Consider the following 61776-nt stretch of genomic DNA (forward strand, 5'->3'; position numbering starts at 1 on the left):
ATTAGGGTCTAATTTCATGCAATGTTCAAAGAATAGAGAAGGTGTAAGTTCTAAATTAAGGAAAGCACAATTAAAGAATGGAAGATGATCTTAAGCATGGTGTGAAAAAGCAAAATATTATTTTATGTATATGCAGTTTAAGAAATAGATATCAATGTACATACTTTTGAAAGTGATGCCAAAGAAGTGTCTTCAGCAGAGCTTTAAGTCAGCAGAGTGCAAGTGGCTATTCTGTGAGCAGGCTGTTTCTGCTCTTAGGGAAATCAACAGTAGTTGTACCAGAAGGGAATCATATACTCAAAGAAATACTTAACATCTGTAAAAATAACACCAAAAGGCAAATATTCTTTGTTTTCTCAAATGTGCTCATTAAGCAGGATTTCTTCTATTAATATGGAATTTCCTTATTAAAAATATGGTAATTTACTTGCAAAGCTAAGAAGAATATCAAAGGAATATATAAGTATTTCAGGACTCAGGATCAGAGCAGGAATTCTGGAGCAAACTGGGTAAAAACAAAATGCCAAATCTCTCTGTGTGATAGATTTTTATTAAGGTTTATTGGCTTTTTACTACAATTTCCAATTTGACAGGCCCTACTAAAGCTAAAATTGAATTTCACATACAAAGCTTATGTGGTTATGTTTGTTATTAGCATTGTCTTCCCCAGAGATATTTGGATTTTGTTTAACTTAAAAATAAACAAGTTAAATTCTGAATTGCCTGGCTAAGACAGTTATATGATGTGGTCTTTTCCTTTCATTACAAAGATCTTGGAGTTTGGAAGTTTGTAGTTACTTTACTTAAAATCTAATACTGTGGACTTATAATGTTTTTGTTCAATGTTCTGCTCTTTTCATATAAAGTTTTGTATCCTGGCCAATTTATGGCCAGACTTATCCAATAAACAAGTTTGTAGGAATGCATTTATAGATTGTTAGAAATATGTGTGGTGCCTGCACTTTTCTCAGCAATAAAGTAATGATTTATTCTTACTGTTAATTTCTTAGTTATATTAAAAAAGGGGAAAATAACTTGAATACATCAGAAGTGACTTTCCTAAAATTAGAAAAAATAAGAAGATGCATAGGTCAAGATTTTAAAAATACCCAGCAAGTATGGATGGATTCCTCCGCTCTTGACATGTTAAAAACACTTAATTTTCAAAATGTAATACTTTCTGAAAATCAGATCCCTTGCAGTACCAGGAAAACCCTTCTGAAATTTTCTTATTGAAAATCAAAGGCTAAGCAAACAAACCAAAGAGGAGAGCTTATGATTTGTCAATACGTATATCAGATAGGTATTATTTAGTATGTTACCGAAAAGGAAACAAATAGTTGCACGGACAAAACTTCCAGGAATCCCAGCAGCCAAACTGCTAGCCATTGGCGGTTCAAGCATACAACAGAGTCAGCGCTAAATTGCTTACACCTCTATTATAGGGAAAGAAACAAAAGGCAGATGAGCCATTGACAAGACAATACTGTTTTATTAGTAATGTGACATGCATTCACTAGTCTTCTCAGTGTGCCTCAGCATCAGAACTGTGAAAATGAAGAAGCTGGGATGTTCTGAAGAACAAACTCCTAAGCCAGGCAGCTAACAAAATGGGAGTAAATTTTCATTGTTCATTGGGTTAAAATATTTGGGATTGCCATCTGTGACTTAAAGAGAAGATAATTAAATTAATATGTAAAATGATTATGCTTTATAAAGAATCTAAGTCACTAACAAGGATATTAGAGTAATAAAAGAACTGATCTAGTATTGATTACTTAATAAACTAACCCAAACCTAACAAAAATGAATGAGTATTTTCCTCTAAAGCAAAACTCCTAGACATCTCTACATGGTGTTTCTATTTCCTTGTAACCTCTTTTAATCTCAACAGGACTCAATTTGATGTGTTGTCTGTGCTGGAAAATGAGCCTTTTCTAATGTATTTTATTCTGACTTATTTTGCCTGAAGAACTGAAGTTGTATTTCATATTTTTCTCTTCCCCCACATCTCAACTGCACTTTATCTTTGACTCATTACATCTTTATCATTGGCCTTTTCACTGGTTGATTATGAGTCCATTGATTAATTATGGGTCAGTTTATGACAGGAACATGGAGAGTACCCCAAAAATGTGCAATAAAAACCCAGATCATTTTTCCAAAATGCCAGTTCCCAAATGTGCTTTTAAAATTCAAGACATATTAATTTTATGCAAGCATTTCTATGTAGCCAAAGCAGGCTTAGAATGACTTTGAATCTTGACATTATAAGTTATTGGAATGTTTACAGCAAAAATTCTGCTTTTTGTCCATTTTCTGTATAGAAATAACTTTATTTTAAGAAGGGGGATATTTTTTATATAATTTTAATATAATTAATTCAAGCTCTGTGTCAGACATTTATTAGTATGACACATTAGGAGAAAATCATGTTGCCTGGGAGTTTTGTGTTTGAAGAGACTGTAAATTCAGATCTTAATTTATCTAAACTTTAATCAGTAATAATAGTAATAAAAGATTTTCAATAGCTGAAATTCTGAATGCTTTCAAATTTCATATTATTTGCAGAGGAATTTAACATCACGTGCAAAAAGTCTAACAGAGGTTATACCATGAAACATGAACACAAAGCAGCTGTTCATTGTCCTTCAGCCTGCAAGACATATATTTGCTTTTAAGAGGAATTCTAATATTTGTCATTTTTACCTGAATGGAATCACAGATACTTTTACATGTGGACTTTATTATATGAATTGGTTTATGACCTTGCTATTTAACATGATTATATGAATTACGAACTGTGATTTTTATTTCTTTTATAATCTCTATATAGCTTGCCGTTATTTTTACATGTCTATGTCTGGCATCATGCACCTTTGAAATTGTGCCAGAAATATTTATTGTCTTATTTCTGGCATTCTGGGACTCTGTGGTTCTGTTTGGTTTCCACCCAGAACAAAGCTAATTAGTAGATCCAGTTCTTGGTACTCTGCCGAAAACAATTTTAATGTAAATTTAATACTTCATTAAAGTAAGGTCTTGTAACAATCAAGAGTATGTATGTAATTCATTTAATAGAGGTAATGTTATGTCTACCATTTTGAGCAGTTATCAAAAGCAAAATATATGTACTAATTAGAACTTTCCTTCTCATTGCCTGTCTCTTCCAGCTTGACTAATATGAAAGCACTAAAACTCAGTCAGGTTGAATAGAAACAGGACATTGTTTCTGCACACACACTCAGCACCCTGGAAGGGAGGCTTGCTGCAGGAAGAACAGCACATTCTCATTTGCCTCCTGAATCTCTTTTATTTGGTTCCAGATTCCATTATTCTTAATCAAGCAAAAATCCTCTTAAGGTCAACAGGAGTTTCATTCAAATTAGTTCATAATTTGGCCCTCAATTTGCTGGGTTAGTTCCCACTTTGCCCAGTAGGCACAACCATATTAAAAAGGCTATTGAAAAGCATTCTTATTTTATTTAGCTTCAAGGAAATAAAATTTAAGGATGTACTTATGTGATTATTAAAGAGGAGGAATCCTGTTGAATCAGAACCCCAATTTGTTTAAAGAGCAAACTGCTTCAGGAAGCAAAAATAATATAGCTGACTTAGGTATTAGTAGAGTTCAAATACTTTCAGTGAGAATAATCATGCTTTCATCTGGAGGTTAGGGAAAATTGATTTAGTATGTATTTTTTACAGAACATTAAGTTATTGTTTATACAGTAATTTTTCTAACTGTAAACATATTGTTCATTAGAAACATTAAAGAATCAGAAGCTTGAAGCCATGGCCATCAAGAAAGGGATTGTATTTACATGTGTGTAATAACTGCTTCTAAACTATATATGTGATTTGTAGAGGAGCTTATTTCAGGTAGAGGCAAAACCCCCTTTCTGCTTCTCATGTGACAGTTTCACACCAGGCATCTTCTGTTTCTCCATGAAATCTTAATGATAAAATGAACATATGCATTTCAGTGGTTTATGATAAATCCTTTTCCTGATTCTTTGTGCCACAAAAATAATCCAAAGTTTAATCATGTTCCTAAATATACTGTCAAGAATTTATGGTATTCAAATGAAGATGAGGCTGCCATTCCTGCTTTAAATTTTATGGTCTTTCAAGTATATGTATATACCAGCACTCCAGCATATCAGGCAAAAGGTTTAAGACACTAATGTGTGGGGGGTTTTTAAGCTTTTAAATGTTTACACTTTTTCCACAGAGTAATAATCACCAAATAATAGTAGTAGTAACAATAGTAACTATTGTAATAATAAGTGTCAGCAATAGTAATATCACAGTAGTAACAGCAACAGCAGTGCTAGCCATGGCCAAGAGCAATAGTAAGTAATAATTAAGTAAAAGCAAAGGTCTTAGTCACAACAAATACTTTATGGAGGAGAAAAGTTGATCTTGGTTGCTTCTGATGATTGCATGCAACTGTTAAAAGATTTTTATAAGAGCTGTTGACTTGAAGAGATACTTTTGACCTGACAGATTATATATTTATTTCTGAGAAAATAATTTATTAGGAAAAGTCAGGTGCAAAGTACTTCTTGAAAGTGCTGGAACATTCATAAAATACTGAAAAGCTCAGGGAATTATAGGCAAGCATAGGAATACAGACATCTGACACTCCAACCATTACAGTTGCATCAGAACATCAAAAAAAGCATACACTACTACATACAGAAAATTAAACCAAAGCAATGGTGTCTTTTGCAATACTGCTGCTTCAGAATGAATTTCTAAAGCACATCTTACTAAAGTGTATCACTGAAGTCACCCCACCTCAGGAATGATGTGTTTTTTGTGTGCTCTGAAATGATTCAGATGTCATGAATTATTTGGTTAATCTAACCTTTCTTAAAGCTTCCAATTTCTATGTGCCTTGTGGCTTCTGGCCTCAATTCTTTCTAGCTTTCCTGTTCCTTCTATGACAGCTCTACTCATCCTTTGTAATCTGAATTTTTTTTCTATCTCTTTTCCCAGTCCCAGTCCTAACTGAAACTTGCAACAAAAAACAAGACAAGACAATAATCTGGAGTCATTGCAGTCATGTCAGTGAAGAGTAAAGTGCAAGTTTGATGCAGCTTTTACTAGAGAGATCCCATACAAGGCAGTTCTTATTTACATCAGTATTTTCTTGCTTTAGTAAAAAAAAAAAGTTTCTATATTTCTATATTACTTTATCAAAGATATTAGAAACCTCACTTCTTGATCAAAGATGAATCATGCAAGACATTCACATGTGTGCTAATCACTATGCATTTGTCATTTATGAAATGACAGCATTCTGTTCCAGATGTGGAGGAAACAGAGTCCAGGCCTCATGAGATACAGACTATTGTTAACTTGATTCAGTTTTGGCTTATGCTAACACCGCTGGCTGTGGTGTGTTCAGCTGAGGATGGGATATAAAGACACTGCAGCAACCCAAATGCTGACACCAACTCTATTCAACAGTGGTGGTAGTTTTTGCAGCGGGAGAGCAAAGCTGTCATGAGGTGTGTCTGGACTGCATCCCTAACACCTCAGGCTTGTTTTAATTGCTGAGGTGCCCATGGGATACAAGAAAGTAGTCTGAAACAAAGCTGTGCTCTTGAGGAATACCCTGTGGTGTACAACAATAAGCACAGAATGATTAACCACAACAGGATACAGTACCCCAGTTTTGGTCTGAGCAATGCAGCATACAGCAGCATCTAGCTTCCAAATTTCGTTCACTGACATGGTGAAAAAAAAAGGTGAGACAGCAGCACATGCAGATCATAGTCAATAGTGGTATGGGTAGTGTAGTTTCTGATCTTAAAGTTATCTACTTATCTCCATTTGTCACAATCACATTTATATTTGCAAGTAAACAATGGTTCTGTTTTGGCATTTAAAAATTTTCCAGCATCTAATGAGTTAAACTATGTGGCCTCATTAGCCAGAGACATCCAGGAGAGTCTCCTTTAAGAGAATGCTGAACATGCTTTGGAAGCCTAAATAAAAAAACTCAAGTAAACACAAATTAGCAACACTAAGCTTCCCTTAACCAGACAGCATTATCCCAGGGCTGTATGGACTCGTATATTTAGAAAAATAAATTTGGACTACTTGGCTGCTCATGGCTTGGATGGGTGGACACTTTGCTGGGTGAAAAACTGGCTGGATGGCCAGGCTTGAAGAGTGGTGGTAAATGGAATAAAATTTAGCTGATGCCCAGTCACAAGCGATGTTCCCCAGGGCTCAATATTTGGGCCAGTTCTGTTTAATATGTTTGCCAGTGATCTGGATGAAGGAATTATGTGCATCATTACGTTTGCAGACAACACCAAGCTAGGTGTGACTGTTGTTCTGCTTGAGGGTAGAAAGACTCTACAGAGGAATCTGGACAGGATGGACTGATGGGCCAAAGTCACTGGTATGAGGTTCAACATGGCCAGGTGCTGGGTCCTGCATTTGTACCGCAACAATCCAATGCAACACTTAGAGATGTTGGGGAGAGTCACTGGAAAGCTGCCCAGCAGAGAAGGACTTTGGAGTATTTCTTGACAGACAACTGAATGTGAGCCAGCAGTGTGCTCAGGTGGCCAAGAAGGTCAATGGCATCCCAGCTTGTATCAGAAATAACGTGGCCAGCGGCACTAGCACAGTGATTATCCCCCTGTATTCAACTCTACTGCACCTCAAGCAGTGTTTAGTTTTGGGCCCCTCACTACCAGAAGGACATTGAAATTCTGGAGCATGTCCAGTGAAAGGAAACTAGCTGGTGAGAAACCTAGAGCACATCAGGAACAGTGTGGCCAGCAGGAGCAGGGAGGTCATTGTGCCCCTGTACACTGCACTGGTTAGGCTGCACCTCGAGTACTGTGTCCAGTTCTGGGCCCCTCAGTTTAGGAAGGATGTTGACTTGCTGGAACGAGTCCAGAGAAGAGCAATGAAGTTGGTGAGGGGTTTGGAACACAAGCCCTATGAGGAGAGGCTGAGGGAGCTGGGGTTGCTTAGCCTGGAGAAGAGGAGACTCAGGGGGGACCTTATTACTCTCTACAACTACCTGAAGGGAGGTTGTAGACAGATGGATGTTGGTCTCTTCTCTCAGGCAGCCAGTACCAGAACAAGAGGACACAGTCTCAGGCTGCGCCAGGGGAGGTTTAGGTTGGCTGTTAGGAAGAAGTTCTATACAGAGAGAGTGATTGCCCATTGGAATGGGCTGCCGGGGGAGGTGGAGTTGCTGTCATTGGAGGTTTTCAGGAGGAGACTTGATGGGGTGCTTGGTGCCATGGGTTAGTTGTTTAGGTGGGTTGGATTGGTTGATGGGTTGGACGCGATGATCTTGAAGGTCTCTTCCAACCTGCTTTATTCTATGTATTCTATGTATTAGGAGTGGCTGAGGGAACTGGGGTTGTTTAGTCAGGGTAAAGGAGGCTGAAGGGAGACCTTCTTGCTCTCTACAACTACTTGAAAGGAGGTTGTAGTGAGGTGGAATTTGGGTGTTCTCTCAAGTAACAAGTGAAAGAATGGGAGAAAACGGCCTCAGGTTGTGCCAGGGGAGGTTTAGATTGGATACTAGGAAAAAATTCTCCACTGGAAGGGTTGTCAAACATTGGAACAGGCTGTCCAGGGAAGTGATTGAGTCATCAACCCTGGAGGTAAAAGACTCCTGGATGTGGCATTTAGTGACATGGTTTAGTGATGGACTTGACTGACCCAGGTTAATGGTTGCACTCAATAATTTTAAAGGTCTTTTCTAATCTAAATGATTAAATGATGGTATATACTGCTAACATATATGAATTTTACCATGGAAAAACTCTTCTTGAAGGCAAAACGGTCTTCTGTTTTGAGATCAAAACATCCTTATAGCCCCTTGTTGGACACTCTCTAGTATATTCTTGTCCCTCTTGAACTGGAGAGCCCAGAACTAAACACAAATACTTCAAATACTCTGATACTTCCCCTGTGTTAACCCTGCAACATCAGCAGTGATGTGCTCACAGTCAGGGAATTTTGCTATTGGTTTCAAGCGTGTTTCATGATTTTGTTCTTATTATATTGTTATTGTTACTGTTTCATTAAAATTGTTTTAGTTCTTCCCCCCCAATTCCTTAAGTCTTTCTCTCTTACTTCCTTTTCCTTCATGTTCTGAGAAGGGAGAGGAGTTAGCCAGCCCATCTCAACCCCTAACAGGACAAATGTCTGGCAGGTGATCAGATTTAGCAGCTCTACTAATTAAACCTGAAAGGTTAAGGCTGGAAGCTGACTCTGTTGCTTGGAAAGGTGGTGGGATGTTTTGGTTTTCCTCTGTGACCTAAAAGCCTTGCCTATTTAATTTGGATTTGAATTGGTTTTAAAATGGATGTAATGGGTCTGGATGGAAGTTGATAAGATAAATGGAAGTTGATATTATTCATAAAAGCTCTTATGCTGCTGTGTTTTGGATTCTGTGATTAAACCAGCACTGGTAACAGTAATGTTTTAGCCATTTCTCAATGGTACTTGTACAGTGTCAAGGCTTTGTCTTTTTCCTGCTCCTTGAGGGAGTATGCAAGAAGCTGGGGGAGGGAAACAAGCAGGATAGCAGTCCCAAAGTAGCCAAAGAGATATTTCATATGATGTAACATCAGTAAAACAGGTAGCAAAAAAAATTATTTTATTTATTTATGTTTTAAATCTTCCAGAATAGACAGTTGCTTGAAGACTGGCTGGGCATCAGTCTGCTTGCAGGAGGTGGTGAGTTATTTTCCTTGCATCACTTTATTTTTTCTTCACTTACTAAATTGTTTTTTAACACAACCCACGAGCTTTCTCACTTTTACACACCCTAATCTCTTCCCCATCCTGCTGAGGGGGAGTGAGCAGCAAGTTCAGTATTCACCTGCTGGCAAAGGTCAATCCACCACGACTGGAAAAACCTGAACATTTATAGGCTGTCATAATGTGCTGTTACACACAACTAGTTCAGCAGTGCAGGGGACGCTGAAGGTATGCAGCTCCTGCATCGGTATCTTTACTTCAGGCACTCTGAAGGACTTCTACATCTCAGCAGATGCTCCACTTGTGTGTCTGTAGGGGTAAACTTCTGAGCAAGCCACTAAGACCTTGTGAGAAGGTGCAAACAAATCAACCACTCAGTTTCTCAATCCTCTCATCATGGGACAAAAGATGATGGGTGTCAGCCAAGAAAGCTCACCACATGAACAACAACAAAAAAAAGGTAAAGCATCAACGGAAAGCTGATTAAACAAATACAGAGTGCTGCTTCTCTCAAAAAGAAGTTCAGAGATTGCCTACTGGAATGAAGGGTGAAGTGAGAGCCGTTTACGTTTTCAATAAATAAGCATCAAGAGAGACAGGAAGCCGGACTCCGCCTCCCCAGTTGCATCGGCGGCAGCGACACAGCCGCAAGCGGCTCGTCTTGGCTGGGCACTGCCACCCCTCCCCCGGTACCGTACCACCACCTGGAAGCGCTGGGCTACGAGGCGCGGCGAACCGCCACTGCTACTGGCACCCGCTCGCCCGACAGCCCTCAGCCCCACCCCGCCACCCTCACACAAGAGCCTGGCCCAACCCCGTCCCTGTTTCAGCGCGACCCGCAGCAGCGACGCGCTGATTGGCTGCCGGGCCTGCGCGATGCCTGATGGGAACACCGCCCCGGTAACCGTCCCCTCTTTCGGCGGGTGGCGGCAGGATGCGCGGCCCGTCCCGCAGCAGGTATGTGCTAGTGGGGGAGGAGCGGCCGGGCTCGGTCTAGTCTGGCCTGGCCTGGTCTCGCCTGGAGTGACTCCGCATTACCGACTAGTTCCACCATGGGCGGGGCGGCGGGAGTGGGGCACCCGGCGCTTCCCCGTGACCTGGGTTCGGCCCTGCGTCCCTGGGGGCCAGAGCAGAGCTTGGCAGGGTGGGAGCGGCTCCCGCCCTCTCCTGCCTCGTCGCGGACAGCCGGGGGGCTGCTGGGAGTAGGGCGGTGGCGGGCTGGGGCTCAGCCTTGGAGGGGGAAGCTGTAGGATGCGGGGAGGGGGTTGTGGGTGCCTTCTTCGCCCGCCTGTGAGCAGGGGGTCGGTAGAGCCGGGGGGTTTCCTGACTGACAGGGCGGCTGGCCGGAAAGGCAGGCGCCAGGAGCCGAACCTGACCTCTACTGCCATCCTCCCTGCCCGCGGGCCCTTAGGCTCGCTCCCTAGGTCACTGGCGGCCGCTTTCGCGGGCTTCAAAACAAGACTGGGCTTTAAAAAAAGCGCCTGACCCTCCCACTTCTTGCTCCATCGTCTTGGAGTCTCTGTGTGGGAACTGATTTGCCTTTTTAATAAAGGCTTTACAAAGCATAGGACCTCCATAGGGTGCTTCCAAACCCAGCTGAGAAGGATGTTTAAATTAGGGAAAATTCAGTGTTTTGCCTTAATTGAAAGGTGCTAGGATAGGCTAGCAGTAACTGGTGGATGATACTCCTGGGTTTTATTTTACTTGTTTTCTTGTCCATGGTGTTTATAGCTGGAAAAACCTTCAGTGGTCATGTGGAAGCTTCTGAGATAAGTAAATCTGGGTAAATATGAATTGTGAACACAACTGGAGATTCCATTTGAAAGATAGAACTGTTCTTCTTTGCAATGGTGAATGTTTAAGAATGTTTACATAAAATGAAGTCATAAGTTTACAATAAATTAAAGAGTGTTCCCCTGTTGCTCAGGGGAAAGGTCTGTACGTCTGTATGCAAAGCCTTGATTCCAATTTTCTAACTTCTTTCTTCTAATGTGACTTGATGTTATTCTGTCTTGAATTTCAGCGTGTCTCCATCTAGATGAATAGGTTGGTGGATGACTTCTATAATGGGGCTTGATTCATGCCTCTTTTGAAAGAGAAACTGCCTACTCTGGTACTCTGTTGTACTTCTGCTTTGCTTTTTGCTAATTCAGTTGCATATTTTTGGGGTAGAGGCAATGCCATCAGGAAACTTTTTTTTTGAGAGCCAAGTAATACCATTGGTAATAGTGTGTTCTTAAGCTTCTACATTTAAGTGTTTTTTCTGTTGTCTCTTTTAAGTGTAGGGCTAGGACATGTTGCAGCTAAATCAGTGATAATGTTTGCGGAAGTGATTGCAGCAGTGCTCAATGAGTGGAAAGGACAGCTCTGTGGTAAAGAAATGCAGCCTTTGGAAGGAAAAAGAACTGTGCAATAAGGTGATCATTAGAGCCTTGGAAGGAAGGAAGGAGACTTGTGGAAGGAGAGGACTCTTACCATGAACAGTAGGATTTTAGTGCATGGAACAGCAGGTGAGAGAAGAGGAGAGTTTGAAGCAGTCAAAGAAAATTTATGTTAAAGAGAAGGAAGAGAGGGAAGGAGGACACCTGAAGTGCTCCACAGAAACGGTAGAAACTTATGACTAAGGATTCGGTGACTAAATGTGAATTTAGTGGCTCTAATTGCTTAATACCTCTTTGGGGAAGGGTTTTGGTAGTATTACTCACCTGCAGATTAGCATGTGTAAAGCCTGTCAGCATCACAGTTCAGGTAAAATTAGGTGCATAGTGACATTTGTCAAATCTGTTTCTTTCCCAGGTATTTGCCAGGTAGTTCAAAAAACATATGTAGAGATAGCACTGTGAGTGTGTTACTGACAAATGTCAGTGTCAACAATGGCTCATGGATAACCATATGATTCTCCATCACTTCTACTGCAGATGTTCTCAAACTATGGTCTGAAGGAAAATCACACAGAAGGTGGCTGTGTGAGCATGTTCTTTATGTCCACAGCTCTGAGCTACTGTTGCTCCTAACAGCAGTGGTAATGGTAGAGAAGCAGCCTAGATCTAGGAACCTTGTGCTAAATTTGCAAACTTCTTGACTGGCTGTTTAACAAAGCTTTTGTATTGTGTTGCAGTAAAGATGCTCTCTGGCTTTGTAGATTTCTAAAGAAACTGTGTGCTCTGGTTCACTGTAGTCTCTACCATGCAAAACCTCCCCTTTAACTGTGAACTGGCACTTGTGTAAAATTCTCAGTGTTAGATTGTGTGCTTGAAAAATATTGCTGCTGTTTAACTGATCTGAGTTGCTGTAGTGGTGATTATTTTGAGAATTTACTTGAGTCAAAAGGGTAATTGTGCTTTTTCTGTAGCTCACCCCTTTGTGCTAGCAATTTGGCAGCAGCAGAGCTAATCTGTCCATCTGTTCTACCTTCATTTTGGCGGCATTTCAAATATGGATTTCCTTATCTTTGAGGACTGGTTTTTGCAATTGAGGCCTATAGTTTTGGATTCTTAAGTCCATAGCTTTCTCAAAAAGTGAAGAGGTTACTATACTGTAGCAGCATTTGTACTAGTGAGCAATGTGTATCCTGTATTATATTAATTTGTTTTGACAGCCTTTGACAATTTGGAAACAAATTCAGCTTGAGATTAGGTTTCTTTAACTTTTGGTCAAAAATTGAAGGATAATAAATCAGGTAGCAATCACTTGTATTTGTGCCTAACTGGATCAACGCCTTGTTTAAATAAGTCTTACTGTTGCATTTCAGAATTAAAAAGGTTTGACCCTACTTGGGACTGAATGGTAGTTTACTGTTGGGATTGCCATGAACCTGACACTCTTTCATTTATGGGGTTAAAACTTGTAAATTAAATGTCTTGCGAAAAGTTCTATCCTGAGGTTCAAGATCAGTTGATTCAAACTGTACTGGGAAGTTGTCATGCTTTTGTTTTGGGAGCCTAAATCCAGATTGTCAAATTAGTGCTTTTCACGGGTTCCAGATTTCTGTAGGATAAGATGAGCTACTTTTGCATGTTTGGAATTGCTTTTGGGCCATTTGATGGGCTGGTGACTGGACGGTGTGTTGTATGCAGGGAAGACCTGCCAGTGTAGTGCTTTTCTAGAGCAAGTGAAATCTCTTTGACACTGAGTATTTGAACTTAAAACTGATGGTACAAAGGAAGAACAATAGTTCTATCCAGTATAATCTTGATGAAATCATGAAAAGGAAGTAGATTTTTTTGGAGATGATCTCATGAATAGTAGGATTCTAATGCTGGATTCCTGGAGTGACAGCTGAAAAGGAACTTTAGGAGTTATGCTTATGAGTAGCAGAGAAAATAAATGGAAATCAATTTCTTAAATAATCTTCCTTAATAGTAAGTTTTATTTATTTTCTTCTTCTGATGAAAGATTTTGGTGTCTTTTTTTAGTAGTTATTTTTTAGCAGTTATTTTGAGCCCCTGTTTTTGAGGACTCCCTCTGGTTAAATATTTCCAAAGTAGAAAAAAGTTTGGCCACTTCAAGGTTGATCAGCTGACTTACAAAATGACATATGAAACAGAAGACTAGATTTTAAAATAACACGTATGTATATCCCTAGGCAATGGCTTTATGCAATATTTTGATTCCTTAAGATAATGGAATAAATTCACTAATCTGTACTATTGGTTTGCTCCTAAATGCTTCACTTCTAGCTGTGAATTCTTGTAGAAGATTGACAGCACTGCCAAGATTTATCCTCGACAGAAGATGGGTGGATTAATTTCAAGATGGAGGGTAAGTAATATTGTGTAACAATACAATAATCTTTAGAAGATGGGAGTACGTGTTTCTTAATGCCTATTGATTGGCTGTTAATGCTTGTTGAATGTTAGCGCTAAACGTACCACACTAATTTGTCACATAGAAGTCCAGTATAGGGACATAAATGACCAAAAATATTCTCTGCCAAATTCCTAACTGTAAAACTTTTTGTCCTCCATTTCCTTTGCAGTACCAGGCCTGGCACTGGTTTCTTTAATGTATACAAATAGTTTTAACTCTTTCTATAAAAGTACATAGTATTGTAGTGCTTTATTGGGATAGGTTACAGCAGGGTTTGTGACTTCCAAGCTTGGTGAGTATTTTAGGTCAAAATGGATGCATTCAGAATATAATTTTGTCTGTTTTCACTAATGTCTTGATAGCTACTTACATCTGTGCAAGTCTTTCTTCCTAACTTTTTATTGGCTTGAATGGTGTACTGAGTCTGAGGAAGAGTCATGGGGTTTTTGACTAGTCTCCTGGTAGCTGTGATTTGTTTGAGTCTAGGTTTGCCTTTGCCGCATTATCAGTTGATTTCAGAACCTCCCATCCAATACTCCTTTAAAGGTGAAAGTTTCGGCGAGATGTCAGTTTCGTGTAATAAAGTCACTTTCGTAGGGATGTAGTATGGGCTATGTTTTTTGAAATTGGTACCTGAAGGGTTGTAGAAGTTTGTGGCTTTATACTTGTCAGAAACCAGGAAAGTTTCCTAGAAGACAGATTCAAAGTTGCTCCTAAGGGAAACAGAGATAATACTTATTTGCAGTTGTTTATAGTTTATCTAGAGTATGTGTCTTTGTGTGGAATGAATAGCAATAAAAAGCTTAGTTTCTTAGGTAAAGGCTTCCTGTAAATATTCTTAGTTTTGTTTATTCCCTCCACATGTCAGTTCTCCTTGTTTTGCTTCCCACCCACACATCCATTATTGCTGTATGTACTTTATAGGTTTTCATCTTTTTGTAGAGTAGGAAGGGAGCCTTCAGTTAATAGTAACACCAGCTGTAAAATAGTGATTCATTATAGCCCCTTCTTTGTCCCTATTAAAGTAGGAAAAGTCTTACTTTGCATAAAAGTTAGATACTGTTAATTATGATTCTTTGATAGAAAACTAATGTACAGTAATTCTCAAAATAGACTTCATTAGTGGGATTAACATCTTTATTCTTTCCCTTGTAAGCAGGCAAAGCCTTCTACTGTAGAAGTATTAGAAAAAATTGATAAGGTATGTATTTGCATTTTGGTGGTGGTGTATTTTTTTTGTTGTTGTTAAGAAATAAGCATCCTTCTTTGCTGGCCATGGTTTTTTTTATATTAGGAAAAAATATTGTCATGGAATTATAAATATTTTATAATGATTCCAGTTGTATGTATAGGAGATTAAGTTTCAGATGGGTTGCTACCTTCCCTGCCCCCACTCCCCCCAGTACTATAGTCATTAAAAAAACCCCATAGCTATAATAGGTAGTGAGAAACTACAGTTTAAGTATTTTATTTAGAGAGCCTGAAATGAGAAAATGGGAATAAATGTGTAGTTGACTTGATTACACAATTTAATTATAACTAAGGGTTAAACTCTCATGTCATGGAAAATGTCACCAATGCAAAGTTCCATTCCTCAGGCTCATTACAAAAGCTTCAGTATAAGGTTTTAAGTGTAAGAGATGTAGCTGTAGTGGTAGTAAGTCAGGTTGTGGCAGAAGTGGTGAATAGATGGTTCAGTAATCACTAGTGACTTTTTTAGCCAGCATTTGTGACAGATACTTGTACTCTATGGGGAAGTTAACTGTTTTGAAATACACTGTTGATATTTTTTCTATTTTCCTTTTAATGAAAGTGGGTACTTGTCGCTTAATGTGATCAAAATGGTAACATAGCAGAGTGTCATTGAGATGTTCAGGATTTCACTCTTAATGTGAGGAAAACATGGAAATGAATACCTGTGAAGTGACAGATTTCAGTAATTTCCCATGTTAGTAGATAAGTATTAGAAATGCTTTAAATTCCACACGTTTGATGACTGGTTTAGATTGTGAAGTATGGTTGCTAGTGATGAATGTGATTGTAAATGTTGGCATTGTTAAGATTTTCCACCTGTCCCAAATACAATGATGCCTTATAAATAGGAAAGCATGCTGATTTGTAATAATTCTTGCCAATAGTGATGTGCTAGTGATAACACGGTGCAAGTGGCTTGTATTTATTCTAGGAAAGTTATATTTGAGCAGGTAAAATAGTTTATTAAAAAGCTGCTTGATTTTTCTAAATAAGTATCAAACTGATATGACTACTTTTAGCAAACACTTAATGGCAGCTTAGTAAAACCACCTATTGATTTCACTGATAAATTGCTTTATTTATAGGAAATACAGACATTGGAAGAATTTAGAGAGAAAAATCAGAGGCTACAGAAACTATGGGTTGGGAGGCTGCTTCTCTACTCTTCACTTCTTTACCTTACCACCTGCTTAATTGTATATTTGTGGTGTCTTCCTGATGAATGGACATCAAGGTTGCGTATGACACTTCCAATTATTGCATTTCCATTGATGTAAGTAATTAAGCCTCTTTCTAAATTTTCTGACTGCTGTCTGTTTGATAAAAGGAGATGGAAAATGCATCTCAGCAGGGGTTTGGTTTTGCTTTTGACAGTCCTTGAGTTGTTATAACTTGCTGGTTTTGTGTATTTTTTTTTTTTTTCCTTTTAAAATAAAGCTTAGTAGTTAGGCAGACCCATTCTGTTAGGGAAATGTCTCTCATGGGTCTGGGTTTGGTGTAGAAATAGGTTTTATCAGAAGATCACAGAATGCCAGGTTGGAAGGGACCCAAGGGATGATCTGGTCCAACCTCTCTAGGTGATAGTATAGTTTAAATGAGATGGCCTAGCATGCTGTCAATCTGAGTCTTAAAACTGAACAATGCATGGGAGTCCATTACTTTTCTAGGGAAATTATTCCAATGCCTAACTGTTCTCATTGTGGACAATTTTCTTCTGTATTCCAAGTGGAATCTCCCCAGGAGTAACTTGTACCTATTATCCCTTGTCTTTTCCACATGACTCCTGGTGAAAACTCAGTCCCCCATCATCCTGGTAGCCACCCTTTATATGCTGGTATGTGGTAATAAGGTCTCCCCTAAGTCTTCTCTTATCAAGACTAAACAAACCTAGTTCTTTCAGCCTTTTCTCATATGACAGGTTCTGAAGTTACTTGGCTTATCAAAATTTTACTATGGCTAGAGAGGTACCTATATTTGAACAATGGCAATCTCAATATCCTCTAATATAAACAGAAGAATATTGTCTTGTTTTTTATTTCTACTGCTGTTCCAAAGAATATCACTGCTATATGAAAGTGACCTAAGGTATGTCACCCTTATGAAAAATGGAAGGTCATCAGCCTAGACAGGTTGAAGATTAGTTTTACATAATCTGTTTTTTAAAAATCATTGATTGTTTTCCTTCAGGCAGAAAATATCCTAACATGATTTTATGTGAATAGAGGAAAGTATTGTCTGCTTTTTCCTTCCTCTGAGGTGTTTGGTTGCTTATCCTCATGGGTGACTTCTGTTTTCTAAGAAAACTGCTTTTCCCATCAAGGGGTAGGAGAAGCAGCCCTATGGGATGTCTTTCATACTTATGAGGAGCATTGTGTGTTTACTAATTGCTGAAGCTAGTGTTGTAAATACTGTCCATATTTATATAGCATCTATGTATGAAAACATAACTTGTCAGTGCCCTAGCGTTAAACTTGAAAAGCAAAGTAAAATGTAAATATTAAAGACACTGCTAGTTTGACTAGTGTGAGTTGGCATGCAGAAACAACATGCAAAAAAATAAGTTGAGGATGCATTTTGTCTGTCGTACTGTTATGCATAATGTACTAATACTGCTGCTGTGGCATCCTGTGGAGAAGATACATGGACAGCAATATCTTGACTGGAAAGGATTAATATAGAAATTAAAGCTCAAATTAATCTTTGGCAGCAATTTGAATTAATTTTTGTTTTTAAGAGCACAAAGATTTGGAAGTGTTAGCATGTGAGGATTGCTCATGCTAATGGGGGAGCCTCCTTTCACTTAAATGCTGAAGGATTATTGTACAAATTAAAATTTATTAAGGTATGTGATGGCTTCTAGTGCTGTGATGTCAATTTTTGCACTGGGATTTTATTCTCTGATTTGACCTCTAGTTCTTGTTTGTTTGTTTAGGTTTTTTAATTTTCTTTTTTTAAGGTGGATTTCCATAAAATTTTGAATTGGGTATCAGTTTACTAACATTTAGAATTAGACTGTTCTCATATGTCTTGCAACTGTTTATCTGATTTTTCTCTTAGGCTTCCCCCCCACCCTTCAGCTTTTTTTGGCAGATCTGAATGGCAAGCAGCTGCCAGTTGTCTTTGTTCTCGGTCAAGAGGTGACTGCATGTTGAATGCCTGGTGCCACCCAGTAATAGCTCTAGAGATTTTTTTCAGCCCTAATCAAACTGGAATATGTCTACCTTTTCCAGCTTGCAGTCAGTCACCAATTTATTTCTGCCTTAGGTCATTCCCTCAGGGTCTTAGGAAGTTACTGATGCTGGTAGAGCAAGTTAAGTTCTTGAAATATGTAACTTAATTTTTAATGTATGTTGAAATACATGAAGAGTTGAAGAAATATATTAGCGCATTAGAAGGATGCTGCTCTTGAAATGATTTTTATTTGAACTAGATTCTCTTTTATTTTTCATGTTGTGGTTTTTCAGAGGAATATTTGTTTTGTAAAATTGGTCTGATATTAAAACTTTCACCTGAGAATTATTAAAAAGGAAATGTTTTTTGATTCCTGAAGTCCTATCATATATCTGTTAGTTTAGATGACAGCTTTAGGTAGAAGACTATTAAATATGCAGTAAAAGAGAAGTAATGCTTTTGCCTGTGTAATTTAAGGCAATTCTTACCCTACAAAACAGTTTCTTTGGTACTTTCTGAAGAGGCACATCTTGCACTGTGGAAGTAGGCAATTCTGTGTTCTTAGTTATTACAGCACACCTTTGTATATAGAATAGAGTTAAACCTCTTTCTGTGATGTTGGACAGGTTGCTCTTGCATTCCAGTTGTCTAACTTACCTAACTTTGGTTGTGTTCCTAATGCTTGAAAGAGTTTTGAACTGGGTAGCCATTGTATAAATGCAAAAAATGTTCGTATGAATTAGGTTGAAATTCTTTCTGAAATCTTGTAGTGTGCTTTCTTAGGCTGGCTGTTATTCAGAGAGCCTTTCTAGCCTTCAAGAATGTGGTGTGTGTTTTTGTTTTTTTTCTTAAATGAATTGCTACTTTAGGCTTGATTATAGTGCTTGGTACTAGGAGGGTTTTGGATAAGATGCTTGGAAGGGCTTGAAATAAGAGATTTGCAACTTGGCTTAGGCTGAATACCTTGCTGGGAAAATTGTCAGCTTTGTAATTATAATCAATTCTGAGCTTTAAAACAAATGAAGTACTGATGATTGCAGAGAATTTCCAACTGTAAAATGGTCATAGATCAGTTTAACTTTATCTTGAGCAGGGATAAACTGCTTCATTGTTTCAGCTAAGTCAGCTGAAACCCTATAGAAACTGAGTACATTCAGAGTTCTTTAAAATTGCCAGGAGTAAGGTCAGTTAACTCTTACTTGGGATAATATTTGTACAATAGCTGTATCTCATGGTTTTCTTTGGTATTGAATTCTTCCCTCCAATCTTCAAAGTCTTAATAGTGGGCCTTAGCTGGTAAGCTTCATTTTCTGGATAACGTGTGTCTTAAAATCTTTCAAATAAGGAATGATGACTTAAGCAATTTTCAGGTAGTGGCACATACCTTGATTTTAAAAAGATTGAGGTTTGCACTGAACATTTTAGCAAGTGATGATGTTCCTTGCTGCTGCTTCCTTACTATTTCTTCCAGTAGTAATTTGGTTAAATTTTAATAGACTGGAGGATTTAATTTAGATCAGTGTTAAAGTATTGTTAACAAGAGACAAATTTTAGTTTTATTTTTTGGTGTAAATATTTAACTTTGCAAATATAAACAACACAAATATTTAAATTCATCTGGTAAGTCTTTTGTTTGCTGAATAACTTAAGAAATGGTTACTGTAATATATTTTAATTAATATAATTCTTCTTTCTGTTTTAAAGAATCTGGTTTATAAGAACACTGCTCATTTTTTTCTTTTCCAAAAGGACAGAAAGGAATAGTAAGTATTTTTCTATCCTGTTTGGTTTTTTTTAGAATATAGAGCTAGTTGGGAATGATGCTTGCTATGAAAATGCAAATATTTTGGATAATTTAACATCTAGGAAAAGAAGAGTGGCTTTTTGGTTGATGCTGACAGTAGCATTAGCTAAACTGTTGTTTCTACCACACAGTACTTGAACAGGAAGGAAACTCCTTAATCTTTCATTTCAGTTAAAAAAAAAAAAAAGTGGTGACTTCCTTCTGTCATTGCATGCTTCAAAATGTGATGGAATAAAATGTAGTGTAGAAGTATAGTATAGAAAGTAAGTATAAACAAAAGTAACATTTCCCTCAGTGCTTGCAGGTATTCCAGCAGTCTTAATCTGTTCTCATACGTAGAAAGAAGAGATTCATAGCAGCTGTGTTTTAATTTGTCAAGTCAGTTTCTTGCTCTCCAAAGCATGCTTGTATTTTCCAAAATGGAAAAAAATTCATAACTGGGCTTTTGGGTGTGGTTCTGAAAGCTAAGGAAAGTTTAGAGTCATGTAATAAACCCAAAAAGTAATGCAGGTGTTCAATTGCATATAAAAAGTTGTTAGAGAACATGCAGGCTCATTCTAATGCAAAACCTAAAAACTGCATCTGTGACACTTGTCTGCAGTAGTTAGAATTTGAGGGTTTCTTTGAAGACAGTCCAGACTGTAACAATATGTCATGGTGATGTGAGCAATAATACAGAGAACCTCCACGTTCCACTATGTTTTATGACTTGCAGAACAACATGATGTATTTAATATGTGACAGCTTATGAGTTAAACATCACTTTTGGAATTTTTCTTTAAACTTAATGTTTGTTTGATATGCAAGCAAAGGGCATATATTTTTATGTAGAAGTAAAATTGTCCATATATTCTGTGGTGCTGTGATGCATTTCTAAGGTGAATATCTATTTGTATTTCATAGCTGGATAAGAAAAAATGTATGTATGTTTTCCTAGTTTGCTTAAGTGCCTTTATTGCTATGTTTAGCACACAAGCAAGTCTAGTGCTTTTGTTGAACCTGTGTGTATATGGTTTAGTAGCTGTTAGAACATTCAAAAATGACTTCTGCATTGTTCCAGAGATGAGGTAAAAAATAAAATGTTTTACCTCAAATGTGTTTGCAGAAGAGAAATGCAAATGCAAAGGTTGAAGCAGTATAGAAGAGAGAGCAAACTAGCAACTGAGTGGCTCAAAGCTAGTTTTTTATTCTGGGGTAACTTAGTATAGCACACTGAGTCACTGGAGATGATTATTTAATGCTTTAACCATGGATAACCAGCATGCACTGGTTTTGGGAACCATATTCTGAACAAGGAAAACTAGTGGGATGCTGGGAAGGGTGATGCAGAGAGATTATGGAATTTCACTTTTAAAGACTGTTGGGAAAATAAATGAGGTATCTTGTTGGTATTGACATCTTTTGAGAGTGCTTTGCAGTAGTTGCCATTTGGCTACATTGAAGGGACAGGTGTTTCATAGGGTTCATATTAGTTACAGGGAGTAAGGTGACTGGCAACAAACACCCACACATTAACAGTGCAACATTAAACTTGTTGCACTGCTTTGTGTGAGGCTATACTTTAAGATGTTCTAGGCATTTCTGTACCAAAAGAAAAGCAGGTTCTGTAGCTTAGGTAACTCTTAATGGCTGACCAGCCTGTGTTGTTTGACTGCATGATACTGCATTGCATTGCAGTGCATTTCAAAGTGTGAATTTGTGTGGGGCTACATGAGAGGCTGTGTTCTAATATCACCATGCATTTGAAGATGGAACTGTCTATCTTCTGTGGTCCAGCCTGGTGCTAAATATGTTCCATGTTGTATTTGTCTTAACTGATAAGGAATAATTTCAAATACATCCACGCCCATGTGTAATATTTTGTACAATTAATAAAGTGGTGTATTCTATGAAATTGGATTTTTACATGCTGAAAAAAGTTCAAGTAATTATTCAAGTAAGCATTCCCTTAATTTCAAGTAACACTAGTGTTACTGAAGTAACTTAAAAGTGTATATAGAATACTTATATATGGGGATTTGAACTAGTTAGGTTACTTCTAGACACAGACCAAGTACTTATTTGGTTTAATGGGTTCTGGTTTTGTTTCTTGTGTTTCTATGAAGCTTTTTCTTTTATTGAATACTGAATAATGGGTAAAAATAGCTATATCTTACAAGAATTGAACTGCTGTTATCTAGTAGAGCTGAGAAAATGAAAAAGTTGTGAAGTTATTTTTGTTTAAACTCTGCCTGTTGTGGAATAGGTAGGAGAAAATGGATTTATCCATCGAATTCCTACTATTTTAGGCAAAGGTTAATTTCAGTGAGTGTTCCATGAGTGCCAAGCTGCAAGCATTGACTTAAAAGAAAATCCCATGTGCATCTGACCTTTCTTCTTTCCTCCCTTTTTAGAGATGTTAGGTGTTGTGCCTACTAGTTGTTAGAGAGTCTCTTAAGGTTTAATAGTAAAATGATGCTTCTGGTAGCTTTTCATACAAAACTGAGGGTTTCTGCTGTAGTCTGAAAGTAATGAAAGTGTGAATAGATTGAGATTTGAAGCTCAGAACTGACCTGGCATTTGAAACTAGCATGTGTTAAGAGGCTTATGTGAAATATGGAGACCAGTAAATCTGGTACTTGGATATATTAATACTTGGACCTCAAGCTTTTTCTTCTGTAGTTTGACTCATGAAATGAGGTGTATTTGGTCCATTGTTGTACCAATTTTACTGTAGGTCAAAGCAGGGCACTGGCTGAAATTGCTTTGCTTAATGAGGAAGTGGTACATAAAACTTTTTAATAGTTACAACTGTAAAGTGATAACAGTGGGCTACAATTTATAAGCAGTTTCAACCTTTAAAATGATTTATTTTCACATAAAAACTTTAGTAATTTTTGCATAAAATAACTAATGTTGTAGAGTTGGTAGTGGGCAGTGCATAATTTTTCCTGATTGCACAAGGTGAAGTCAATGTTTAGAGTATGCTGAAATTATCTATTTATATTTGAAAACTGATGTATGTTGTCCTTCTTTTAGATGATGCGCTGGAAGATTTAAAATCTCAAAAGAAAAAAATAGTAAGTAAACCATCAAGAAAAGCTAGTTGTTATGGTCCCCTAACATGGTTTTGCACCTCTGCTAGTTGAGTTTCATTGTAATATACAGATGAATAGCAGAGGGAGGAAGGTAAAACTATTACCATTCCACTGTTTTCATACATTTTCTAGTACTGTACTTGGTTTTCCTTACACCAAAATTGCAAAGGTTTGCTTGCGTATCATTATAAATTGTCTCCTTTCACTTTTAGTGTTGCTAGACCTATGTAAAGTGATTTCTGTTTTGTCAGAAAATGAGGATGTATACTTTGGCCTACACATTGGTGACTACTTCTACTTCGGGATTGTAAAAAGCATTAGATGTTGCACTGATGTAAACACAGCACATTTAGACCTTTAATAGTTACTTTGTCAATTAATGTCTTGTTTCTATGTAGCAGAAAGGACTTCCTTCTTACTGGATTCTTTTTCATCAAGTAACAGATTATTGTTTATATCTTAAAAGGATCACCACTTCCCATACTCCTTCATTTTATTTTTGTACTTCGTATTTCTTCAGTTCCTTTCATCTACAAAATTTCTTTTTACAATCCTATCAGTTGTCATGAGGTCATATTTTGAGTGTTGTGTGAATAAGTTAACAGTATAATAAATTGGTGTATGCTGCATATTTGCTTCAACTGGATCAGCTTTTAATCTCAGTGAAACAAAATAAGGATGAAGATTGCAAGTCTTGGATATCTTGTGCTCTTCAAGAAGTTCGCAACACTGAAAGCTGTTTCCTTTCTATTTAATCACTTCATAAGGAATCTCCTTGTTTACTTAAGTTTTTGGCTTTGTCTCCTACATTACAGTGTAAAACTTAAAAAAACCACCACCACCAAAACAGGGAAGAACCCCAACCAACCAAATCACCCTGCCCTGGGTAACCAAACAGCCCCTTCTCCCCCCAAATCCTCCAAAAGTTGTATTACAAGACTTTATTGTTAATGAGCTTCCCAAAGTGTTCACCTCGGGATCTCTGGATTTTGCCACAATAACTAAATTAATAGAAAACCCACAACAAAACTACTAGAAAAGAGTCAGGTAAGACTGGTATTATATGGTGATTCCAGAGGAAAGAGATTTCAGTGATCTTTCACTCTTTTTTTAAAATGGAGTTGTAAAAATGATAACCTGTAACCTGGTTAACGTCATTGTCCTTTGATAAAAGAGGGTTACTAATATTTATATCTGCTAGTCTTTTTATTAAGGAATCTCTTACATTGAAGTGTCCTTTGGTTTGAGAGGTGATTAAAAAGGAGAGGAATAAATTTTCTGAGAATAATTAGTTTTAGTTAATAAAACTAAAAATATCCAATCTCATTTGTTTAGTTGTTGGGTAGCTTTGGAGGCAGAGTTCTTGGAACAGAAAAAGCACAATGGAGAACAAAGCAGATTTTGGAGTCTTACATTTAAAGCCTGCATTTTAGTTTATTTTTCTGTAGTCATGAGAATCTTGATGTTCTAGAAGAACCAGAATGCTGACCTTTTGTGAGAAGCAATATTTTCTGTAAAAGACATGGAATAAAAGATTAGCCAGAGAAACTGGCTTATGAAAGGGAGGCTTTTACTTTGGGAATTGATGCTTCTGAAACAAGATGTAAATGTGTATTTTGCATACGAAACCCCCCAATTCCCCCCTCCATATTGTAGAAGAGCAGGTAGTAGTTAACTGCATGAATACTTTGTGAATAATATAGAAATCATAACACAACTATGGAGAGTTTAAACCTGGAAATATAAATGACCATTAGTATATATGCATGTCAAGCTCTAATCATTAAAGACAAACTTCTAAATAGGATTAGTAAAACGGAGTTCTGGGAAGTCCAATAATCTATAACTGAGTTATTTTTCAATCTGAGGGGAATAAAAAGTCCATGATTACCTCCTGATCTTGTGGGTGCCTGGTTCCTAGCAAGGAACCAGAAACAGAAGACTTATTGCATCCTCTTGAATCAGCGCGATGTTGGTATTTTTTACTCGGAAGACTGACTCGGGAGTTCCATCATAATTTAAAGGTATTCAATCAACCATTAAAATTAGATCATCATACATGAAACCTAGCATGTTTAAATGAGCTGTAAGTAGATGCAGGTAATGAGACAGAATATAATTTGTATTTTAGAGTAAAAAAAAAAAAATCAAAGTTGTATTCTGTAATAATTTGGTTTTGATAATGTTTGGATTTGGTTTTCTGGATTATCTTCCTTAGGTCTGTTTTTAGCTATGAGTAACTGTAGTAACATCTACTTTTTAATAAAACAAAAACCTTTACCGAGTAGACTAATGGGTGGGAAGAGGATTTTTTTTCTCCTGTTGGATTTGAATGTGCTACGGAGTTTGAAAATAGGATTAGTTAAGGTATTTGTGATGTGATCCTCAAAGTACATGGAATAAGTAAATTATGTATTTCCTTTTTATTTGTAATGCAAAGTGTTGTCTAGGCACTTTCAGCCTGCTATAACAGCTGTGGTTTTTTACTCTATTATAGCTACTCAATTCCTGGAAAAGTTTTATGTTGAAGCCCATTGTCCTTTGAAAAATGCTACAGTACTTGTGTTTTACAGGCATGTGGTTCACTTTTCCTAGTGACATTACTGAGATGCTGATGAGTACTTACAATAGAGTAAGTTCCTCATCTACTGTACAAAATGGCCTGGTGGCTCTGCAGTGAACTGTTCAATGGAACTTCAGTTCTATTCAAAAGGCTTAGTCATCGGTGGCATAATCCTGTGGATATTCATGTGGGTTTAAAAACCTGTCAAACACAAATACAGATAATTCATCTGGAATTGCCTGTTAATACTGTATTTCCACTCACAGTTTGTGTAATACTTATTTTCCATGGAAGTAACTCTACAACTTTTTTCCTATTGAATGCATGAGAAACATGTTAAATATTTCATTATGGATTGGGGGTAGGGATTAAGTTCATTAGCTATAATTAAAGCACTACTTCAAGGTACAACTTTTCTTTCCTTCTTGATTGTAAGGGATGCTGTAGTTGAGTTCATGGTTGTGTAGCTCTAATTTTGGTCTTGGATTTCTCTGTTAATGAGGATGTCAGCCCTTAAGCCTCTATGTATATAGCTGAGCAAGTTCAGAGAGTTAAGCATATTAAAGCAAAGGCGCAGGACATGTGTTAAGCTGCTGCAAGTGGGAATTAGTGGAGACTTTACCTTGAGCAGCAGTCTTGATGGGATAATTCTTAGCCTGAGAAGAGAGTTGTGAAGATAGAATTGTAATTACTTTGCTAATGTTAGAATTAAACTTTATGAAGTTTCCTCAGCTATTCTGTTACAGTAGGCTGAGTATGATACTAGACTTCCTAGCCATTTCAAGTAAGAATATAGAAAGTTGCATCTGGTAATTTTCCAAGAAAAAAATATGATTTCCTGGCTTCCTTGGAGTTCTAATAATAATGGGGGGAAAAAACACCACTGCAGTATATTAATTTTATTTAAAATAACTGATGTCTAAAACTAATACCTTCAGTCTTCCAGGCATAGGAAATTGTAGATTTTTTTTTTTATAACCTTCAGTATGTGACATAAACTCTGTAAGAAGCTGCTGTCTGCATAAGCCTACTCTTGTCTCCCCAGTATATGGTAGAGTACTGCAAATGTGCAACTGGAATCTCAAAATCTGGTTAATGATATTTACTGAGGAATGATCAAATGAGGTATTTCTTTCAGTGTTCTTGCAAAACAGTTACTTTGGTTTACTGTTTACATGGATGTATTCATAATCCAGCCACTTTATTATTGTGGTTTAAATAAATACCTTGCATGGTATACAGAAATCAGTCTTGTACCTTTGTGTGAACGTAAAGAAATACCTCTCTGTAGTTGGGTTTGACATACCAAGTAATTCAGTTTAAGAACTCATGTGGTAGTATGTCAAATAAGTAGTTTGCACTGTGCCAGTACTGCAGGCTTCCAGTTGCTAAATTGCATTTACAAGTAGCTTAAAATACATTACTTGTATTACTTTTCAATAGGCAACTGATGTCATTGCCACAGGAATTCTGTTTGGTTGCCAGTTGGAAAGGAGGCCGTTCATTCAATTACTCAGAAAGGAAAATGTGGTGTATGACCATGGTCCTTTATGAAGATGTGGTTAATTCCATGAAATAAGTTTGAAAAATCCATAATTAGGCTCATATTAATTTTTAGAGACTTCACTGATTGCTCAGCATTTGAGCTTGATAATAGTACACTGTGAATTAGTCCATGGCACAAATTAGAAAATATTTATGCAGGAAAAGTTTTCAATCTCGGAGAAGAGTGTATTATGGAAAAATGAGTAAGAGGTATCAAGCAATTTGCTGTGTTAGCAAGCTGGTGCTCAGCACTAGTTAACCTTTCCAAAGTTGTGCTTCAGGATGGTGAATAATCCAGAAGTCAGTATGTTGACTTGCATTTATAAAGGTGCTTGCTGTGGCAGTACCCAAGCCAGCTTGCTATGAAGATCTATCATACATCTATGAAGATGTAGAGGTAATATTGAAATTTGACACAGGCCCTTACTTGCTTCTGCCAATAATACTGATTTAGTCAGAATAAGTAAACTTTGACCCGTTTGATTCCTTATTTGGTGGTGTTAGACAAATTTCACTTGATGTTAAGAAAATTATATTGTAGAAATGAAACCATGAGAACTGAGTGTGCTTATGGAAGTCTTGATAATTTCTATAGATTTTAAAGAAATCTGCAAAGAGTCAATTGTGATACTCAATTCTTGGTCAGATCCAGCTTTACTAAAATTGCAAAGCTATATAAGACTTGAAAAATATGAGAACTTGCTGAATTATCCAATATCTAATATCCAATTATCCAAGAACTGTGTTGAAGAACAACTTCAACATCTGAATCTTGCACTGAGAGCTATTTTTTTCCATTTCAAAATAGTGTTACTGTCTTTGCAAAACTTATATCCACAAATAACTGCCATCTAATACTACAGTGGAAAGAAGTGTGTTAGATAAGGAAAGTGTCAAGGAATGGTGGAGCATTCTATTTTTTCTCTTCCTAAAGGTCACTTTATTCTGCAGAAGGTTATGCCTCATTTCTCTGTGTGGCTACAAAGACAATTGCATGCGTTATGATTGCTGATGTAGATTGACTTTTAAACATTATGTTTTTCACTTTTATAAGCAATAAATACTTCAATTTTCTTATTGGACCCTTAATTCTGATGTTACTAAAATGTTTGGCATTTGTTTTACAAAGTTAGTGGGTTAACACCGAAGTCCTGCTGAAATACAAGTTTAGGAAATTGATTTTTCACTTTTTTTTCTTTACTCCCTTTTGTTTTAACAGTCCTTAATTAACAGCCCTGGGTAGTATTCCTTACCTTAAATCTCTGGTAGCCTAGGAGTGAGTTTTAAGCGGATACTGTGTATCCATTAAATTGAGTGAATTTTATTTAGCTTCTGAGGTCTGTCTAAAGGTAAAACTCCTACAAGGTCTAATATGCAGAATGGCTAAAATTGTAGCTTCTCACCAGCTAAATAATGGCATAAAAGTCATGTTAGCCTGCCCCATTTGTTATTTTAGCAATGATAAATGAGTTTGAGAGTACTTAATTTTTTGACCATTGACCTTTCAATTTTGCAGTTTATGCCAACAGCAAACTTAAAAACAAACAAACCCCCCACTTTTAGCTGAACATAGCCATTAGTCAGCATCTCTAGGAGAAAAGGTCTGCTTAAGATACTGTAAAATGCATGATAATTTCTGTACATATTAGCTATTTGTCATAACTTCAACTGTCTCAATTTTAAAGTTAAGCTTCTTCTGATATTGGTTGTTAACCACTGAAATGATACTTTACTAGTGATTACTTTTTTAATTAAGCCCATGTATTAGCAATAAAGCCACTTGAGTGCATTGTAAATAAAATGCTGTAATTATGAAGTGCTTTAATTATGCTCCCTAAAGTATTCATAGTTCTCAGCAATTTAAAAAAAATTCTTAACATGTTCCCCCTGCCTTTTTTTCTGAAAAGCGCTTTCAATCACTGTAAAGATGGAGATCCAGCCTTTAAAGTAATTTGAGCAAATTCCATGGCTGCTCTCTAGTTAGTGAGTCTTCACAGCATTTGCAGCAAGCTAATTGCTTCTGCTAATAAATAATCTAAAATCGATGCTGACAGCAGTTAATTGGCATAGAGACTTTATTCTGTAAAGCACTTGGCTAACGACCTTCCTTAAATTAATAGCATTAAGTGCTATGAGGAAATAAATCTAAGGAATTGCCTGTCATTCTCTTGTCATGTCTAATAACTTCCAATAATGATGGCTGATAGATTTTTGCACATTCCATTATTGAAGTTGGGGCATGTAATTATTCTCCTCATTATATGTAAACAATTAGCAATATTTGGTGTTTCCTTGCAATAAAGCTGTTAGATACAAGTAGCCCATTAGAGTTTAGAAACTATTTCTGGAAGCAAGATTTTTATTTCCACTGAGTACAGGAAATCCTCTAGTGTCTGAACACACTACTGGTTCAATGGACAGAGCTTCATTGTTTTGGTAATGTTAGTAAGTTGTTTGTAAATGAGAGGATGTGAGGTGAAGTACTCTAAAGAATTACGTTTTAATGTTTGGAACCTTTTGTTTCTAGCTTGAGGAAGTAATGGAGAAGGAAACATACAAGACTGCTAAATTAATCCTTGAAAGGTTTGATCCAGAATCAAGAGCAAAGGTAAGAACTGGTATTGATACTGACTTAATATGAGAGATACTATGGAGCCAAACACTCAGATAATGTTATTTATAATTAATTGGCAGGAGGCTGAACTGCCATCTGGTGGAACATCTGCAACCTCAAGACCTGGACAAGGTAATAGCCCTGTGAAATGCCTGCTCTTTACCATAGATTCTCATCTTCCGTAGCAATTTCCACTCTAGAATTCTCTTCATGACAGAAGTTGTAGATCATTTGCCCTTTATTTAGGGTTAATAGACTGTTTATTAGAACTATGTCCATTATTATTGTGCATTTTTCAGATAAAGGATCTGTTACTAAAGGCTGCTGCTCTTGTAGGCAGCAGGATCTTTACTGGAGCTTGATGGTAAAGCGGAAGGGAAAATAAACTTATTGTGGCATACTTGCAACTTTTACAGGATGCTAAGATGCTTTCAAATTGTATGTAATGTTGGTTGACTTAGCTTTTCAGTTCTGATTTCTGGCTGCTTAGACTTTTTCTAATGCAGTAGTTCAACTACTTACATATGGTGGGTGGAGAGATTCTTCAGAACTAGTGCAGACACTGGGTATTTTCTGTGTGCAAAGAAGGGACAGTTCTTTACTATGTAATGCTCCATTTAATAAAAATAAAACAAAGCGCCTAGACTGCAAAAAAATCCCACCTGCCCCCTCAAAACCCTCATCAAGCAAAATCCCCCCAAGCCCCCCAGAGAACAACCACAAACAAACTGGCATGTGTTTTAAGGAAGCCTTGTTTCTAGATTGCACACACAGGATTTTTAAGACTGCAAAGTTCTCTGCTTCTCACTCTCCCTTGTAGAATGCCTGCATGTTGGCTATAAACAACAAAAAAAAGATATTTATGCAGAAAAACCCTACTACCAAGTTTTTCTTGGGGTATGTGCTGTAGTTAAACTGGAAATACTAGTGTTATTACAGTATAAATGCCACCTTGTATTATAATACTGAAAATACCTATAAAGATCTGTCTCAAAAGGAGTAATTTGTTATTACAACCAGCACAGACCTGTAGGGGATAGGTGCTCAAAATAAACTGCAGGATTTGATGCGCATAATTTTCCACAAAAACCCCCAGATTGTTTCAGAGCATATGTTAGAATTATGAGTTTTGAGTCTTATTCTTGTAACTAATTTTTCATTTGGCTCATTTTTTTGCTGTTGGAGTGCTAGTTTTGATGGGCATAGAACATCTGGATTTTACTAACAAACACGTTTAAGCTGCATGGGGAAATCCACTGTTCTCTTCTTGCTGAGCTTCAAATTGTCATGATGTGAAAAAGTTGTTGCTGGAGAGTTTGCCCAGATTATATATATAGGGTATTTTATTTAAGGATAGCTATAAACTAGTATTGTGGACCTGATGGAAGGCGTCTTTCAGTTTAGTTTCATTTAGAAGAATGCTAAGTGCTGCTGTCTGAGACTGTGTGGTAGTGTGTATCAGAGACCTCTAAGTGGGGACAATTCAGAAAATGTAATCACGAGTGAAACGTTATTCAGTTTCTTTGGATGCATCCATATTAAGCAGCTTATGCTGAATAAAAGTGCAGCTTGACCTGTGGAAAATGAGCTTTTTAAGTTTGTGGTTTACAGCTTGATTTGAGAATCTTAAAGGTTCTTTCCAACCTAAGTGATTCTGTAATTCTGTATTTTCTTTGTATATAGCACAACTTCCTTTTCTCCCTTTTTCTGATCTGTTTTCTAAAACATTGAATTTAGAATTGATGCTGCTTTTTGTCCATGTAAAAGTGGCTATTTAGACTACTGTATTTTGTAGACACATTACAGTTCAGGAGGGTCATGCTTTGTTTGGCTTTCGCTTGTAAAATTGTGGAGACTCGCTTTCTAAATAACCTGTTCTTGGTATGTGCAGTAATTATTTCAATTTTCAATTGTCAAAAACCTACCAGGTTATTGCTTTTCATACTAAACATCTGCCCAAAACAAATGCTAACTTCTCTGCAGTATATAAATTACTATAACTAGATCACGTTTTAATGCGATTGTAGTGTAATTTGGTGTATGCAATATATGGTAGAACTACAGTAATGGGGAATAGTAAAATACCTGCAAACAAATAGACATTCCTTGATCTTTTCTTCACTCATTTTGGACACACTAACAAGGCAACAGAATTCATCTTGAGCTCTGTAACTGAGTCTTTTTTAAAAGACAGTAAATAATGTGTTGGATGGTGTGGTGTATGAGGCACCTGGTGAAAGTTTGGTTAGTTGGTATGTTTGTGAACCAACAGCTGAAATGGAAACTTATGCATCATACTAATTGATACAAAGATCTAATCAGCATTAAATTGTTGAGTCTCAGAAAAGCAGCTGGTAGCATTCCAATTTTCATATATATCTTTTCAGCTTTTAGATTTGAAAGAAGTTTTTAAACTTAAATAATTGTAGTTTTAACAGATTGGGATGGATCTTGAGTTTGGATGCATTACTCAACTAGTTTGTGGAACTTAAGTTAGGTAAACCTGGAACTTTGCAGGAGGTTCATTATTAACATGTTGCATCTCAACATAAGGCAATTTGACAAGTATATGGATCGTATCCAGTTACTGCAGATAAATACTAGGGCTGTTTTTTTGGAAGTGGGCAGCAGGTTTGAAAGGGATTAGAGGAGTTCATGGGCAACAGGGTCCATATGTGGTATTAAAATGATTACACAGGGCTGTACTCTGCAACATTCATGACAATATGTTTATGGATCCTAGGGATGTTATCAAAGATTTAGGCAACAGAAATAATTCAGGTTTGTGTGCTGTCTTTAACATTTACAATCATTCTAAAAGACGGAATATGGGGATGGATGGGCTGTTGGTCTCACTGAGGAGAACATTTCTCATTTTCTTATATTGTAAGTTCTGACAACCTCTCTTATTTGGAGAGCAGAAAAATGGTGGCAATTTCAATTACGTATGAAATAAGGATAGAATGAAAGCCAAATGAACTTCTAAGTGGAAGAGAAGCAAAGGGAAGTCTTGTCAATAATCCAATGCCATTTTGTGGAAACTAGAAATGGCTCTTGCATTCTTGCCTTTATAATGTACTCCAGTAGTTTTAGTCTCATGTCTCTTAGTTACACTAACTGTATAATACTTGTGTTCAGTATCATTGTAGGTGCAAATTGAATTAGCAGTAGTGTCATTAAAGTGGTGGTAATAAAATGACCCTTGAGAAAGAACAGATAAGAGCAGATTGCTTAGGAATAGTGTGTTATGGGCTCAGAATTAATGTGAGTATATCCATGACATAACAGACTCAGAACTGTTAAGCAACCAAAATAGATATGCTTAAACCACATGACATAGGAAGACAGCCTTCAAAGTATAGAAGTAACATCCACATGTAGAAATTAGTCGTGACTATTTATATTTTTATATGTAAAACTAATAAAGCATGCTACATAAGAAAGAATGAAGAAAATCTTAGCAGTGGATAAAAATATTTCAAGTTATCTTGGAAAAAGTGGAATTAGACTTTTTGAAGATCTGTGGAGCTGAGAAGAGTTGAAAAATTGAATACCTTTTAGCTTGATTCTTTTTATTTATTTTTTTTTTTAGTACATGAGTGGGAAAACAAACTTGAAAATATGGGTAAATCATGCAGCAGAATCAATATAATTTGTGGACATGGAGAGGATGCTACTAAAGTCTCTCACAAAAAGCTAAGAACTGTCAGTGGCGAGGTTCATTATAAATGAATTCTTGATTAAAATAAAACTTTCAACATAGGAGCAGTTTTCAAAATAAAAACAAGTTAACAAAGAAACCTTAATAGAATTTCTGCAGCTCTTACCAGTTAATCCTGGTTTTGAGATTCTGAACAATTTAAACAGGAGATGAACTTGCTAAACTTAGGTGATAAAAATTGTGTGAAGTAATTCAGTCATGTAGATGAAGGTGTGGTAGAGGAAAACTAGTAATCTGTTCTGCCCTGTAGGAAACCAAACCAGGTGGATTTTCTTTGAGTCTTACTAAAGGCTGACATAGCCTGTGAATATTGCAGTTTCATGACACTAGAGATTGGTGATTTTTCCAAAAGAACTTTTATATTTAACCTAGTACTTCAGTGATAGCTACTATTTCTTAGCTAGTGTAACCTGGTGTTGTCACACTGCCTGCCTGCTGCAGCCCATACAGAAGCTTAGTGTGGTAGTATTGTACTTCCTGGGACAGGGATCATTCTTTCTGACTTCGTCACACTCATCTCCCCCTGGCCAGCTGCCAGTGGACCTGTAAACTGCCTTCTAAGGTTTTAAACTTTTCCAGCCTGATGCAAAGTCAGCAGGTAAAATCCCTGAGCTTCAAGATTAGAGATTTTGAAGTCCATTTCTAATGTTGAATTCCATTTGTTGTGAAGAAAGAGAAACAAGCTTTTTTAAACTAATGTGGGTGCTAGACAGTAAGTGTGTAGGGTCCTATAGCCTTAGGTGTAGGCAGTCTTGGGAGTATATCTTCTGGTACTAAACTGTAACTTGTTTACAATGTTAATGACTGCAGCCCTAAAGTAAGGCTTACATTTCAATTTGATTTTTTGCAATAGTATATTTCAAAGGCTCCCTAGAGGTGATTAGGTAGAGATGGGATGGGAAGTAGATGATGCTAACTGCTGTTCAAGAGCAGTGTTCTGTCTTCTTTCACAGAACAAACTTGTATAAATGGAATGGAACTTTGGGTTTGCATTAATTAAAAAAAAAAAAAAATCTAGACCATAGTATATTACTGAGATGATATTCCCATTTGTGTTACTGATAACTGGCATCAGATGAGAGCAACTAAGGAAACCTAAGTTTTTTGTAATAGCTATTTAATAATAACTACTCTGATAGTGGAGTGAGATGAATTAAAGGTTAAGAATATGTTGACGCAGAGCCTGTTGCTGCTTTGTGGCTTGTTGGTAGGGTTGCTGAAAAAAAGTACTTGAAACTAAATAATCTGAATGAAGCATTAAATTTTCTTTTGGCTTTAGAATAGTATCGTTTATCCAATCAGAAAAATCTTTAACTCTGAACAATTAGCTTGGATATTTTAAACATTGACTGAATGGTTTTCGGTCTCATGGCAAGCTAAATACTTGGAAGCATGATTAAAGCATTGAGTAAAAACAGTAGTCAGTTCTGTCTGTACATTGTGGTTTGAATCTAGCTGTTTATATCTCCCAACATTCCATGTTAGAGAACAGAGTTGTAAGGTAGGAATCCAGTTTTCTTGTAGAAGAATTTTGCCCTGAGTATTTAACAATCAATTGTTCCTGCTATTAAAATACAATAGTCTGAGTTTTCTTTCTGACATGCTGAGCTAGGCAGCTGGTGATCTTTGGTTACTGACCTTTCTGGTTTTGTTTGTCTACTATTTGCAGCTTGGAATGATGATATTAATGTACTTTTAATAATCTTATGCTTATAATGCTAGATGTTACATTCAGTATGCACTTGTTCTTGTCAGAAATTCGTCAGAGGACCACTGGTCAAAGAAATGCTTCTACCCCTCAGCCTGCAACTCCTAAACAAGGCTCTCCAAAATCACTGGTTCCAGCATCTCCCAGTCAGCAGAGAGAGACATCAGCTGTGAGCGGAGCCCCAGAAAGAACAGTTGTGCCATCCTTGCAGTCAAATGTTTTACCAAGGCGCCCTGGATCTCCTGCTACGCCAGTGCCTGGAATGGGTAAACAGAGCACTTAAAGTTGTTTACAGTTGATATTGTTTTCTCTGGTTACCAATAAAATAGGCCATTTTCAGACAGTATGGAAATGGCATTTCATTTGGAAATAGCAGAGCAGTTATCTGATTAAGCAGGAGTTCCATATTCAATTAGCCATAACTCTTTACAGCTGGCACCTTTTGATGCTGAAACCTATTGCTTGAGTTCATTTAACTGTTATGGCTTCTTTGTTTAAATGGCAATAAAACTTTGCAGTATTCTATAGTCAACAATACAGCATACCTTTTTATGCTTTTAGTTTAGAAGAGCTATACACTTACATAAATCAGGTACAGAGGAGAATGCTTTCAGAATATATTCATGTTTCTCACTAAACCCTGCACATATTTTTTAACATGCATCTTGACATTTATTTAAATTTTTACTCTTGGAGTTATAGCCATGCAATCTATATGCATAGATTGAAGTGTAAAATACCAGATACACCAGAAAAGTTGTCTGTGTCATAGCTGAGTTCTAAAATCACATTGTTATTCTGGTACAAAAGTTGACCAACAGGTTGAAATATGGTAGAAATGATTGTTCTTTAAAATTTGGTTTCATATCCTGAAAATGCTTTTCCTTTGGTTTTTCACTTGGTGATCGGATGGGATGGACTTTATTGAATAGAATATGAACTAAATTCCATAAGAGGGATGGCAAAATTTGAGAGTTTGGGTAGGAGACATTGTTCTCCTCATGGCTGGTAGAGCTATGTATGGGTTAGTGCCAGGTCTTTCGTTTGTTGTGGGATGTCTAGTGTTGGATCACAAGGCAAGAAGGGAGATGAAATGCTGCCTTGAAAACAGGTGGTCTGAAACTTGCCAAGAACCTTATGAGCAGCACTGAGTAGTTACAGTATCACAGTATCACTAAGGTTGGAAGAGTTCTCCAACCTTTTTCTCTGATTTTTAACTTTGAGTCATAAAAATTTTATGTCCTAGCTTGATAACTTCCATGATACAATCTGAACATAGGACTATACATAATATATTGACACCTAGTCCTCTTAATCTTTTGCAGCTAAATGTTAAAATGCTTGTTTGTATTGTTTAGGCTAGTGGAAGAAACTTGTCATGAAAAGCTGTGATCTCTCATTTCTGTGCAGAGCCCATTGGGCCTTATTTTTTGTTAGTAATTGTTTATCTGTATTAGGAAAGTACCAAATTTGGTTTTGTCCCTGAAGTGAACTGTAAAGGCAAGTTATTAGTAAGTCTTGATTATCTTGAAGTACCAGAAATCAGCTTTTTGCACCAGGAAATTGGTCATTTGGTTACAAACCACTTTTACTGAAACCTGCTTACTGAAAATTCCTTAATGAGTTTAAAATGGCATTCTCCTTCTCATTTAAAAGGCTGACTCTCTAATAAAATGTCAGCTATCTAATAGTTTTATTCTTAGGGGAAAATTGAGGCACATTGAGCTGGATGAAATTCAGCCTTTACTGCATAAATGGTGAAGAGAAAAAAGGAGAAAAATTGAATGCACTTGTTTGAAAGAACAGTTGCCAAGTCTGTTAACTTAAATATTTAATATTTTATATTTTTATGATAATGCTTTCAAGGCACTACTTCCTCCCCCCCACTAATAACTGGTCTTTTAACCAAATGTACTGTTTTGTTGTAGATAGCAGTAGAAGCTGCTGCAATTGTCTATGTGGAAGCTCTGTTTTCTCATGTATTTCTCCAAACCTTCCAGCCATATAAAATTTCAGTTGTGTAGCTGTAGTGAAAAGTACGTAATTCCAGTATCTATAAGAGTAATGTTGCATCTCAGTTTATGCATGGCTTGCAACAAATATGAATAGCCTTAATTATCTCTACTTTAGAGAAGATTAATAATTCATTTTCATTATACTGTATTTCGTAGAGGAGAATCAATTTAACATGTATTACCACAGAGCTCCCATATGTTTGAAAATTAATAACCAGCAGGTAGTTGAGAGTTTGCCAAGCTTTGCAGAAATGACCAGTCTTTGTACAATGATTGCTTTTGATGTTTATATTAATTACTGGTGTCCATAACAGCATGAGAACTAAGATGGTTGGTTTGAGTTATTAGTAGGCAAGTAATTGAAGTTGTTCTTGGAGTGTGTTGTGATGTTTCATTCTAGGTAACTTTATTTAATTTTTACTTTGTTTATTAATTCTAGAAACTTTTCATATACCGCTGGTACACAGGTCCTGTGAAAATTTGCACCAGTCTTTACTTTGTCAGATGTGTAATCACTTTTTTTTATGGGAGTTTTGAGTCTTTCATCTTTTTTGAAGCTTGAGGAAATGCATTTTACCTAAATGCTTCTCCAGGCAGCTTTTTTAGAATCTGTATAAAGTATTAGGTTCAGTTGATGTTGCATCAAGTCTGTTCTGTCTTGCTGCTGTGAGGGTTTTCTTTGTCTGGCTTCATGCTTGCTGGCAGAAGAGAGGAGTAAGCTGGGAATGTATTCACTGATGGATATCTCCTGAATTCAGCTCAATTGTGAAAATGAGGGCTATTTTAAAAATGTGTTGAGCGTGAAACTTTGGTGCCTATTGAAGGGTTGTAAATTGAAGTATTTTTCTGATCTAATTTTGTGCTTGTAAAGACTAGGACGGTCCATTTAGGTCTATTACATAGTATTGATGAGAGGTGTTTTGAGAGCCTCTGTTAGAAATATTGCAGCCTTAATGGCAAGATTAGTCTTGTTCTATGTGTAACATTTTGAGAGAGCACTGCTGAAAATCTTTTATTCCAGCAATGTTTCTCATGTTTGCCATAGAGGATGGGAGGTTAGCTGAATATTAGCATTGAGGTTGAGGTTTACTACAATGTAGCATGTTTTGCTGTGAGTTACTCTCCTTTGTTGTTCCAGTCTGTGAAGGTTAAAAGGTCCAGAGCTTGAAATGGTAATTGCATTTCACATTTCATGCTCTGTTTAAATTGAAAGCCCATCTTGGATCAGCTTAACAAATAGGAAGACTTGCTGTGTTGTCTTTGCTCGTATATACTTACAAGATAGGTGTTACTTCTCTGTGTATGCTTCATGAAAGTATCAGTTGTGTTGGAGGCTGTGGCTGTACACCTTCTGGTTCTGACCCCAGCAAAGTTGCTACAAAAAAGAAAAATCTGTCTTCTAAGCCTGAAGTCCACCCTTTTTTTTCCATGGTATCTTTCCATTAAATGTCCTTCTGAATTAGTTCAGTTTGTTAACAAACTCTACTCTCTTGATAATCCTTCATTTGGATTTATTGCAAAAGCACACAGTGAAATGTGATATGTAATAATATAGTTGGAAATAATTTTGATGTGGTTCATGTCTTCCTAGGTCTTCATCCTCCAGGCCCTCCTTTAGCAAGACCTATTCTTCCTCGAGAAAGAGGAGTTGTGGATAGAGTTATTGAATATTTGGTTGGTGATGGTCCTCAGAACAGGTAGTGTTGCTGCTTTACCTGAAATCTCTTAGTAGGAAAAATGCTATTTTGACAAAATTAGCCTCTGCCTTAAGTGGTATAAGTCATGTGATAGAGAAACATCTGTGCTTAAGTGAGTGAATGAATGAACTTTTTGAAAGTTCAAAAGATAATTGATTATCTTAGCTCTGTCTTTATTACCATTATAAATGATTTCAGATTTCCTTCAAAATGGTGCAAACATACCAAAGCTTCCATGTTAACCAGTCGCTTTTCATGTTGACTGTATTCTAATGAAATAGAAACTTGGATGTTATTTTCTGACAAAGATGATATTTAAAAATAGTTTGAACCATAAAGTTTAAATTATGGCTAAAAATACTTAATTGTTTTCAGACCAACTTAAAGCAAACAATCTGTTTATTACATAATAGTTTAAAGGACAAAAATTTCACTGTGGAAATAGCCTTTTAAGACTAAGCTGTTGTTCAATATCAGAGGTAAAATACATCTCACTTCAGTTATTACTTTAAGTTATCACTTAAAGGTATGTAATTATATATTATTCATGTTTTCTAGGTATGCTCTTATATGTCAGCAATGTTTTTCTCACAATGGTATGGCTTTGAAGGAGGAGTTTGAATACATAGGTAAGGGCTAATCTGTGGTAGACTGTTAGTTGTCTTAGGTTTCGTAACTATCACACATCACACTTGATTTTGTTAGCAGTTAGGTACTTAACTGGCAGTGAAACACCACTTCATATAAGACTGGTTTCATGGTAACTTACTACCCTTAAGATTCACGTCAAGATTTAGAGAAGTATTTCATTGCAACCTCAGGCCAAGGATTTTGTATAGAAAACTGTTCAGTAGAAATAAGCCTTCTCCAACACATCCCTGGGTATTGCTACTGGCTACGAATGGATCTCAGAAGGATTTTATACTGAGAAACTACCTGACATTAAAGTGTACCTTTTTTACCAGAACTCAAATAATTTTGCTTTGTCAAGAAGATCCTGGGGAGGTACCAGAAACAAGCCCTAGGGGACTGTATGTGAATTTATGGCTGACAGTAACTTAAGACAGGCACAGCTGTTTATTGAACACAGATGTTTTGCCTCCTTTCTACCACAACTGTAAGCCTGATACTTATGAGCAAATATACAGCATTGTGAGAAAAAGTTGAACATTTCCTATGGAACCAAAAACTGCCTAGTCTGTGTCATCTTAGTTCAAATGAGTTCCCAGTTCAACTTTGCAAGAAATTGCCACTTCTATCCTTGTTTTAAGGGGAGAAATAAGCATTTAACTAACAAGTAGTCTAGGACAAAACTGCCTCTGCTTAATTAAGCATTACTGGAGCATTCTCCTCAAAAAGCAGTGAGACACAGGTTGCAGAATACATAGCATCTCCTTGCTCCAAAGATGAAGAAAGTGGCATCTTAGGGACAGAAAAAAGTAGTGATCTGTCAACTTAGTTCTTTTATAAGAAAGGATAGAACCCCCCCATATAGCAACATCTGGTGGCACTGAATTTGGATTATTTTCTTCACTGTGGTCAAATCTTCCATGGTTGTGGGCAGCACTCAAAAATGCAGCAAAGCTGAAAGCAAACAGGTTTTTGAGAAGCAAATTTCTGTTAAAGTTTAAAATGGAGCTAGATGGAACAGATTGTGTAAATCTGATAGAAGTACTCTCAGGTACTGATGATTACTTTTATTTAATTCTGTTTTTAGTATTTTGGTCACTTTTAAAAAATTATGTGGTTTTGGTATTTTGGACAAACAGAAGAGAGAGTAGGAATAAAGATGAAATTAGTTAGACTTCTTACTGGATGTGCTTTTGTGTAGCATTTAGGTGTGCCTACTGCTTTTTCCTGAATCCTGCAAGAAAAACTAGACCTCAGGCTCCACGACTTCCAGACTTCAGTTTTGAAAGAAAGCAATCCACAGAATTGCAGTCTGAAACTGAGCCTCTAGAACCTAGAGAGAGAGAGCCCCAGGAGACTCAACAGGCAGAAGGTATGTGCTAATCTCATGAAGTCTGCTCTTCTTGTAATGTCTAATGAAATCTCCTTGTCATGCACCTCTCTGTTCAGATCAGGTTTTGTAAGAATAAGAACTGAACTGGACTAGATTGTTGTTGATCCTTTCCAAATGAAATAGTCTATTCTGTTCTGACTTCCATAGTGGGTACAGTCAGGTATGTTTTCTGTTGTTCTTGTTTCCAGCTTTTTGTTTATACTACTGTCTTCTATCTTGTATCCTAAAATTTCTTCATATTAGGCAGCATGTTTCATGCAAACAATGGCATCATTCTTCTTTTCCATTGTAATGTTAGTGATGAACAGAGAACAGCACTGTAAATAGTTACAAAGGGAGCATGTCCAGAAGTGGTTAACTTTCACTGTTAAGCAGGTCATTGAGGTGTGTTGGAATTTCTGCCTTTGTTGCTTTTGCTGTTTTCCTCAGGGCAGGAAAATCCAGTAAAACTGCTGTGTTTAATTTTGGGAAGTTCAAAGACAAATTGTCAATTTAAACTTAACATAGTTCCTTTTGAGAGGTTTTATAGTCTGCAGATACAGTAGGCATCTGGTGTACAGCCAACAGGAAGATGCAGTATTTTTAAGGCTCCAGAAATTATAACTTCAAACCAGAGGATCTCCAGTTAGACATGTGTTGAATACTTGATGAGATTTTGTTAATGTAAACAGGGATTGTGGGGGCAAGCTTCATGTACAGCCCCAAGATTCAGACTAGAAATGCACCAGCTGTAGGGTAACAGAAGCAATGTTTCAGCTTGGTTATCTTAACAGGGAGAACAAAGTGGCCTAGCCATTTACTTTCTTGCATGAAATGGTTACATGAGACCAGTGGGGAAGTCCTACCGAACTGTGGGCATCTCTGGGTGTGGTCTGATGCAGGTGTGTTGTAGGGAAAACTTGGTTTCTCTTCCTGTGCCATAGTGTGCTCCTGCTTCACTAATGGTACTATTACTGGTGTGAAGGTAGGACAAATCAAATTCATGAAGCAAAGATGATGCAAATACCATCTTTACTCTCAAATGATCTAATAATCTTTTCAGTGAGTGAAGGATAGGTTAGCAGCTTCTTGACTACTTTTGGATTGTTATAAAAATGATGTCATGTGTTAACCAAGGGTCTTCCAAGTTACTTATTTTCCTCTGTGTTAATGAAATGGGAAAGCCTTTGAGGATGATTATTCAGCTCTTGGAGATCTGTGCCTTAAAGGCTTCTGAGTATTATCTGTAACTGCATGTTCTTAGAGATTTTGGGAGGGAGGTGTGCTGATGAAGCTGTCATTATCATTGAAAGAAATGTTTAGCATATTATGCCTTTGATGGATCTGAGATGCTGAATCAGTTTATAGATAGAAAAAAATGTAAACCCTTAAGAATTAGTGTGAGATTTTTGTTAGGCACTTGATGCAGGAGCAAAAATTCTGGAAAATAATTTTTGGGTTTTTTGAAAGCAGAATTTTATCAAGTATTTCAAGATAAAATATAGGACAAAGAAAACCACTGTGGGGGTTGTACCCCAGTTCTCTTTTCCTACTAGAAAGTGTGGGGTGAAATTTTTCATCACAGATACAAGAAATAACGGATATACTGACTTTCTGTTTTACCTAGCTTAAATATCTGATCTCTCATGAATATTTCATTTTCAGTATGACTAAACCATTCTGTTTTTATAATTAGTAAGCAGCCAGAAATAGAGTATGTGTTCATATTTTACATAACTGGAATCTGAGAAGTGTCTTACAAAAGGCCAGTGTTACCCTGTCTGTTTCTCACTCTTTGTTCGCTGCTTGTGACTTGGACAAAGTAATCTCTTATGAATGAAAAAAATAGAATTTTCAGTAATTTCCCCCCCCCCCATCAGAACCTTACTTTGAAACATAACTGCTTACAGGCAGTTTGGCTTTGTTGATGAATTAACATATTCCTTGACTGCAAGCTTTAGGAATGAAGGTCTCATTGAGCTATAGATAATAGGAAGACTTTTGTTCCTTTTGGCTGCCATAACATGAATGGAAAAAAATCTTTGCTTACTGTTGTAAGTAAATATTAACGTCATGAAACACACTTCACCACAGTGTTGCTGACAGAGATCCAACTCTCACCTGTAACTCTAAACCATAGTGGTATAGCTTGAAGAAACCACAAGCTTTTCTGATACGGGAGTGCTATAAACACAATTCACCAGTCAGCTACTTTTGCTAATGAGTGGGGTGTGAAGCTGAGTCTTTCCAGTTCTGGCGCTCATGCAGCGCAAGCATGTTACACGCGACTCTGGTGGGTAAGAAATCTGAAGAATGACTGTGGGGAGTGCTATTTGCTCTAGACCCTGGATGTGGTGTGTTGTTTTTTTTTTCCCAACACTCTAGAAATAAGGAGTCATCAGCTGTCAGTGTAGACTGTGCAGATCACTGGCACAAATGTTATGCCTCTGTTTAGCAGAGTACCTGGGAAAGTATCAGCATGAAGCAATATACTTAATTTCTTTTCTTACTTGTTTCTTCAATGGCTTAATCTTGACTTCTTTTCATCAAAGACTGGTCTGTTGTCGTAGGTTTTTCTCTTAGAAGTATTAATGTTTGGATCATATTGAGAAAGCTAATAGGAACCTCTTTTATCCTCTTGATTAATTTTGCCTTGTCTATATTTGGTAATATTATGCTGTGTTCTTGATTCAGGTTTAGCTTTTAGCAGTATTTTGCAGGTGGAAATAAAATTTGACTTGCTTCCGTGTTCTGTGGTGAATATGTGGTGCTGATGTTCCAGTCTTCCTTAGATGCTGCCTCTGAACTTCAGATTTCACTGTGGTGGTCAGCACTTTATAAAGACAGCTTCCTGTGTTGTCTAGATGTTAATGGAATTTCTCGACTACCCTGATGAAATATTTTTATGATTTAACAATCCATCACTTTTAAGGATTCTTGGAATACAGGAACTGCTAGTGTGTTTGAAAGGGCATTAATTTAAAAGGCAGATGCAGAAACCTGGTTTGTTGTTCGACAGAAGGGTTCACAGTAATGCTGTTCTCTAAAAATAATGTCATTTTAAGTGCATGCTTATTTATGAGCTCTATCAAAAGTAGAGCTTAGCTTTGGGCAAGTGTTACAGAGGGAGCAGAAACTTTTATCTAGTAGTAAAAGTAGTAGTTTAAGGGCAAAGTATTAAGAAATAAACTTGAGTACTTGTTTTGGTCAGAGTGGTCTGAATTTAGTGTGTAGCATTGTCCTTTTTTTTTTATTTGGTGGTGTTTTGTATGTGTATTTTTGTTGTTTGCTTGCTTTCTGTGGTTTTTTTTGTTGTTTGTATGGGTTTTGTTTGGGTTTGTATTTAAAAAATAAAAATGAGCTAGAGGCTTTTCTTCTTTCTGAGCAAATACGTTCTGCTTTCATAAGACAGCATGAGCCTGTGATATTTTGTGAGCCACTGTTTCTTTTTGGAGATGGAAGTTTCTGCCTGCTGTACTCTTGCCTTATGTCAGCAAATATGGCTAGAATTCAATTTCTCAAGCAGATATGGGTCAACTCACCTTGAGTTTAATGACTTGTTCACAAGATCTTTTGGTTTAAAAATGTGTCGTGTTCCCAGCCTACCAAAGTTTAGTTTTGCTGAATGACATAGCCTGCCTTTTTGCTAGGACATAAAGGGTACAGGAAATCAAATGCTAAGCCATTATCAGACTTCTTTATAAAGGTTTCAAAATAACTTCTGTGGTATTAAAGCCCCAGACTGCTGTGAAACACATGTTCCTTAAAGATATTTCAAACACATGGCACTGTGGGAAAGTCTGTCCTAATGGGGAGCTACAGTAGTGAATAACACTTGTCCTAAAAGTCTTGAAAATGTGCAAGTCTCATGCCTTTCAGTCATTAGTAGAGCTAAGGTTGTGTGTATGTGTTTTGTTTGTTTACACTAAGCACAAGTAAAATAGCTATATTTTAGTGGTGACTATTTTATAACATTGTGAGTTTGAGTAATGGACAACATACACATTCTGCTTAGTAATGATACAGTATTGTGATTTCACATATTGTACAGTGAAATATTCTCTACAAAAAGTGGAGGGTTAGCTGAAAACTTAGTGAGGTACATAATGCTTAGCAGTGTTATGGTCATATGGAGATTATTAATATTCAATAGGTGGAATGATAAAAAATGGCTTTGTTAATAAAAAAAAAATCCTGTGGAAAAGACTAATAAAACCTATTTATTGGTTCAAAATATTTGGTTGTGGAACAGATACCTCACCAGCAGGAACATGTAGCAATTTAAACAATATGAGCAAAAATCCAGAAACAACAAACTAATTTAAACTGAAGGGGAGGAAAAAAAAGAGAACACCACCAGCACCATGCCGGAGGTTGCCCACAAGGGGAGTGAACTCTGTCTAGGGCAACAGACCTTTAACAGATGCTTATAAAAATGATTTTGTAATTACTCACTGATTGTGATACCAATATGGCATGCCTGGGGAGTTAAACAAAACCAAAATGACGTTGACCATGTGAAAGCTAAAGAAATCATAGAACTGTAGAATCAATAAGGTTGGAAGAGACCTCAAAGATCATCAAGTCCAACCTGTTGCCCAAAACCTCAATGACTACTAAACCATGGCTCCAAGTGCCACATCCAGTCCTGCAGGGATGGTGACTCCACCACCTCCCAGGGCAGCCCATCCCAACGGCTAACAACGCTCTGTGAAGAACTTTCTCCTCGCCTTGAGCCTAAACTTCCCCTGGTGCAGCTTGAGACTGTGTCCTCTTGTTTTGGTGCTGGTTGCCTGGGAGAAGAGACCAACCCCCTCCTGGCTACAACCACCTTTCAGGTAGTTGTAGAGAGCAAAAAGGTCTCCCTTGAGCCTCCTCTTCTCCAGGCTAAACAATCCCAGCTCCCTCAGCCTCTCCTCATAGGGCTTGTGCTCAAGGCCTCTCACCAGCCTTGTTGCCATTCTCTGGGCACATGCAAGAGTCTCAATGTCCTTCTTAAATTGAAGGGCCCAGAACTAGACAGTTTCAATTTCTGTTGGCTTCTGCAGCTTTTTGCTAAGGCACATACAGGGTTTATGTCTGAAGGCTTTGTACCTGAAAGCTTTGTAGAAAAGAGGTTGCTGCTCAGGCTTGCAGGGCTTGTTGGCTTTGTAGCTTTACCTGTTTGGAGAGGTTCTTCTGCTGCAATCTTCACAGAAGTGCTCGTTGCTTCTTCCAATAAAACAAAATTCTCAGGGACTCTTGGCTCTCGGGCTGGCAAGACATGTCTGTCTGTTCCTGGGCTTTATAACGCTTACAGTGAGGAGTCTTGCAGTCTTTCTGGGTAAACTGAAGCACAGCTCAGATTCCAAATTGCAAGACAAGCAAAGCTGGTGGATTCTCCCAGGACAATTGCAAGGCCAGGCACTTGCCCTTTGGGCTGGTATTTATAGATTTCCCGAGACAATGATGGCCAATGATAACAAAGATTAAGAGATAAAAACCTGACACTTTGGCCACATTTGGAGAGAACTCATTCTATAGGTTAAAGGCACACACACCTGGCCCACTTGGACCCTAGGGCATGTTCAGACAAGCCTCGGCAATTTGGGCATTTTCCTGAAAAGCCAGACTGGCCTGAAACTCTGTGAATAAGTAATACTTAGGCAATGTTACAAATGAATTGAAAGGACACAAAGTTTTTCTCAAACAAATTCTATACTTTGACTTCAGCTGGAACAGCAGCAATAAAGACTAACTCAGGTCTCCAGGGTTTGTAGCAGAAAAAGGCACAAACTTATTTGTAGAATTTGAGGCTGAAAAGAGAGAAATGAGACAAAAGCGTCAGTTGTGAGATAGATTTAGTACGGGCTGGGGTAGAATGAAGAAGTAAAGAACAGGAAGGGGGAGTTAGAATAGTCTGGTAAGAAACTGGAAACATCAGTTTGGGCTGAGATAGGATTGACCCTCTGACAGATGACTTGGGAGACACCTTGGAACAAGAAGCTAGTGCTGAGTAGCCTGTGATTGAGAAGACAGGGAAGGAAGCTGAATTGGGATGTGAGTGGTCTGGAAACTTAAGATGGAAAATCAAGCCAGAGGAGAAAATGGAGAAATGGCTGCACTGAGCAGTCTGTAGTGGAGCCTGAAACTATCTAGATGTGGAGAAAAGCATTGACTGTGATGTTATGTGGAAAGAGCTATCTTGAGTTCTTGGTGATAAACAGCAGTTGTACCAGCTGTGAATCATGATCTAGAGCAGTGGTCCTAAAACTTTCAGCCCTGCCTGAATGCTATGAATATCAGCTTGAAGCAGTCTGATTATTTTGACACCCAACATGTTTAGATAAATATATTACAAGCATTTGATAAGGTTACCATTTTTGAGCTGTAACTTTGCATCAGTTTTGCACGGTTTGCCTTCACAGTATGCAGTCATCCTGTGTACTGTTGTCTAATGCTAGTCAATAAATAACCTGCTGTTGATGGTATCATTCTATAGTACCTTTGTGTAGTGCAGCACTCCTGTTCAGTTTTTCAGTGTTTATGCTTGTTTCAAAATGTGACTGTCTTGTACTCTACTGAATTCCTGTTGTGAAGACAGAATTTACTTCTTCAGAGAGAGTACTTAGTATTTTGGACTGCTTGCCTATTACAAAACACTCCCACTATGGGTTGAGATATTCCTGGATTTTTTTGCCCTGCACTTCATGTGGGAGGATTGAAAACATGCAGTAATTTTCAGGGACTATTTTGAGGTGTTGAGACCTAGGTTATTCTAATCCCCCCCCCTTTTTTTTTCTGGTTATCTGGTTCCTGATGTTTAGTTTCCACCAAACAGAATGTTTAGGTTTTGTGTACAGATAGAACTCTTAAAGAAAAACTTCCATTACTAAGAAACTGAATCACCACAATGTCTTTCTGATGCTGTCTTGCCTTAATGAACATGCTTAGAAATGGGAATCTGAACCCTTCCATAGTGTTTGTGGTTGGTTGGTTTGGTGTTTTTTCTTCCCTCATTTATTTTACCAGTTTTACCTGTGACACTGTTGTTAGGAAAAAGTAGTTCTTGGCAGTTTGGACTTCATGCAGTGAGTAGCTAAAACCTTTGTGATTGCAGTATGTTGCTTCGTTTGCTTTTCAAGTATTTTAGCTACCTCTTAATTTCTGAAAAAGGCTATTTAATTTTTCTTTTCACAGAATCTGAAGAAGACACAGCCCAGATTGAGGCAAATGAGACAGATAAAACATCAAGTCCTGAGCAGCTAAATGATAAGCTAGCTGAAGAAGTTGAAAAAGAAGCAGAAAATATTTCAACATCCGAAGACTCTGTTTCAGAGTCTATTTCAGCTGAACAAAGTGAAGAATCTTTAATGAAAGCAGAATAAAGTACTTCAAGTGCCTTCTGTAGCTAGTTTTTAGCTTTGTTCATGCCTGTTGTTACTATTCAGGTGAGCTTTTTTAATGGTACAACCTAAAAATCTTGCTTGAGCTTGAACTGCCTGAACTGCCACAGTATGTCAAAGCTATGTGTAAAAGTGTGGGTATTGTAAATTAAGCATGTGTCTTTAAGTTAGCACATAGAATGTGTAGTTGGTTGAAGTTGTAGCCATCATTCAGTTTGCATATTAAAAAAAAAAAAAGCCTTGCTAAGGGTGATGTATAATTTGACATCTCTTTAGCTGTCACACGTGATGAACAATTACTGGCAGCAGCTGACCTAGTAAGTTTGGTCTAGTGAACTTTAAGATACTTTTTAATGCTTCCCTGTTAAAATGAACTGAGTACATTTTTAAATACACAGAAGTTTACAAGCTGAAGTGTCATCTGAAATTTGACTTAAGCTTATGGAAGTGTCATTACAGTGGTGTTAATGTTATTCATTGTCTAACTTTTTGACAGAATTCAGTTAAATTGCACTCAGATAAATGGCATCTCCTTTGGTATTTGCATTGCAGATGAACCAGAGGCACATACATACTCTTTTTTGTGTTTACAGAAGATATAGAAAGTCTTTGCACTTGATTGTACTTGAATACAAAGCACTATTTATACCTGTACAATAATGACAAGATATAAGTGAATTTTGTGCCTTTGTGTGTTTTGTTAAAAGGAAAATAAAGAGATCTAGCAGCATTACTTGCTTTGTGATTCCTAAAACTGAAGAGAATGTGTCTTGCTGTATGCAGCTTTTCTAAAGTTACATTGTGGAAGTTCAGAAGAAATACAACTCTTGCAGAGGAGCACGTCTATATGTAGCTAGGGTGGCTGTGGTGTAGAAATAGATCCCTTAGCAATAGGAGAAGTGCATGTCCATTTGCCAGAACACTTTTCTAACTGTGCCTAAAGTCTGTTGATACTTATTGTTAAAATTATGAGTATTTGCTGCTGGATTACTGAAAAAAAATATAGATATTCAATTGTATGTTTTTTCAAGTTAAGGACATGGGTTATGTCCTGTTGAATGTAACAATTGGAAACCTGGACTAGAGTTTTTCTGGTGCCTGACATTGAGGTACCTAATAGAATCAGACTTTTTTCAGTAGATGATGATCGTGTGTAGCTTCATTTGATTTAGTGGTGGTTCTGATAGAAGTTTTGTGTAATGTTCTCTATATCTTGAAAAACCTCAAACAGTGTGTGGGGTGTTCCTTATATGGCATGTGAATACATGAATTACACTTCAGAAGTTAAGATTAATTTAGCCTGTATGATTTCCTTTTAAAAAGGAGTATCTTAAGTGTCAGGCTTTTTGCAGTTTTGGGTACTTTTGCAGTATGTGGGTACTACCATGACAAGCAACCATTGAGTTGTTAATGTATATACCATATATTAAATTAAGAATAGATCTATTGATATTGGAGATGTATATTAAAGAGTTTTGTGTTAGCCTGGAAGATGTCTGTTTTCAGATGTGGTTTTTTTTGTCAAGGAGATTGGTGGTACTTAGGTTGCTGGGAAACAGTCTTTTTGAAAGGAGACTCAGCATCTAGTAATGGGTAGGATGTTATTTCTCCCAACATTCTTAAATGTGACATTAGCAACTTTCTACAGGAATGATTGGTACTTTCTGTTTAATGTCACTGAAGGATCAAATATAGACAGCCCAATGTGAAGACAAATATTTGTTAGAATGTGAAAACCTAGCATTATGAGACTGAAGACCACCTAGGATTTTTGAAAAGGGGAAGTGTAAGTTAGTTTTCCTGAACATACTGAAAAAAATGAGTATCATAGCAGTCTTTCCCATTAATTGCTTCAGAAGGCTTGAAGATGATGTTGAGGAGTAGATATCTACTTTTAACTTTCTAATTTTTCCTGGTTTTAAAGCTGCTGTAATAAATGAGGATAGAGGGCTAATTAATTTGCAAGTGAGCTCAGTCTCAAGGAGATACGTATGACAATAATAGTATCTAGGCTTTCCTCAATTTACAGTAAGCATTCATATGCTACTCCTGCCAAGTATATATGGCCCAGTCCTGGTATGGATATGAGATTCTGTTTCTGCTGCAATTACTTTTTGGCTCTGTCTGCTGCTGGTGTGGCAATAGTAAAAGACACCTGTTCAACAGGAATTGATTCAAAATCCAAACATATCTGTCAGTGAACAGCAGTAGCTACACTTACTCATGTCTTTGTAACCCCTTAAAACTTGGAAGTAGGAGTTTTTAGAGCAAAAAGGTACAGCAGCTGTCAGTGATACTTAATCCAGTTGCAAACTGGCTCTCAAAAGATGAAGAGAGAGAATGAAGAAAGGGGGAAAATACAACAAATGCTCTAGTTTTTGTTGTCTTATGATTTCCAAATACATGCCTGAATATTTTTGTTTCCCCCCCTCCAAAATGTACTTAAGTCTGGTCCTGTCAAAATATTGCTTCTGAGAACTGTTACACAAACCCCCTTATCACCTGTCAGATCAAGTTTTTAAGAGAGAAAGAGAACTCAAAGATTTTTTTGTTTTGTTTTAAATGTAGCATGGTTTGACTATTACTATGTGGCAGTACATACCCCAGGCTAATACCATGTTTGTATGCCATAAATAATAAGGATGTAATTGACAGCAAATACTGGAGAAGCTTGTTTGGTGTTTAGAATTAATTCTAAAATTATAGTTAATGGTAGTGGATAAGTACGAGGGTTCAGTTCATTGTTCAACAGTTGTCTGCAGTTAGACTCAAACCTTAATCAACATGAAGTCTGAATGTGTTCTGTAGAAGAAAAATGGGTGTAAAGAAAGTTCTTAAAAATAAGCTGTTTCTGGAGTGAGGTCTGTTAGGTCTTCTACAATGAAGAAGACTATATGTGGGGTAAGCAATGGCCTTTCTGTGAATATTTCACTAGAACAGTAACTTTGAATACAGTCGCTTTTCATCTGTGAGGGCAAATAATTTGACCAGTTTGAGTGGTCTCAAGCAACATTTTTGGGCTCTTATTTCCTTCCATGTCTTGTGGTTTGATAATTTAAAAAAAAAAAAAAGTAAAAAAAATTTCCTAGTATCTCCAAGAAGTTCTTTCCTACCCAGTCATGTGGTTAAAAGTGGTTAGATCTTAGTGTCTCATGTTTCAGTTTCTGTAACTGAAAATGCAAACCTGTCCGGATTTATGGTATAGTGAGCATATGTTTGCAGTCAGAGGAAGCTGTATAGAAGTCATATTCCTAACAAATAGCTTAAGAAAAGTCTGCAAATACACTGAGTACATAAACACAAGGGAGAAAGTAATATATATTTATTTTTTTTTTGTGAATGGAAGTTTGAAAAATTCAAGTGGTTGGTACAAATAACTTTGCAGGAGGAATTAGGTTTCAAATTAAATTTAAGAATAAGAGGACAATAGCAGCTTGCCCAGTGAGCAGTGGATGCTTTGTAATGATGTGCCTTTTCTGTTAAAGAATGTATTAAAAACTAGGATCTGTGTGATTAGCTCATGGAAGAGATTTTTGGCTGTTACCCAAATATTTTCATTCACTGAAGGGAAAGCATTCGAGAAACTTAATTACTGATCTGTAGCAGTTTTCCTGTCTTCCAGTGTGTGGTCTTTAGGTGGAGTTCACGTGTCCTAAGTTATTGGAAGGTGATGAATTACAACCTTCTCTTCTGATGCTAGTGTTCCTAGGGGACTGATTGGCATAGGGTTGTTGGCCTCCAGGTCTTGGCATGTAGTAACACATCACAGCTTCTGTCAGAGGACAAACTGTAAATTTCCTTCAGAAGCGTGCCATACCTGAGATTTGTATCTGCTAGTCTGAAATTGATTCCTGCCCTGAATTCTGCTTCTTTGGCGGAAAAAAATGGCATCCTGAGTAGGTGGGAATTTCTCAGCACTTGGTCTTTACTGGAGGTTTGCTTGCACAACAAATACACTTAAGTTTTAATAGCTTTTAACAACAGAAACTGTTCCCCTGCAGCACTTAAAAAAAATAAATAAATTGAGTTGTCCTTAAAGATCATGAATCTCAAGGAATTTGACTTATCTTCACATTGCTTTTGATTTGTGAAGCTCTCTCAGGTCCTGTCAGGTCACATTCAATCTTTTCTCTGCAAGAGTAGGATCTAGAGAGGTGTATGATGGGCAGGATAGAGAGAAGGGCTTTAAAATGAAACATATTGATTATACAATAATTTGCTCCTGGGCCATGGGGTTTTGAGATTCAAGCAAACACTTCTAAGATTCTTGATAGATTATCTAACTTGGCAACAGTGCAAAATCTAAAGCACTGAATCATAATATAACCCTTTCAAGGTTGCATAAAATCAATTTGATCACGATTTAATTTTTGCATAGGAGGAGGGCTCCTGACCAGTTCTTGTAATGCTAGTGATTTCTGACACTAGTTAGTGGGGAGCAAACTACTTCAGAACTGGTTCTGTACCCAGCATTGCACTGCTAGAACTTTCAGTAAAAAATTAGCAATGCTTTTCAGGAGGCCTTTGTGAGCTGTTGCCACAGTAAAATGATGTATTCTTCTTCTATTGTGTGACAAGAATAATTGTCACAAGGGAGATTGCAGCTGCCAGAGAGAAATACATGCAGCAAAATCCTGAACTAATCAGATATAGGAGGAAACAAGGGGTGCAGACGCTGGAGATCTGGCAATTTTGGATGTTCGATTTGTAAATTCAAATTCAAGTCTAAATTTGTAACTTATATTGAAATAATTCTTTCTCTCTTTCTCTCTCCTTTTTGCTGCCTAAATGAAAATAGAGATGCTGGATTTGTAGAAAACTCAAGAAACAAAGGCCTTCCAGCTTTCCTGAAATGGTCTGCCCTATAATTCCTTGCATCGCTTCAAAGAGCTCTACTAAGTTGATGAAACTTAATTTTTACCTTGTCAGCAGACAGAAAAACATTTTATAAAAGCACAGAAAAAATGCACTTTAAGAAAACTATTTAAATGATGTTTTAGAAGATATGTGAAAGCTGATATTTCTTAAGTTAACATTTGTATATGTATCTTGTATGTTTTGTATACTGAACTTTTATTTAAACAGGAGATCCTGTCCATTTATAATTTCTCATTGTTTTAATAGCCTTGTTGCTACATTAGTGAAGTGTGTGTGTGTTTTAGGTACTTTTGAATAGCATCTTTAATCAGAAGTATTATTTTAATCCTAGCTATGGCCTTCACTGGAAGTTTTATCACCTGCAGCTGAAACTCAAGTTAAAATCAATGGCAAAGATGTTAATTAGTGTAAATTCTTAGGGTCTAATGGACTTCATGATATGGCTGTCTGAGCTTTTCTGTTTGTAACGGAGATGATAATTGAACTTGTATTTAATTTCTCTTGAAATCTGGTATTTTACAAAATTAAGTAAATTCTAGGGTGTGAAATTAGATTATATAGGTTGAACTACATATGCTGTCTTTGTAGTGTTTGTGGTTGCTTGAGGAAAACTTATTCTGAGAAAGCTATTGAATATTTGCCTGATCCAGATAATGATGGCTAGGATGAGTCAGACTGCTCTTTGGATAGCAGTGATTTGTGGTTTTAGATGATGATTCTGTGCTATCTGTACTCAACTTGGATTTCATAGCTGATTTAAAAAAAAAAAAGGGGGAGGGGAGGGGAGGACTTTTTAATTTTTCCAGGGAGCCTGGTATGTTACCAAAACAAGGATGAGGGTGCCCCAGATTCTTCAGTGCACCCCCAAGCTGGACTGGCATAAGTAGGAAAAGTTGTTCAAGGTTGAGTAGGTTCTGATAAGACCCATTTATCTGTGCTACAACCAATTGCAAGGAGAACTGGCTCATGGCATGGACCAGCTAGCCACCTTCAAAGGTCAGGCTGGCATATGACTACAAAATTTTGTGTGCTCACTGAAGTAGATGCATGAAAAACCTGCCTAGACTCAGTGAGGGGGTGGGGGTGGGGAAAGGCAGCTTCAGAGAGAACTGTGAAGTTGTGAAGATGCCGACTTTGACCTGTGATTCCACAGACATTGCAAGGTGGGTATTACAGGTTTATTGTGTCTAAATGGTGATTTATGTCCTTATTCCTACATTATTGTCCACAAGGTACTGCCTTGTGTCACAGACCTGTATTACCTGTTTTTTTCAGACTGTTTCATTTTCATTAGTACAGCTGCTTTAGCTTGTGATCAGTGTACTGCACCTCATTGATAATCTAGGGGAGTATTAGACACATAGAAGTGACACCTAACCCTGTCAATCTGGCTTGATTGACCCCTCAGCTTCCAGAACATGGGTTCATTTTTTTTAAAACCCAGGTTAGCCCAACATCCATTTTCACACACATTCTGGGCAGTTTAAAGGTTGGTCACAATCGAATATTGCTCTTTCAAATTTGATAATGTATGAGTACAGAACTGTGACCTTTGATACGTAGTAATACATCAACATGACATGAGCCGTAAGTGCGGCAATTACCTTTACTACACTTGAGATTGTTTTAGCTCTCATCTTGTATGCAATTATTTCAGGGAAAAAAAAAAAGGATGCCTCTAAGTTGAATATATTTTGCAAATAGTGTAAATGCAGAAATTAATCTTTGGGGACTTTTTGATTTACAGGTGGATGTTTCCAAATTACTCTTGGCTTTTAAATTAACATTGCTTCAGTGGTAGAAAGAAGTCTTGTGCCATTGACTTCTTTTAAAATACTTATTGTATCTAGGAGAGTTTCTTTATTGTATCTAGGAGAGTTTCTTTAAACCTTTTTGTTGTTTTCTGATGTAATCTACATTTTGTATTCTGATTTTTGACTAAAGCCTGATCCTGCAAGTAGTTGACATGCCTCTGTGTTCATGTTGCTCCCATGGTAATACGTGTAAGAGTTGATTGTGTGATAGTAATGAAAACATACATGCTTCTCAGTGCTATTTGGAACACAGAGTTTCTCAGACCTGCGCCATGTACTGATTTTGAAGGTGGTTTTGGCTGATCCAGCAGTGTTTCATGTTTGTATGTTTGGGTTTTTTTTTCCCTTGAGCACATCAATGTGCACTTGGTTTAGTTTCCAAATCTTCTTCCTCACCAGTTGTTATAAATTGAGTAATAATAGTGCTCAGCTGCTACCTGGCAGATGTTACGAAAACACAAATCAATATTCTGCCTAAGATCAAAGCCTTGAAAGGACTGATAGTAGTTGGACTTTCTGTTCTGTGGACTTAAAAATCAGAATAAAATTAGTGTGTCATTCTGAGCAAGCAATTGAGTAACCAGTGAATGGTGACTTTTTATTGATGCTGTCTGTCACAACCAAAACTTGAAGGAATAACTTGAAGTAGAACTTCTTGTTCTGCTGAAATATTTGCTTTTTCAGCAGCTGGGTACTGAGCACTGGTGGCATGCTGGAATTAGGCACTGAACTTTAATTCAGGAGCTGGGATAATGCTTATTTTATTCTGTAGTGGTGGGAAATCAACACGTTTTGGAAGGGTTTTCTTTAAGCTGTCAAAAGTCCAAACTGCTAGTCCCCAGTAACAGGGGTTGCCCCGGGACCCTGGTGCACAAAACAGGTGACCCACGTTGCTGATGTGGGATGGGAACTGAATGGAGCCTATCTTTCCCAAATCTGCTATGAGCAGAGGGCTGTGCTTTCTCTAGAGCAGATTTATCTTCCAGGCTGTCTGTGGAGATTGCTCGTTAGCTGGCCATATACACTAGTTGCATTTTGATAATAAATTGAAAACCTTTTGTAATGGAAGTTTCATCAAACTGTAACAGTCTTTCTAACAGATTTTTGCACCTTTTTTTTTAAGCAGCAGCTAGAAAATTCTTGACTATATTTGTAGTGTCAGTTTTAACTCTGGGATGAGAAGCAAACCCAATACATTAGATTAGCAGTTTGCTATTATTTAAACTTCTGCTCATGAAAACTTAGCAAAGCCACAGGGAAGATGCTGCCGGGGGAAATAACGCAGACACATTTCTGTGCTGTTCCTTGTTACTTTCAGCCTGAGCCATGTAAGGATGCTTGGGCCTTTAACTTCTCCTTGTGTTCCTAGGAAGTTCCTTTGGGTGAATGGATGCCCTCCTGCCTGTAGATGACTCCATGAGTGGAGAAGTTCATTTGTTACTTGATTACAAGTACCAGCAGCAAAATAATGGCAACTGCAGTGTCATTACATGTCAGTATTTGTTGGATGTTGTTCATTTATGATGGATTTATTACTTCTGATAACAACTTAAGCATCTTTAGTACTCTGTATTGGCATGAGGCATGTGTGATTTTATGTTATTTTTGTAAAAGAATTGACACACTGACATTCCCCAGTGGTAGAATCCTTTTCATAATACCTGGCAAATACTCCCTTTCCCTCATACTTCAGTGAGAGCGAAGGTAATATGTACTTTTTTCCCCCACCATTCCTACTACCGCAATACGACTCGAAATATTTATTTTTAAAAAGTGCTAGGATTTTTATTTCAGCTCCTTCACTACATCTCTGTGTTGCTGGGGCTTTTTTTAAAGAGATGGTGAATGACAGCTCGGTTGCAGAACGTATTTTATTTTTATGGCGTATCTTAAAACGTAATGGTTTGCAATGGTGAAATCCTCCTGGAAGGAGGTTGTTGAATTATTGAACAAATGGTGGGCAGCTGAAATTTAAGAACACCTAATGGAAAGTACTCAACTAATGCTGTGTGCAAATTATTGTGAATACTCCCGATATAATGAGATGTTATGTTTGTCTAGTCATGAAGTCTGATCTATTTGATTTAAAAAAAAAATAATCTCAGATTGCCTTATGAGTAAGTGTAATGGTTCTGAGAGCTGGAATATTGTTAGCCATTGTGAGCAGTACTGAGGAAGCCTCAGGATGTATGAAGTGATAGATGCAATTTTGTTTGAATTTTTTTTTTCAATGCCAATTTAATTTTGATTTATTTGGCTCATTAACCCAAGGATTCAGAAAATTGAATGCCACCCGAGTGAGGTATTATTAACGCTAGTGAAATATTTTCAGAATTGCTCCATGCTTACAAATTGGTCTTTTGAAAGCATTTTAAAGGCATAATGATACTGTAGTGAAAATATACAGCATCATTTAAAAATTGCAAAATGCTTATTTGATTTCTGAAATAAGACTTGGTCACCTGACTTAAATATATACTGATCTATTATTTATGCTTTGAAAGTAGAGCTGATAAAAAGCATAAGTGTTCTTGATATTATATTTTGTCATATCTAGCCAAAAAGATTGAAATCCAGAGAAACAATTTTCTGAAGAAATGAAATAGTATGCCCTTCTGAACCCCTGGGGAAAATAGCCTCTCTGTTTGCTCAGAATATGAAGCAGTAAAACGGTATAAGTAAAACAGACAGCCCGTGTCACATTCCTATTTGTACAGTCTGGAATGATGTTTTAAAAACATTTTCTAGTTATTTTTGATAAATAAATGGTGCAAATAACATCTGCAAACCAACCCTGCTGATGTAAGATTTTTCGGATAAGATTTGTTTGTCAGTGAAAGTTCAGAAAACTGCTTTGCAAAACTGAAGTTGTATAACTCCTAAAAATATGCATAACAAATGGTACAAGAATGTATGTGCTTTCCTGTTGCCTTCCCTCAAAGAAACTAATGGCGATTCTCCATTATCTTTGCTTCTGGGATCAGAAGGTAGCTTGATAAACGTAACAAATATCAAAAAGCTCAGCTGCCAAACACAGGCTTGCGTTGCAAGGTGATAAATAGCCGAACGTTCACATTGGTAGTGGGGCATCCAGTGACCTTTTTGCAACAGTGTGTCCTGGTTGAAGTCTAGAGATTTCCCTGAGTTTAGTGCCCCACTGAAAACTAAGCTTAAGGGTTGCAAGCACCTTCCACAGGGGATATAAAGCATGTGTCTTGCATGGCTGTTGCTTTTCTGCAGGTTCTACCAAAGGCTGACACACTGAGGATAAAGGGAGCTTCCTCTGAGTCTTGTGGTTTCCAGAGGCGCGCACACTCTGCCGTGTAAGGATGCTAACACCGTTAATTTCCTCCACCAGCGTAAAAGCTTAAGTACAAAAAAAATTCCCTGAGCGTCAGGGTGGAAAAATCAAATGTCATGGCTCTACAAATGCCCTGTTGCCCAAGACTGGCCAAAGAAGCATGTATCTACATCTCCCAAAACATTATTTGTCAAGGAAGTGGGCTTTCAGCTGCATTTGAGGAATGTAAGTCTTCAAGGCTCTCGTTACGCTTTGGACTTCTGCTCTCTACAGAGTTGGTTAAAAACAACTTTAATGATGTGTTTGTAAGGTTTCATAGTCAATGGACTCCATCTCAGCTGAAAATCTATGATACATCCACCAAGTACAGGATGCATGTATTTGGTAAACACGCATGTTAAATAGCGACCAAAAAAGTATTTGTTTTAATTGTTCAGCCTTTGCAAAAATAATGATTTAATAAACTCTTTTCTGAGCTTATGTTACACCAAAATATTAACTGGTATTTTGATTTACTAACAACAACAAAAAAAGGGGTTTATCAGTCCAATAACATTTGAGTGGATCTCTGTTCTTTGAACAAAAAACGTCTTCAGTAGGTAGTTTTAATCAGGGTTAGGGCTGGAATTCAGAAAAGTTATTGTCTTATGCTTGTATGTGTTCACTGCCATAGGTAATGATGGTGGTGGTAACTGAGAACATGGCACTCTATGAATAATCAAAATAGATACTTCTGTACAGAAATGTAAAAAGAAAAGAACATAGTATGGTATCAGTCAGGGTTGGAAGAGACCACAAGGATTATCTAGTTCCAACCCCCCTGCCATGGGCAGGGACACCCCACATTAGATCAGGCTGGCCAGAGCCTCATCCAGCCTGGTCTTAAACACCTACAGGGATGGGGCCTCAACCACCTCCATGGATAACCCATTCCAGGACTTCACCACTCTCATGGTGAAGAACTTCCTCCTCACGTCCAGCCTGAATCTCCCCACCTCCAGCTTCATTCCATTCCCCCTAGTCCTATCACTATCTGATATCCTGAGAAGTCCCTCCCCAGCCTTCTTGTAGTGGGGAGGGACTTCCCCCAACATGGTAATGTTAACTCCTAAAACATCTAATTGTTACTGATCTATCCAAGATTCATTTCATGTTTCTCTTTGGAAAAAGGCTCAAGTGCTTCAGTACAGCATGATTTATGATTTGTCTACCAGTGATATTTTTTTCCCCCCCTTTGATTTAGGGACAAGGACTTTATGTATAGCCGTGAGGGGACATAACCATTTTGTTGACCTGCATAATTTATTTCCTCAGAAATCTTGTTCTAATGTGGTATTTCTCTTAAGTATGAATTTAATTTCTTGCTTATCATATTTGATAAAATAGTTACTGGTTTATGTAATGCTTCTTTGAAAGTTCCTGGGTTGTGGGCAGTGGGTGTCATTTTCTGTGTAAGGTAGGAGACCAGGAGATCTTAGAGGGGTAAAAGCACTTTTCAGTAGTTTGCTTACTGTTTTTTGTGCTGAAAGTGTAGTGGGACTGTGTAAGTAAGTTATTCTTTGAATTACTACTGGAGTTCCAGGGAGTGTCTCTAGAGAACTTAATAGGATGAATCTGTTTTCACTGACTGAAATAATACTGGAGGGGAATAGGAAAACCAAACCAAGGCACTCAAAAACCCCCCAAACCAGTCTTCTTCCTGCTTCCCTCCAGGCAGGGAGAACACAGGTAACAGAGGTCTGGGGTTCCCCTGGGAGTGCTTCATGCTGGGGCAGGCTGTCCTCTGTGATCTGAAGTGATTATTGCAGAACATGTCAGTTTTTTTATTACAGGCAGGAGCTTGGCCATACTTGACAGTCAAGTTCCTGCTATGATTAGTAAAGAGTTAATAAGACATCTGTAAGATAGATTATACTAGAAAGGTGATATGTACTCATAGAAGCAATAGAAGTATTAACTCTATAGCCAAACTCACTACTCTCTAAGACTTACTAAAATGTCTGTAAACAATATTTATAAACTCCTATGTCCAATCTGACCTGTACTTAATCCCACATCTCTATGGTGGCTCAAGTGTCAGAGGAAGGACAAATGGTTAAAGAGCTGAGTGGCATTGGAGAATCTGCAAAGGGTTTTTGTGGATCCCATTTACTATTAATCTGTCAATTACATCTCCAGAAGATTTCTTCTTGCCCACTCTTTTCTCACTGGGGGAGCAGAGTGGGAAAGAGAAAGCCTTGAGGTGGGCAAACCACTGTTCAGCAACAGCCAAAATACTGCTGTGTTATCAGTGCTATTTTAACCACAACTGTAGAACACAGCGCCAGAGGAGCTGGACCCTATCCCTTCTAGAACCCCATACAGGCAGTTTTGAATTCAGTTAATCTCAAGAAGTTAAATATGGAGACAGCATCTGGCTGAAGTTCGAGTCAGCTTACAGACTTCTTTTAGGAGAAAAAAAATACTTGTGTAGTAGTTACTGCAGAGTTATCAGTCAACAGTGACATGGTATTTGTGGTATGAGAAAGTGTTTGAATGGGATGAAGGGAAGTTTCTCACTTCTCTTGCAGTGGGACAATACAAGGTTTGTTCTTGCTTTTCAGTGCACCTAACTACTGGTTTTTTTTGTTGGAACATTTAAACAAATGCACAAGAAAATCTCTGAAGACTGTTAACAGCAAAACTGATTCTGTGCGAGACTAGCATCTTTGCACCACAGAGACCTCCAGTCCCAGTCTGTGGAAGGTGAAGGACATGGTGAAGCACATGGGAGGAGGTTGTGGGCTACCAACAGCAGGTACTGCTGGCAATGTTGTCTCAGAAGCATGAAGCTAAGAATCCCCAAGAAGAAGGTGTGTCAGTTCTGACTTGTGACGCTTTGGCCAGTGCCCATTTCCAGGCTATTATGCCTCTGCTCTTTGCAGTACTTATAAATAGTGCCTTCAAATGGGAGGAGCTGTCTTTAGCTCTTAAGAGTGGACAGCTGGGAGCTGTTAAGGACACTAACAGACTTTCCTGTCACACTGCACTTGTGTGAAGTAGAGCTAGCCCATCCCATCCCCTACTTTTCAGGAGCATGTGGCTGAGTCTGGTGCTGAGTGAGTGCCTGGTTAACTCCAAAGGCTTGTTCCCTTCCCTTATGTTTCCCTTGGTTTGGGCTTGGTCTTGGCCTTAAAATGGCAAGAGTGCCTAAACAAATTGACATGTCCCTTTGGCTCTCTTCAGCCTTGAGTAACAGATACAGGAGGAGGGAAATCAACTGCAGTGCAGTATTAGGAAATGAGAAGCCTTAAATAAGAGGTTAAAAAAAACCCAAACAACTAAACAAAAAGCAAACTGAACCAAAAACCTGCACAAATGTAAACCAAAATGGATGGGGTGGTTAACGCTCCAGAAGGGAGAGCAGTCCACCAGGATGACCTGGACAGCCTGAATGAGTGGGCTAACAAGAACCTAATGAAGTTCATCAGGGGCATATATATGGATACCTACAGGAATACCTAACCCAGGAGTGCAGCTCAGACTAGGATCCACCTGGCTGGAGAGCAGCCATGTGTCAAGGGACCGTGGTGAGTAACAAGCTTGTCATGAATGGTGTGCAAATAAAGCTAACAAGATGCTGGGTTACATCAACAAGGGTCTTACCAGTAGAGAGAGAGAGAAG

General features: G+C 37.4%; 1 protein-coding gene across 3 annotated transcripts; it reads left to right on the forward strand.

Moving 5' to 3' along the window:
* Positions 1 to 9622: 9622 nt before the first annotated feature.
* LNPK (lunapark, ER junction formation factor) lies at positions 9623 to 53569 on the forward strand. Of its 3 annotated transcripts, XR_008462927.1 has the most exons (14): positions 9623 to 9711; positions 13434 to 13515; positions 14720 to 14764; positions 15903 to 16090; positions 19693 to 19751; positions 22811 to 22851; positions 29505 to 29585; positions 29672 to 29723; positions 35068 to 35286; positions 38627 to 38732; positions 39291 to 39361; positions 40564 to 40734; positions 47914 to 48164; positions 52918 to 53569. XR_008462927.1 is itself a non-coding variant. In XM_054174241.1 (13 exons), exons 2-13 carry the CDS (start codon positions 13489 to 13491, stop codon positions 48099 to 48101), a joined length of 1245 nt encoding a protein of 414 aa, XP_054030216.1. In that variant the 5' UTR covers positions 9623 to 9711; positions 13434 to 13488; the 3' UTR covers positions 48102 to 48941. The 3 variants fall into 3 exon arrangements, 2 of the variants coding, with proteins under 2 accessions (XP_054030216.1, XP_054030206.1); XM_054174241.1 differs by lacking the exon at positions 52918 to 53569 and having other exon boundaries at positions 14723 to 14764; positions 47914 to 48941; XM_054174231.1 differs by lacking the exon at positions 52918 to 53569 and having other exon boundaries at positions 47914 to 48940.
* Positions 53570 to 61776: the final 8207 nt, after the last annotated feature.

Source organism: Dryobates pubescens, chromosome 2 (assembly GCF_014839835.1).
Source record: "Dryobates pubescens isolate bDryPub1 chromosome 2, bDryPub1.pri, whole genome shotgun sequence".
Lineage (NCBI taxonomy): Eukaryota > Metazoa > Chordata > Aves > Piciformes > Picidae > Dryobates > Dryobates pubescens.

Coding starts and splice junctions, on each gene's coding strand:
- LNPK (XM_054174231.1), top strand. CDS start 13,489: ATGGGTGGATTAATTTCAAGATGGAGG. Junction 13,516..14,719: donor GATTAATTTCAAGATGGAGG/GTAAGTAATATT, acceptor TTCCCTTGTAAG/CAGGCAAAGCCTTCTACTGT. Junction 19,752..22,810: donor CAAAAGGACAGAAAGGAATA/GTAAGTATTTTT, acceptor TCCTTCTTTTAG/ATGATGCGCTGGAAGATTTA.